This window comes from Panthera onca, chromosome D2, assembly GCF_046562875.1.
Source record: "Panthera onca isolate mPanOnc1 chromosome D2, mPanOnc1 haplotype 2, whole genome shotgun sequence".
In the NCBI taxonomy this organism is placed as follows: Eukaryota; Metazoa; Chordata; class Mammalia; order Carnivora; family Felidae; genus Panthera; species Panthera onca.
Genome location: NC_138349.1, coordinates 44,083,075 through 44,155,163, shown reverse-complemented (window position 1 = coordinate 44,155,163; position 72,089 = coordinate 44,083,075).

Below are 72,089 nucleotides of genomic sequence, written 5' to 3'. Positions count from 1 at the left end.
ATCTTGGTTGGAAAGGGCAGGGCAGTTTTCCCAGGACAGGAGAATGGCATGGCACATGTTTCCCCAGATTTCAAAGAACCGGAGAGACAGAGAAACCTGGGCTGCTGCTCTGAATGTGGAGGGCGTTCATCATTTAGATGTAAGCCCTGAGGCCTGATGGGCTGGTTGGCTCTGGGTTTGGAAAGTCGTGGTCCTTCCTGTGGCCACCTGACTAATCATGGTGCCCAGTAGGAAGGAGATTACCCTAGGATTGGTCACAAGGCAGGACAAAAATTTTTTGACAGTTGGATGGGGCCTCTGTTCTCAACACAGCGCATTATACCACTTGCTCTGGAACAGAGAATGTGACTTATGCCAGTCCTTGGAATGTCAACTTTTTCCACACTTGAAGGTATATGGGGCCACTATCAAATACATACTGCCCATACACATGCAGGCCCTGTTGTAATTTCTGTGGCCTTCATTGGCAAGTTTTCTTTTCAATTCTTGAAGCACTCCTCAAAAAAATCCCTTCTTCTTCCCCTTCTTCCCCTTCTTCTCCTTCTTCTTCTTCTCCTTCTTCCTCTTCTTCTTCTTCTTAAGCAATATAACCTTCTAGAAAACTACCAGTGTGGGAGTGAGGCAGACTTGAGATAAAATCCAACTAACTATGACCTTGAACAAGTCTGCATCTCCCAGTATAGAGAAAGAGAGATGATACCTACTTGGAATTCGAAATGCTCAGGAGAGGAATTAATGATACACACCAAAAGTCTAGCATTCTCCTTAATCCAGCATTAAGGAATTGATTCTTTGCAATTAAGGAATTCTGTATAAATACAGAACTCTCCTTATCTTTCTCTCTCTCTCTCTCTCTCTCTCTCTCATCTAACTCCTATTTATACCACCAGAAATAGGAAAACTCCAGCTATCTCCATCTATTGATCCCCATTTCTCAGCCTTCCCCTTTCCTATATGAATGTGATGCAGAACCTTATGCTGGGACATTACAACTCCTTTGTCCCAAGCTAGCCAACCTCTGTTGGATGTCAAAATATCATGAACTTTCTTTGGGGGTCCCCTAGTGACTCTTTTCTGGGGTGGACTGACAGGGTTATGATAATCTTAGAATCCTTGCCAAGGTGACTGGGCTCCACTGTGACCTTCCTGCATTTATCATCTAACAGGATACGTTTGAGTTTTGTCACTGGATACTTATCTTCCCAGAACAATGATGGATTGAGGATGTTATTCTAAGACCCTCCTCTATGGCTTATTGATCTTCCACCATATTCCATTATGGTCACATAAAGGTTTGATGTGACCTTTGTCTATGTTACTGAATGACTGGGGAGGTGGGGAGAAAGGGACTGTTAATGACTGAGCCCCTCTGAGTGCTCCCAGAGGAGGATGCAGCAGGGCCACAAGATGCTGGGCTAGAGCTCTACAGAGGCAGCTCACCCACTGCAAGATGGGGCAACCACCCCATCCACATATGAGCAAGCGGAGGCGCAAAGGGGTATCAAACAGGTCCATGTTCATGCAGTTTTTAAATAGTGCTGGATACATGCTGTTGGTTTTTTTGTATCGCAGAATGGTGCCCCATCACTCTTCCTCTTGAGAAAGCCTGAGGTTTAGTGTTGGCCTCTCATGATTTGCTCTGCCTTGTGCTGTCTGTGGATTGCATACAAAAAGTCAGCTGCTTTGTCAAGTTGACAATCGATGCCACAAAGGTCTTGAGGACCAGAAATCCTGGAGGATGAACTTTTGCCACTTGACCTGGTGTCCCGGGAGATGCCCGAGTGATTGATCTCCCCCCTGGGCCCTGGGAAGGCCCAGTTCAGAGATCGAAACAAGAGGTCCCTGAGGAGACACTGGGCCCAGAGTTTGCCCTTCACAAAAGACATGAAAACAATACCCCTGCATGAGAGGAGCAGTATAATTAAACATGACCAGAAGATTAAAATTGGCACACAAAATTTTTAAGGTTTTATCCCAATTTCCAAGAGGGCTTTAAGATCTCTTTGGTTCATAATATTCACCAGGAAAAATAGGACTTATTTTTGTTCTGTAGCTTATAGTCTTTTTTTTTTTTTAATTATCACACGATATGATATCAGGTTATTTTAATTAGTTTTTCTATGAAAACACATTTGCAAGTATAGTCTGGTTTAAAATCTAATGGAATTATAGTTTGTAAATGCTCAGTTAAAGATTTAGGTGAATATGATTGTCCCATCAGTGAGTGCTCTGAAAATTTGTTCATGGAAATTAGATTTTTGATGCTGCTTCATTTCCCGGGTGGCACGTTATCATCTCTTTAGCTACATTTTCCACTGGGTTATTGCTGCAGACCTAGCCTCAATGTCAAAACAATTGGGAAACACAGTATCATACTGTGGACAGACTCAGTGATACCTTGCTGCCACGTGGGGAAGGTGACAGGATATTCGAGGTACAAGCCCATCATGTTCATAATGACCTTACAGAAGCAAGATCCATCCCCCTGTTGGCCGGCTGTCCCCTCCCCAGGTCATGAATGATTTAAAAACCACATAAGACAGAGGCTTGAAAGCTGTGAGTTGCCGGGGTGCATGGGGTTAGCAGAAGCAGCCCTGAAATTGTCAATGCGTGATTGTGTCTATGCCAGGTTACTGTTATTCACTCAGGTCTACACAGGGATCACATTAATTCACTGAAGGCTGATTCTGTAGGAGAATGCCTGGGTAGAAAGTCGTCCTTGCCTGGAAACGATTAAATACCCAGGCGGGATGGGGGACAATCTCCCCTAAGTGCCTCTCTATCTCTTTCTCTGATGGCCCCTTGCTCAGCTCATTGATAATGTAGCAATGGTTGCAGGGCTATTTGTCTTCTGTGAATCCATCTGACTAGGGACCCTGACATGTCGCACTGTATCAGGACTGGCCACCATGGGTTTTATTTGTAGAAGGGCTCTATAGGCATTTGGGGAGAGACAGAAATCACTGTCTCTTTGGAGTTTAACTCACGGTCAGTAGGAATCTGATGTAAACGTTCCACTTTAACAGGAGAAGGAAGATGCGGGGACTCAGGGCAGCCAGAAAGGTTGACTTTGGATGTGTGGGGTAGGCAAAAATGTTTTCTTCAGACTAGTTCTTGGCTTTTTTTTGAGAGAAGGGGTAGTATGAAAAAGCAGGCTCAGAACCCCAATGGAATTGCTGCAAAAGTGAAGAGAGGTCCGCGTGCCGAGATACTGATAAAAGCTAAGATAAAGCTTTTTTTCTTTACCTCTTTTTTGGAAAAATGTAGGCTGAAAAGTGGGGTGATCCAGACCAAGAAGGGAAGGAAGGAGAGCTGCCCGCAAAGCAGGCAACCTTTGGAAAGAGCTCGGGGTTCATCAGCAGCAGCTACAAAGGTTAAGTGGGAGGAAGGCCACATAAGGACTTCATGCTGGTGGCCATCAGCAGAGCTGTCCTGGCCACCAGAGAAACTCGTAGGTCCTTTCCATGGGCTGAGCGGGCCCAGGGGAGGTTGGTGGAGGAGTGAGGTGGGAGTACCGGCAGTTTCCGTACTGGCAACTCTGCGCCAGAGACAGCTGTACTAAAGCCATGGCGATGAGTGCTGGGGCTGGAGTCCTGCCACCTGGGTTCAGATGCTGGCCCTGCTGCTTACTACCACTTATTAGATTGGAAAAATTCAGTGCCCGTGACAGACACGGAGATAGGGCACTCAGCTTCCCCTTCAGCTGTGCGCTCCTGCTCAGGTGGGAGGACTGTGGAGAGTTGACTGCCTCCAGCTGTTAGCAGGGTCCACCTCAGCTTCTAGGCCAACATCACACTGTTGCAGACACAGCCCCTGCCAGTGACCAAGCACAGTGGTGTGCAGGGGCCTAGGCATTCCTTCAACGGGGGGGCCTCCTCTAATGGGAAGCCTTGGCTCTGCTCCCTGTTGGGCTAGAGTCTCCGTCTAGTCCACACAGTAGCCCGGTGACTGCCCTTGACCAGTCCTGCTGCCTTCCTGGTTATTTCTCCTATGTTACTTCACCATTAACTTTTCTACTCCTAACCCCGTCTCCACATCCGCTGCCCAGAGCCTCACCAGTGAGCGTCATGGCCCTCTGCCTCAGTTTCCTCATCTATAAATGGGGCCTAATAAATTAAAAAAATTAATTTGTTGTTGCTATGAGGACGAATGAGATAATTGTGTAAAACATTCAGCACAGCAACATCCCCTGCCATGTCGTCGGTGGAGTGAAGACTGGAAAGGTCCAGATTATGTTATTTTCTCCAAATAAAGGGTTCCATTCTGCCTCACTCCAATGTCTGTCAGCATTTGGCCACTTGGGCAAGTCCTAGTTTCTAAGTCTTTGGACCCCAAGAAGTGAGCCCAGTCTTAGGTTTGAAAGATTTCTCCTTCTCCAAGTTTCCCTGACAAAGAGACATCAGCCAGGCCATCTATTATTTATAGTTTAGCCATATTAACCAGTTAGAGGAGGCCTCACTTATCTTGACGGCAAACCCAGGATTCTGGAATAAAGATTTGGATGCTCTGGAGAGTTTACACCCTTGGCTCCTAGAACACAAGCCACGATCTGGAGCCATCTGAGGAGCCCTTGAGATATTCCTTATACTGATACTCAACAGGGGACTGCTGTCAGGTTTCAAGGTAGGCACACCTCAGAGACTGCAGGGTACTGATTAGAGAGGGTTGGATTTTCATGACTGTTATGAGTTCTTGATGTAGAAAGTAATAGCAGCCATAATCCATTTGTGTTGTCAATGTGAACCCCAGAGATTGCAACAATCTTTTTTTTTTAATATATGAAATTTATTGTCAAATTGGTTTCCATACAACACCCAGTGCTCATCCCAAAAGGTGCCCTCCTCAATACCCATCCCCCACCCTCCCCTCCCTCCCACCCCCCATCAACCCTCAGTTTGTTCTCAGTTTTTAACAGTCTCTTATGCTTTGGCTCTCTCCCACTCTAACCTCTTTTTTTTTTTTTTTCCTTCCCCTAACCCAAAGGCAAGGGAATTAAAAGCAGAAGTGAATTACTGGGACCTTATGAAGATAAAAAGCTTCTGCACAGCAAAGGAAACAACCAACAAAACTAAAAGGCAACCAACGGAATGGGAAAAGATATTTGCAAATGACATATCGGACAAAGGGCTAGTATCCAAAATCTATAAAGAGCTCACCAAACTCCACACCCGAAAAACAAATAACCCAGTGAAGAAATGGGCAGAAAACATGAATAGACACTTCTCTAAAGAAGACATCTGGATGGCCAACAGGCACATGAAAAGATGTTCAACGTCGCTCCTTATCAGGGAAATACAAATCAAAACCACACTCAGATATCACCTCACGCCAGTCAGATTGCAACAATCTTTGAGGGGACCTGGGAAAAACCTCTTTCCCCAGATGCTGCCAGCCTCCAGGCACTAGTCATAGGATGGCCATAGAGAAAGCAGCCCAGGATGCTGAGCCTCTTGGGGCTGTCTGGGGTATAGCTTCATGACCCGGTCTGTACTACAAATTGGGTATGGCTGGCACGTAAGCCTTCATTTCTTTCCTTTTCTCTCTTTCTCTCCTTTTCCACTCCCCACTCCTCTCTTTTACTTTTCTTTTTCTTCCCTAACTGCCTTTCCTCATGCATTCAAGATCCTAGGGTTACCTAGAAAAATAATGATATGGTAGATGGTCAACAAGTTGATTGACTGAGAAACATTAGACACAAGATTTAGGTAACGCAATCTGGGGCCATTAGGAAAGGCATCACAGAATATGTCGCTTATGGAGTGAGTCTTGAAGAATGATTAGAAATCTTCCAAGCAGGGTGGAAGGGGATGATGGCAATGGTAAGGATGTGGAGATAAACTCTCTCCAAAGCAGAGTGAACAGCATGTATAGAATCAGAGTTGTGAAACATTACAGGTTTAAAACAGTCTCACTCAAGGCAGCACCGCACTCCATGAGCCGGTAGCCCCGTGAAGCAGTCATCCAGTGTCATGGAATCCATATTAAGCCTGGAAGTTGGTGAAGAACACTGACCTATTTTTAGCAGGACAAGATTAGAACCTAGAGCCTGGTAGGATCTTTCTTGGTCTTCTAAATCCTGTGTTGGAGAGTCTTGCTTTACGCTGGATGCATGAGAATGCTGGGCAATCCCACATAAAAGGAGGAAACTGGGTAATATTTAGACAAGCATCCCAAATGGTCCCCACACCAGTACATGGCCCTGGGCAAGCTACTTTACTTTTCCCTGCCTGGGTTTATAAAATGGGATGATAATCACATTATCTTTATCAGAGGTCTTTTGGGAGATGAAATGAAAGGTGAAATGCACTAAGCTTTTGCGCAGTGTTTGAAATACAACAAGGGATCCCTGGATATTCGATAGCATTATTTTTGTTTCATAGTTCGACAAAAAATTGCAAAGTTTACAGTCATGGAAAAACCATAATTCTAACATATGTTTCACAATTTATGCTGCAGACTTACTGTTCTTTTAACAATTCCATAGTATTTCCAAGTGTTATGTTTGCCCCTCTGGGTTTTAGCTTGGGATGGTAAGGGGGAATCATTCACTTGGCTTCCCATTTTCTTAATATAGCATGAATGGCCTGAAGATCATGTTTGGTCTAATGTATCATGTAATCAGTGTTTAGTTCTTCACAAAATGAAATGTTAATGCTTGAAGGATCATTTACATATGGCCTACTAGTTATTTAAGAAAACAGCAATTAAACATGTTGAGATAATTAACAGTGTGCACACGGTTAACAATGCTTTTTCTATGCTAGGCATTAATGGAGTAGATGCCAAATAAATGTAATCCCACACTTCAGTTAGGATTTCTTTGTTAATCATATTAATTTACAAATTTAAACCAACCATCACATTCATTCGAACAAAATCAGGTCTTTTAAAAGTTGAAATAATCAAAGGGGGTCTCAGCTCTCAGGACAGAGTGTAACAGATTAGCTTTATTTTCTGTCCCCACCAGAGGACAGTGTAATTAAGGACAAGAAATAACCTGCTCCACTGGAGGCCTGTCCACAATGGACTCATCCAACTCTTTTGCACGCATAATTTGTTTTCAAGCTAACTCGCCTCCTGGTATCCAACAAAATGGAATTGTTTTGCAGCTGTGATTCGTGTGCTCTTCCCTGGATCTGAGTCCTGCATTGACCCCAAAATACAGATTCTAAATAGAGCACAGGGAGACATGAAGGGGAATGAGCATACTCACAGGCCAGCACCTTGGCTGCCGGGCTCAAGGTCACAGACCTAGCAAACCGAAGGGACTCCCTACTTAACTCATATTCAAGGTGACATTTCACAAGCCCAGGACTGTTCCCAAGATTATCACAGCCTATTTTGGAGGGTAGTGACTCAGCCACCACTGCAACTGGGGCATCTGAGAACGCATGTCCCCCTCATGTCTGCTGAGCCACTAACACATAAGACAGCCCCATTGAGGGGTGGCCTGATCCAGGCAAAACTGTGGACTGATCATTCCTACCACTTAGTATCTGGTGGTCTTGGGCAAGATAATACGCCTCAGTGTTTCTAAACTTATAAAATGGGGATCATATGTTATTATCTCCTTCAGGGAGTTATTTCGGGGATTGAAATGAAATAATCCCTTAACTGTTAATTCCCTTCCACTCATTTTGAATGTCTTTTAAGCCCTCAGTGTTCAGGCAGCTGCAGAAGGGAAATTTAACTTGAAAGGGAGGGGTGGAGGGAGGAAAGAGAAACAAACTTTAAATTCTGGAGTTGATTGCTACATGGATCTATAGTCACCAACGTTAAGAGGCTTTGGCTGTATGGATAAGTCAGGCTATAAAGGTACCAGGAAATATAAGGAAAGTGAATAGTGCAAGTGATGGTTGGAATCTGGGTATGATTTCCAGGATACTGTCATGGAAAGGGGCCATGGCAGAGAAGGAAATTATCGTTGAGTGATTATATCAAACTTGACTCTAAGTCTGACATTTTACACACACACTTTCTTTCACACAGTTGGCGAGATGCAAGGCTCTAATTTGAACCTATGTCTTAGTCTCTGATTTTAGAATCCTAGTATCAGGACCTTCAGCTTCCAGCCTAGCCTCCCTTCACCTGTTGGGACCATTCACGTCCTGAGGAATGGACTCTCCATTTGGCTGGTTCTCAGCTCTGCCAGCCCACAACATGTTCTTGGGTGTCCCCAAGTCACAAGGCTCCAGAGAGAAACAGATTGTCACCCTGAGTGAGGAGATGGGACGTGACCCATACACAGAGCCCCTACACTTGGGATGTTTCCATAATTTGGCTATTGTAGAGAATACTGCTGTAAACATCAGGGAGCATTGTATCTCTTTGAATGAGCGGTTTTGTATCCTTTGGGTGAATACCTAGTAGTGCAATTGCTGGATCACAGGGTAGTTCTATGTTTACCTTTTCGAGGAACCTCCATAGTGTTTTCCAGAGTTATGTGCCAGAGCCCCTACGCCCTATGCATCTCAGTCCTATCCTCTTTACAGCATGCTGCCTCATTAGAAATATAGTTGGGCTCAGGAACTCTAATTTTGTGTTGGAAGCACTTCTGGCTTCAAGCTCAAAATGGCATAAGTTCCTCTCCTGATGCTCCACAAACAATATTAATTTGAGATTTTGTATCTAAAATAACTTTTTTTTGGGGGGGGGGGGGCGCCTGGGTGGCTCAGTCGGTTAAGCGTCCGACTTCGGCTCAGGTCATGATCTCGCGATCTGTGAGTTTGAGCCCCGCGTTGGGCTCTGTGCTGACAGCTAAGAGCCTGGAGCCTGTTTCAGATTCTGTGTCTCCCTCTCTCTTTGGCCCTCCCCCACTCATGCTCTGTCTCTCTCTGTCTCAAAAATAAATAAATGTTAAAAAAAATAAAAATTAAAAAAAATAACTTTTTTTTTTTTTTTTTTTACAAATTTGTGTCCTAAAAATGAAGCAGGATTTCAAAATCTTCATGTTTTTAGGCCTTTGCCCTACTTCTTCCCTATGCTTCATTAGTGACCCCTTGTACCTTCTCACCATCCTGACCTGGTTATTATTAATTATTCAATAATTATCCCAATAATTACCTCCTCTAGGAGCCTTCCCTGACTATGCTTTTCCTCAGTTTGTGGTTCCGTAAAGGAACCATCTTCCCTTATGGGGCCTCCATTATCATCATCACCCTGAGCATTACCTGTCCTTTTGAGCCTTTGCACTGTTCAGTATACAAAATACCTCCAGGTAGACACTGTTTCTTGGTCTCTGTACCCTAATACTCCCCTACCATGCCCAGAACTAAATAGGTTTGCTGAATAAGTTGTCACAGTCAATGTTATCAAGATGTTGCGGTTCCATGGAATCTAAACATGTCTTCAGCAGTTCACACAAGAAATTGTTGGAGGACGGGACGCCTGGTGGCTCAGTCAGTTAAGCCTCCGACTTCAGCTCGGGTCATGATCTCATGGTCTGTGATTTCAAGCCCCACATCTGGCTCTGTGCTGGCAGCTCAGAGCCTGGAGCCTGCTTCAGATTCTGTCTCTCCCTCTCTCTCGGCCCCTCACTCACTCATACTCCACCTCTCTCTCTCTCTCTCTTTCAAAAAGAAATAAACAAAAAAAATTAAACAAAAAGAAATTGTTGGAGGAATCCTAGCCCATCTTCATTAGGATGTGCACAAACACTGTGCTCTCTTGAAAGAGAATGAGATCTATTTAGGGCAAGCAGTTTAACCCAGTTTCCTTCACTAAGTTCATTTGTAGCCACAGGAGTTAAAGAGTAAGGTTAGAAATTGACCCATAGTTTAATCAATGCAAGAACTAATCTTGGCAATTCATACTAAAGAAACCACCTGTTCATTAGTGGCCTTTTGTTTGGACTTTGTTACAGTTCAGTCTGAAAGTGAAATTTTCCTTTCGTTCCTAACTTCTGTTCCTCAGCATTTAGGTGTGCAGTGGAGTAGAACCTCTCAAACTCCCATATGTCTAAGAATCACCTACTTAATCCAATTAAAATAGATAGAAGATATGAACAGACATTTTTCCAAAGAAGACATATAGATGGCCAAGAGACACATGAAAAGATGCTCAACATCACTCATCATCAGGGAAATACAAATCAAAAGTACAATGAGATACCACCTTACATCTGTCAGAATGGCTAAAATCAACAACACAAGAAATAACGGGTGTTGGTGAGGATGCAGAGAAAGGGAAACCTTCTTACACCGTTGGTGGGAATGTGAACAGGTGCAACTACTCTGGAAAACAGTATGGAGATTCCTCACAAAGGCAAAAATAGAACTACCCTATGATCCAGCAATTGCACTACTAGGTATTTACCCAAAGGATACAAAACCACTAATTCAAAGAGATACATGCCCCCTGATGTTTACAGCAGTATTCTCTACAATAGCCAAAATATGGAAACAGCCCAAGTGTCCATCAACTAATGAATGGAATGCACCACACACACACACACACACTGGAATATTACTCAGCCATAAAAAGAATGAAATCTTGGGGTGCCTGGGTGGCTCAGTTGGTTGAGCATCTGAATTCAGCTCAGGTCATGATCTCACACTCTGTGAGTTCGAGCCCTGCGTCAGGCTCTTTGCTGACAGCTCAGAGCCAGGAGCCTGCTTTGGATTCTGTGCCTCTCTCTCTGCCCTTCCCCTGCTCGTGCTCTGTCTCTCTCTGTCTCAAAAATAAATAAAAGCATTAAAAAAATTAAAAAAAAAGAATGAAATCTTGCTGTCTCTAATGACATGAATGGAGCTTCAGAGTTTTATGCTAAGTGAAATAAGTCAATCAGAGAAAGACAAATACCGTATGATTTCACTCATTTGTGAAAATAAAAACAAGACAAGCAAGCAAGGGGAAACAAGAGAGATGGAGGCAAAGTGAGAAACAGATTCTTAACTATAGGGAACAAATAGATGGTTACCAGAGGGGAGGTGGGTGAAATAGGTGCTGGGGATTAAGGAGTGCACTTGTGGTGATGAGCACCCAGTGATGTATGGTGTTGAATCACTATTTTGTACACCTGTGAGTAATATTACACTGTATGTTAACTAACTGGAATTCAAATAAAAACTTTAAAAAATGTTTTAAGAAATAAATGGACATTATACATATAAAAAAGAATCACCTATTTAGCATATTGCTAAAATGCTGATTCTGAGTCAGAAGTTTTAGAATGGGTTCTGAGATCTGGAATATTCAGTAGGCTTCCAAGTTAAGTACTGATGTTGCCGGTCAAAACTTTGAGTAGCAAGGGGGTAAAGATGTAATTTTCTGCTTCAGCTGTGCAGTCACCTCACCTGGGAAGTTTTTTTGTTTTTGTTTTTTTAAACTTTTTTAATGTTTATTTATTTTTGAGAGAGAGAGGGAGGGGGGGGGAGAGGCAGCGAGAGAGGGAGACAGAATCCGAAGCAGGCTCCAGGCTCTGAGCTGTTAGGACAGAGCCTGATGCGGGGCTCAAACCCACAAACTGTGAGATCATGACCTGAGCCAAAGTCGGAAGCTTACCCAACTGAGCCGCCCAGGTGCCCCTCACCTGGGAAGTCTTATAAACGTACCAGTTCCTGAGCCCCACCTCAGACCATTTCAATCAGAATATGGATGAGGCCTGGTAATGGTATTTTGTGAAATGTGTCCTGGAGGTTTCAGTGGGCAGCCAAGGTCGAGAACGTTGGCCGAAATCAGTGGTTCTCACAACACTCTCTAACAAGTGGACTTGTTAGAAACGCAAAATTTAGAAAAACAAATTGCGGTACATCCAATGAGTGGTAGCTTACTCAGCAACAAAAAGGAATGAACTACTGATGCATGCTGCAGCGTGGATGGACCTCAAAAATATTACACTAAGTGAACGAAAGTAGACGCAAAAGACCACATACTACGTGATTCCAGAATAGACAAATCTATAGGGACGGAAAGTGGATTAGTGGTTGCTGGGGACTGGGAGTGGGAAATGGCAGTGACAGAAAACTGGCATTAAGGATCTTCCTGGAGCGACAGAAATGTTCTAAAGTGAGACTGTGCTGATGGTTGTACAAGTGGGTCAAGTTATTAAAAATCATCGAATGGTACACTAAACATGGTTGAATTTTATGGTATGTAAAGTATATCATAATGAAGCTGTTACAAAGAAAAAAAGAACTGCAAGTTCTCTGGCTGCCACCCCACTCCCCAAACTATGAAGTTGAAGACTGGAGTGGGGCCCAAGAATGTGGTTTCACAAGCCCTCCTGGCAACACTAAAGTGCACTCACATTTGAAAATCCCCAGTCTAGGGTGGGAGGGGCTTGAGAGCAGCCTGCTGCTGGGATAGGGGTCCTCGTAGGAGTTTTAGGCTAGAACCTCCGGGAAACCATTCTGGAGAATCACAGAATGGAAGCAAAACAGTACTGAGGAGGTCATGGTGTAAAAATTTTTGGTAATTGGAGGAAAAAGCCCATGTTCCACATCTCAACTTGCACTATTTATGACTGCATGAACCTGGGAAAATTATCTGCCTTTCTCAGCCTCAATAGCCCGATATGTTAGTGGGAATGAAAATTTGTACTTCTTGGGGCGCCCGGGTGGCTGTCGGTTAAGTGTCGACTTCAGCTCAGGTCATGATCTCATGGGTCATGGGTTCAAGCCCCATGTCGGGTTCTGTGCTGTCAGAGCATAGACTGCTTGGGATTTTCTTTCTCCTTCTCTCTCAACCCCTCCCTCACTCCTGCTGTCTTTCTCAAAATAAATAAACTTAAAATTTTTTTTTAAATTAAAAAATGTACTTCTCAAGGTTGCTGTGCACATAAAATCAGAGGACAAACATGAAAGCTGTTTACCAGTAGTAGAGTCATATGAGGCACTGGTACATAGACATTGAGGAGAATAATAGATATGGGTCCATTTCTCCTTCATATAAACTGCTACAATCCTTCTAAACTGCTACAAAGCCTTCTAAAAGGCTTATTCTGGGGGTGCCTGGGTGGCTCAGTCGGTTAAGCATCCGACTTCAGCTCAGGTCATGATCTCACAGTCTGTGAGTTCGGGCCCCGCGTCGGGCTCCGACTTCAGCTCAGGTCATGATCTCACAGTCTGTGAGTTGGAGCCCCGCGTCGGGCTCTGTGCTGACAGCGCACAGCCTGGAGCCTGCTTCTGATTCTGTGTCTGCTTCTCTCTCTCTACCCCTCCCCCGCTCATGCTCTGTCTCTCTCTCTGTCAAAAATAAATAAACATTGGGGCGCCTGGGTGGCTGAGTCGGTTAAGCGTCCGACTTCAGCTCAGGTCACTGTTATGCCCAGAATTCGTGATCCCCAAAGACCACCAGGGAGCCGAGTCCGATGCAAAAGCAAAAGAACCTTCATTCGAGCTAGCTCGAGCTCAATCCCCTACCTGCACCGACGCAGCAGTGAGATACCAGGGAGAGAGAGCGAGTTTCAAAAGCACAAAGGTTTTATAGGGGTCTAGGGGCAGTTGGTGAGGTAATGGCTGTGGCCTCAGCCGATTGGCTGGGGAAGGGTCGTGGCCTCGGCCGATTGGCTGGGGAAGGGTCGGAGTCCTGTTACGCAGGTCGCTGGGCGTGTTTTGATCAGGAAGTTTGAACGGGTGAGCGGGAGGTTACTCAAGGGGAGGAGGCGCGGTCTGAGGTTTCTGTGATTTTCCTGGAAAAGGGGTCATGTCGGGGACATAGTCACTCAAGGTGGAGAACACAGAACAAGATGGAGTCGGCCGGCGTAGGCCTGCCCTTTCAGTCACGATCTCGCGGTCCGTGAGTTCGAGCCCCGCGTCGGGCTCTGGGCTGATGGCTCAGAGCCTGGAGCCTGCTTCTGATTCCGTGTCTCCCTCTCTCTGCCCCTCCCCCGTTCATGCTCTGTCTCTCTCTGTCTCAAAAATAAATAAATGTTAAAAAAAAAAATTAAAAATAAATAAATAAATAAACATTAAAAAAAGTTAAAAAAAAATAAAAAGCTCATTCTGGAATTTTCTGTTGCATTGGGGAAGCTTCGTGTTGCTATATTTAGAAGGTTATTATTCCAGGACATGCATATTCTTCTGGAATCTTTTTTGCCTCGGGGTCTTACTTATTTAAGACTGCTTATTTTCAAGTTGTAAGTATCTGCTACTTGGAAAAAGCTTCAGGACAATGCCCTGGATTCAGTTTCATCCTCTTTGTTATCACGAGAACAGAAATAGTACTTGTACTGGGGAAATTGTCACCTCTGAAACAGTTCTCATCCCTATATTGGAATTAAGGAATTGCTCTTTGCACTCCCTGACCTAGTAAGTAGACTAAATGTCACAAGAGATGAGAACACACTTGTCCCCCAAAGCCGCCCATTAAGTGTGCTAAGAGAATTTTGAAAAGTTTAGCTCCAGTGAGACAACAAGAAGCAAATAGAAACAGCCTTCCATGGAATGTATTTTAGGGTGACATATAACACTTTATGCCAATTGGAGCTCAAGTCCAATAATCAACTAATCATTGGTAATTCTTGGTAATTCAGATATGAATCAAGCTAATTTTCAGCAAACAGCCCTTCTGATGGTCCCACTGAATTGCAGGCATAGGTGTTTATGATGAGCAGCATTTAGACCCAGGCGAAAAGTAAAGACCCGTGCTGTAGGGCAGTGGACTGGGACACAATACTAAATCCTCAATTATCTTCTGGTGCCCCTACCCACCTTAGCAAGCCCACAAAAAGGACAAGCCACTGTCTTCTTCCTTGAAGCTGTGTCATGTCCTTGAAAGGTAGTAATTTAAATTGCCTCTGTCTTCTACTTGTTCAGTTAAGGCAATGATCAGTTAGTGATTCAAACGGAAGAGATTTCATCCCAGCCAATATAATTTGTCTGCCATTTATATCCACTATAAACTTCTTTAAGAAGTGTCTGTGTCGTATCCACAGATGCGTCCTACCCAGAGAAGTTTGCGAACTGCAGCAGAGCACTAAGCATTTAACATGTTCTATTAATAGTTAATATCCACACTGCTCCTGTAAGGGAGGAGTATAAATTGTCATCTGGAATTTTTCAGGATGCACAAGGTAGAATTGGGGCACGAACCCATGCATTTCAAACTCCAAAGTCCATATTGTGCATTTGGTCCCTCTTTGCCTCATCTTGTATTTATACCTAGAAATGGGCAGCAGGTTTGATGCACTAGAACTTGACCCTCTGGTTCATCTCCTAGTTTCTGGGATATCTGGGACAATGGAGGCTTCTAGACTTCCATGTCCATTCAGTGACAAGGGAACAAGTCCACACTCCCTGCTTGCTGTTTTCTGAGGCTTCCCTGATCGTTGGAGCCAAAGCCATCTCTCCCAAAACCTTGAAGTCCAGTTCTGCCCATAAGCTCTTTAAACATCTTGCTCATCCTGTCTCTAACAGTAAAAATCCCTGGTACAACAAGCGAGGAATTGCTTGAAATTCCAATTAAGCCAAGTCTTACCAAAGTCTTTTCCATTATCTCAGTAAGCTGCTTTCTACATTAATAGGCTCCCCTTAATTAATTCTTCTTGCTGGACTGTGGACATGCGATGCTTTATTATGACCTGCGAATTCAAAAGCAAGGAAATAAAGTGTAGATAAGCAGTGCGCTCAACTTCTTCCATCAAATCAGAGCAGTTTCATATTGCCTTGTTTCTCACGTCTCAAAAAAAAAAAAAAAAAAAAAAAAGGCACTTCTGCAGAGAAAGCCAGGGAAGACTCAGGAAAGAGCTCTCGATGGTCTTTGGTACAAAGGATGGCATCTTCTGGGGGTGCTGCGTATACACCTGTGCCATGCCCTCCTCTAGATGGGAAGCTGGGCCAGGAGGAGGATGATTCTCTGACACATTTCTTGCCCAGAAGTGAGTACACACGAAGGGGTTTTTTTTTTTGCATGAATAAACGCATAGTGGTGACAATTTTTGTATGCTGCTTTCTGACATCTTATTGTAAGATACCCACCTGCCTGGGGTTGAGTCATGTAGAGCTCACTGTACAAGGTAGACATCCAGTCTTGGCGTCTGCTCCATTTTGTCAGCCTCCCAGCTAGCCAAAGACCTGGTTTCAGGGGCTCAATCTCCTTCCAGGGAAATCTACTGAATTTCCTGAATTTACTGAATGATACTGAGGTCGTGGATTTCCACCCAGCTTAACCCAATCTTGTTCGATGACAAATTAAGGGCTGAGAAAGTTGAGTTATTCCCACAAGGCATCTAGCACTTACCCTGGTTCTCCGTGGGTTTTGTGTCTCTCTATTCCCCTGATGTTTGTTTGATTGTCTATTTCGCTCTGAGTTCATCTGCACACAGGCTTATTTTTGTGGTTTTATTTTGATTTTAGCCAAATTCCCCAGGATTTACTGCAATCCTTGGGTTAAAAGAAAAATCCCCTCAAACTTTGCAATGTTTCCCCTTCATGCGGCTGTGGCTCTGGTGCCAGATTTGCCCAGACTTTAGTATTCTATGTGACAGCCAAAGTCCCTCTGACTTAGACACTTCCTCTGGGCAGAGAACCCAAAGCAAGTGGCCTCGGATTTGGAGTGGATCGGGATCCGTGGGGCGCAGGGCTCCGGCTGAATGTGGGTGCCCACAGGGTCAGAAAATGGTGGTGGTGCTGCCAGAGGAGAAAGAGGCACCTCCGTTCAGTCTGACAACAGATGTAGATTTTAGCTTTGATAAAATACACACCACATCCGCAAACGTATCTACCTCCCCCAAAGTATCTATTTATCTTTCTGTGGCTCAGGCACCGGGCTGGAGAGGCGGTCCTCCCTTTTTGTGTTCTATTGCTCGCCAGGCAGGATGGGCTGGCAACCGAATATAGGGTTGAGTTGTTATGGTTCCATCTATTTCTCCAGAGTGTGTGGAATGACAGTTTCAGTTTTGATGAAGAAGACATTCTGAAAGTATTTCTAATTGCTTTTATTGAAAGGGATAAAAAGAAACAACTCTAGCAGATAAAGTGAGATGGCTCCTGGGAATAATATCTGCCTCCCAAGATTATGCTTGATTTATGGTTTTGCGTGACTGTATGCTAGAGTTCCACCTCTACTTCTCTCTAAAAGCTATTTCTTTCTCTTCATCCCCACTGATATATTGTTTTCCTTCAAACAAGGGTATTTCCTCATAGGGACCATCACAGCTGCCTGCTACCCCACCCACTGCCCTCCCAGCTCCATGGAGCCCTTAAAACAACCTTTCTAAAATATGAAACTTCCCTGGAAGGAAACCTTACCATGGTTCCCCAGCTTTCTCTTCAGGATGGAGACCATGTGGCCATGTCATGGAGCAGTGACCGTGAATGAGTTGCCACCATGAGGCGAGCATCCGTGAGCTGGCCACCAGCACATGGCCACTCTCCAGCCACTCTAAATCCCCTCATCTAGTCTATGACTTTTGCTTAATGTGTATTGGCTTCCTCAGCATCTATGTGGGTTCTGATCCCTAACATTTACTTAGGAATGTTTGGGATGAATTCATCTATCCCACCATTACTTAAGGAGACCTGCTTTAGTTCAGATAATGTCCTAGGCACTGAAAATACAGCCATGAACCAAAGAGAGCTCACTGACCTCACAGAGCTCACCTAGAAAATGAGGGAGGGCAAGGCCACATAAAGTATTTAGGAAGTCCTCCTCCTTGGGCAAAGACCTGGGAATGGTGGGGAAACAAGTCTTTCACAACTCTGGTCAAAGAGCCCATTAGGTGGAGAGCAGAGCCAGTGCCTTCCTGCAGGCACAGCCATGCTTGTGAAGTTCTGGGAAGAGTGAGGGACTGGTGTGGCTGAGGAGTAGAGCTGTAGAAGGAGGAGGATACAATAAAGTCAGAGAGGAGTAGAGGAGGCATGAGGACAAATGCAAGAAGTTTGGATTTTATTCTCAATAAGATGAAAAAACCATCAGAGGATTTTAAACAAAGAAGCAACATGACCTGACTTAGGTTTTCTAGGGATGGTGTAGGCTGTTATATGAACACTGAGAAGACCAAAAGACAAAGAAAGTATTGGGGAGGGCAATGGGAAACTGTGAGATGAGGGTGGCCATTGCACAGGTGGTAACTGAATTCTGGGTACCTCCTGAAGGTAAAGCTAACTGGACTTGTTTATACACTGAATGGGTGGCAGAGAGAAAGCGAAGAGTTTAGGAAACAAGGGTGGCTCCAAAATCTTGGCCTGGATAATTGCAGTAATGGAATGGCCAGTCACAGAGATGGTGAACACTCAGGGACTAGGGAGGAGAGGAAATCAGGTGTGTTCTCAAAGTGCTAGTGTGTGGTCGACTCTCTTCTCTACCTGTAGGCCAACCCTCACCATTATCGTCTCTTTGGGCTACTCTACCTATGAGGTTATTCATTATGTAGAGCTCAAATAGGCTCTTGGAGCTTCTGCCCACTGACCCCAATTCAAGTTCAGCCATTTGAGTTATGTAAGTCATGGTCCATTGTCAGTGATTATGTCCCTCATGAGGTTTCCCTTCAGACCAGGACTGCCATCCTCAGTCCTGTCACCCCTTTTCAGCCCTTTGCTCACCTCAGCTTCTTCCCTTCAATACTTCTTGTTTGTCTATATTCCCTTTAAAAACTGGCATTCAGGGGGAACAAAAGCTACCAGGTGGAGTTGAGAAGAGAATTCTAGAAAGACTCACCTCTCATGCTATAATATTTACTCTTTCTTCCTACATTCATGGGTTGCATTACCTGCAATCACATCTTCTTTCCATTGCTGCTTGACACCCTGCGCAATGTTGACCACAGGTCTCACACTGGACCACTGCTAGAGCCTCCCAGCCAACATGGGTACTCTTGTCCCTCCACACTGAGCTTTCTCCACACAGTCACCAGGGTGAACCAGATCCTGTGTTATTCTGAAAAGCTTCCTATAAAATTGGAATCAAAACTAAACTCTTTGCACTGGCCATAGTCTCCTACCACATTGAGTACCTCCCAACCACCATTGTCTCCTTTCCCTTCTTGCAACACACCTAGCCACTGCCCCCACCCCTCCCAGACTTGAGACCTACTGTTCCCTTGGGTCCTATACTTTTCTCTCAATACCTTCCATGGGTGATTTATCCATCTTCTAGACAGATTCAATCTCACCTTCACTCTGGAGAGTGAGTGGAAGGCTGTGGGGCACATTATAGTGTGATTGTGAATGCCAAAGACATTTACCTCGCATATTTACCAAAAAGTAGGTCAGCTAGATTATTTTGTGTTGGCCTTCTGCAATTAATTTGTACTTAAAAAAAATCTTAAGATTAAAGACATAGACTCTTTGCCTGTCTTACAATGTTGTTTCATTCTCGGCTTACTTCTGTAATTGAGTTATAGTGAGTTTCTTCCTATGTGATTTTTCCATTTTTATTTGGTAAAATCTATTAATGGATTCTGTCTTTGATGTTATTCTTAGAGGGTTTTCTCAGCCTGACATTTAACATATATTGGCCATTATTTAGTTGTATTCATGCTTTTATTTATCACCTAACTCATAACCTATCAGAAAATTTTGGGTGTATGTTATGGAGTGAGCATCTAAATGATATTTGATTTTAACAACAAGCCATCTTTTCCCCTGTGACAACAAACAAACAAAAATTTCTTTATCATAATTACATTATCTAAATACTGTGTTGAATGTCTTTGGGGTTTCCTTTATTGCTTGTTATTGTCTTTCCCTCTCTTGGTTACTACCTATTTTTTGTAACCAACTCTTTTTTTAATGTTTATTTATTAGAGAGAGAGAGAGAGAGAGAGAGAGAGAGAGAGAGAGAACAAGTGGGGAGAGGCAGAAAGAGAGGGAGACAGAAAATCCCAAACAGGCTCCTCACTGTCAGCACAGAGCCCGATGCGGGGCTTGAACTCACAAACCATAAGATCATAACCTGAGCCAAAATCAAGAGTCTGATACTTAACTGACTGAGCCACCCAGGTGCCCTGGTTACTGCCTATTTTTGTTAGTTTCTGGTCTCAAAACATATAATATATGGTACAATCCTGTGACCTTGAGATGATAACCTAATCACTCTGAACCTCAGTATTTTTTGTGAAATGAAGATAATAGTATATACCTCATAGGCTACTTATGAGGATTACATTATATAATGCATGTAAAGTGTATTTTCTTCAGTAAAAATGTATGCTTTTGCTCAGAAGAATTCTGAAGACTACTTACTAAATTTTTATAATATAGATAAACATTCTATATATACTAGATACTGGATATCATATATATAAGATACAGGAAAGGGATTTCTTTCATCTTTTCCAAGTGGTTGATTCGGAATTGTTGGATAAATCTCTAAATGTAATTATATGTAAAGTAGCTTTCTTAGATAATTTCACTATATCTAAATTTGTTGAATAGATTGTTTTGCCTTGCCAGGTAGTTAATTGCTGGTTCCTGTTCCGTTTTCCTGTATGTATGTCATATTTCTTTTTCCTGGCTGCTTGCACTGGCTGTAGCAATGTTAAGTAACAGCAGTGCACCCGAGACCCGTTGGGGCTCTAGTGGCAGTGGCACTAATATATCATTTATGCATAATGCTGGCTACTGATTTCAAACTGAAGACTTTTTCTTATCTTCCTGGTGGTCTATATTAAAATAATATATTGGATGCAAGTTTTCATCAAATACCTTTTCCGCTTCCCTTTCTGATAATCATATTGGACTTCCCCCACCCCCCATCCTACTGTTTCTAGAATTGAATGAGAGTTTATTTTTCAGGTTTTTTTTTTTATTTCTAACAGCACATTGTATAAGCATATGAATTTTCTTGAGACTAGGTTGGTGTGAGATAATCTGAACTGTAATGATCACTTGACACTAATTTTGACAGAATCTTTCATTTCGTTCTCTGTATCAACCAAAATTAAAAATTAAAAACTAAGTGGAGATTTTTGCTTATTCCTGTTTTTTAGGAATCTAAAATCTATTGTTTTTATAGTTATAATTATTAAGTGGGTATTGTGTCAAAGGTTGTTACTTAATATTAGCTATTTGGTTTGTTTGCCCTGTAATTAGTCAATTATAACTAGTAGAATTTCTACTCTTGAGATCAACAAACTTCTCTTTATTTTTAGTATTAGATATGGTCTTCCTGTGTAAATATTACACTGGCATCAAAAAATGCATTTTCCCAAAAAAAAGTATATCTCTGTAGATATTTCTTATAGTTACATATTTGATATATACATAGCACTGAAACATTAAGGGATGAAACTATATCACTTTTAAAAATTTTGTCATCTGAGTGTGTCAAACACCAAAATTTGTATTTTGGACTTTTATTATGATTACGATGTTGTCCATTTCTCCTTATATTTCTAATAGTTTTTTTCTTTATATTTTTCGATGTTTTGCTATTCATTTTATGAATGCCTTCATTGTGGATGATCTATTTTAAAATATAAAATAACACTGTTGGTATCCTTTTATGCTTTTGCCCTTCCATTCTCTTTTGTCTGTTATTAATTTTGCTACATCTGTTTTCTGCATTTTCATTTGCCTGATCTATGGCTACTTTTCCCTCTTACAATTTCCCCCCAGCTTTATTGAGGTGTAATTGGCAAATAAAATTGTAAGATATGTGATGTGTGCAACATGATGATTTGGTATACATGTGGATGTGCAAGGATTCCCCCATCAAGGTAATTAACACATCCATCACCTGACGTATTTACCTCTTTTTTTTTTTTTTTTTTTTGATGAGAACATTTAAGTTTTACTCTTCTTAGCAAGTTTAATTATACGATAAAGTGTTATCATGCACAGTCACTGTGTTATACCTTAGATTCTCAGACCTTATTCATCCTATAGCTGAAGGTTAGTGCCATTTTACCAACCTCTCCCCCCACGTCCCCCACCCCCAGCTCCTGGCAACCACTTTTCTACTCTCTGTCCCTTCTGTAGTTTATGTTTCAGGCTTATCTGTTTGCAGATGCCTTACATTCTAGTTTGTTTGTATTGGACCCTACCTGAGACATTACTTTTCAATAATTTGCATTATTTTTATAGCCAATATGTTTTTGGCTTACTTAAACTTTCTTATAATTCCTTACTGTCACTTTCCTTTTTCCTTTTTCTTTTCCTCCTTGATTTTTTTTCTAAGTGATCTTGAAGTTGTAGCTTTTGTGCTTAAATAAAAACCACACTGAGCATTCTATTCCATTAAATAAAAACCTACTTTATCCAGGCAGTGGGTCAATGTCATGGCTGGGGATTTGACAATGGCCACAGAACTATGTGATAAGGACCTCCCTTATCATCCACTGTAGCCACCAAAAATGATCCTCACAAGACTTAGAGGATGCTTTTCATGTTCATCCTCACTTCTTAACCATCCTCTGCTACCCTATTCTGTCGTGTGTGCCAGGTCACATAAATTCGTTATTATTTTAATGTCTTATTTAAAAAAAACTAAACCTACACAAAAGTTACATAAGACTAGCACCATGGACATCCACCTACTCTTTACCTAGATTGGCCAAGTGGCAACATTTTCCACATTTGCAGTGTGAGTATGTGCATTGAATCATTTGATATGTGGTAATTATAATGACCCTACATCCCTAATACTTTAGCACAAATTTCCTAAGAACAAGGGTGTTCCTTTATAGAACCACAGCACAATTACCAAACAATAAAAATTTAATATTGGTAGATTGTTATCACCTAATATACAGCCTATGTGTGCATGTTACTAATCTTAATAATGTTTTAGAGCAAACTGTTTTCCTCTGGTAGGCACCACCTTAGCCAACTGACGAAAGGTAACATCACCCACGTTGGGACACAACCATATCACGTGCCTCTTGATATGATGCACTGAAAAGGATGCAATGTCACTTCAGTGGTATTCTTGCCAAGAATGCATAACCTGAATCTGATCATGGGGAAACAGCAGACAAACCCAAGTAGAATTAAATTCTTACACTATAACTGGCTTCCACTCTTTACAGATGTCAAGGTTAAGAAACAAAGGAAGGGTGAAGAACTAATCCTGATTAAAGGTGAAGCACTAATCCTGGTTAAAATCCTGACAACTGAATGCAGTGCATAACCCTAGATAGAGATAAACAAGCTCTAAAGCAGGGGTTGTTGGCAAACTATTTCTGTAAAGAGCCTGATAATAAATATTTTAGTCTTTATGGACCATATGGTCTCTGTTGCAACTACTCAATGCCGTGGTTGTAATGCGAAAGCTGCCATAGACAACATGTAAACAAATGGGCATGCTCTTACTACAATAAAACTTTACTTATGGAAACAGATGGCAGGTGGGCTGTAGTTCACAGATACTACCTCTAAAGGGCATTGGGACAATTAGCAAAATTTGCATATGGATAGAGGATCAGATAATATTTTTGTTTTGTTTTGTCAATGTTAAATTTCCTAAAATTGATAACTATGTGATGGTTATGTAAGAGAATGTCCTTCTTCTTAGGAGATACGCATACATATATATACACATATAAATAGAGAGACAGAGGGAATGTTATGTATGGATAGGTAGATAGATAGATCTTTATCTGATCTAATCACCTTCTTTTTCTGATTCAGGCTCTAATCCAGGGTCATGCCTTTCATTCTGTCTCATTTAGTGGGGAACAATTTCTCCTCTTTTCTCGCTTTCATGGTGTTGATATTTTTGAAGAGTCAAGCTGGGCTTTCTTAGTAACATATCCCTCAATCTGTGTTTGTCTCAGGATTAGATTCACACTGTGAGTTTTGGTAGAACTACTATAAAAGTGATATTCTGTCTCACTCAGTACATCCCATCAGAGGCTCATGATGCCAATTTATTCCATGGTTAGTGATGTTAGTTAGCATTGGTCACTTGGTAAACATGGGGTTTTCCAGATTTCTCCACCGTAAAGGTAACTTGGTTCATCACTCTCAATTTATTATTTTCTAACTTATTGAAACAGCCTTCATAGTGAAATCTGACATCTTCCTCTCTTCATAGGAGCCATCATTTTCCGCATTTTATACACTTACAAAAAAGAGTAATCTGCATTGTACTGGTGACCTTTGAACTCAGTAGATGCTTGTGAAATCTTCTTGTAAAAGTCGACATTTGTTTCTGTCACATGAAAAATCCTTTCCATTATATTTGCACATAACAGTGCGACACAGAGACTGGGCCTCTTCATCATGTTGGGGGAAGGGGGCTTACAGAGGCCCAGTGTGTTTAAGACCACACTCTTCGATTTAAAGGTTATTGTGCAAATACCAGATAACTACCACAGTTGGGTGTGGGGTGGTGGCTTTGAATCATAGACCTTTCAGGGTTTTTATGATTTGCATTACTATAGTTGGAAAGTTTTATTAAAAGTTATACATTATAATAATCTAGATTTTTAAAAACATGAATATGGATCTTGCGATATTGATGTAGCAGCTACATGGCGAATTAAGAGTTCAGAAAATAAAAAATCCCAAGTTTAAGAATTTGAATGTTTCAAATGATTTTTAGAACTGAAAAGGTATAGGTTTAATTATGAATGTGGCCCACCAAAATGATTTTCTTTGCTTTAGTGGCATAGCTCAGGGGCGACTGGCAAGGAAGCCAGGACCCCAGGGACATTTATTTAGGTAGACCTCATGCACATTCACATCTGCCATCAGGTCCACTTCAACAACTGGGCATCGTGGCACAGTGACGGGCATGTGATGGGTTACGTGTAAAGTGGATACATGAACACGTGAATTAAAAGAAGAGAAGGAGGAAGTTTTCAATCCTAGTGGAGAAATGAGGTTAGCAGTGTGGACATATCCTTTGTGAGGAATGAGGCAAGCATGACATGCTTACCTGTAATGGAAAATGCCAGGCACCTCACAAAGCCAGTGGATTAAGAGAATTTTCAAGCTTGACACATTGGAGCTGAAGCAGGAAATCATTTGGGGTTCCTTCGCCTTGATGGATGGGACCATGTAGTACATTTTGGCTTTGAAAACAAATATACCCAGAAGAATGAAAGGGAGGCAATTGCTGAGAGTAAACTCAAAAACCACCGTTCTCCCAATTATCTTCGGAAGAGATAAAGATTTATTGAAGGATGTTTGTTCAGGATGATCAATGACTTCCTGTCTGGCTCTAGGTACCCAGCAGAAAATTTTCATTTTCTATGGTGAGTAGAGGACACCAATTTATCTCTCTTTCAGAGGTTATTCTTGACTGAAGGTGCAGAGAGTGCGCACACCTAACTTAGGCTCTTCCATCACTATCTTCATAGAAAGGGATTCGATAAATCCACTTTAGGAAAATATCCAGCAGTGAATTTGCTTCATACAGGACGTTTTAGTGGTCATTCCTCTCAGACGTGGGTCCCAGATCCCGTGGGCAGAAATGAGTGTTGTAGGAGTAGGGAAGGGTGCGGTGGTACAGCCAGAGCACACAGTTGCTTGTTGCGCTCTGAGGTCTGTGGGACAGCATCCGTGTTGAGCCAAATTTAACCTGAGAAGTTCAGAGCCACTCCAGCAAGAGCCAGGGAACCAGAATGTCAAGCTGGAGCTAATTTGTGAGACAGGGGGAGGGTGAAGTGAGGCTGTTCCTTCTGCTTTTGTTGGTCAGGAGTATACTGATTGGCTTTCACGCCACGAGCACTGCTCATCCCCCAAATGTCCCCCATTACCTGCAGCCCACAGAAGCCAAACCCACTCTTGGGCTGGTCACTGTGGGCTTGGGAGGAGGCAGAGGCTTTTGGCAATAACTCATGGTAGGAAATGGAAAAGATTTTCCAGCATGATGCTCCTGATGGTAATGGGGATCCCTGCTCCCTCGAGAGCCTGTACCACTTTCTCTTTCCTGTCTATCCATCCACCTAAACTATCCTTCCTTCCTCAGAGACCGCACTGCCCTATAAAAGCTGTCCTGGGTATCTGCCACTATCCTCCATGTATGTGATCTGCTTCTAACCTAATTTTCCATCTGAGTTAACAAGACCAAGCGAGGTGAAGCAATTTGACCTTGATCCCCAGTGAGCCTGTGACTGAGTCTACATTTAGAAGAGAACTCGCCCCTCTCCTCCCAGAGCTGCTCACAACTGCCACTGTGTCCATAAGCCTTTCAGCTGCACTTAGATGTGGTCTAGATTAATACCCACTTAAGCACCAGATGGATGTTTGCCAATCCAGATCAGTTGGCAGACCACTCTGAAAAGTTCTTCACTCTTCCTAAGTACTTATCCATCCTTCCATCAATCCAGCAAGCAACTTCGTAAATTAGTAAGAAACAATTTTCCAAAGGGCACCCTTGTCTTCCAATCATTCTTCTTAGCACCTCTATCACTGCAGAACATTTGCACGTTTTTTTTTTTTTTTTTTTTTTTTTGTTTTTTTTTAAAGAAGCATGAAGAGGCAGCCATGAGAACCTTCAGAGGAACTTTCTTATTGCCTGGGATATGTTATTTTCTAGCTTCTTATTCTATTCTTTCTTTTAAAAATTAATTTCTTTATAAAAAGCAGCAAAACTATCTATAATCTGATGAATTGAAATAGTTTCCTCATTACTAATGAAACCAATTTTTAGAACTAGCATTCAATTTGGCAGTTTTAATTATGGACATATTTCCAAATCTGATCAGAGTATCCAACATCTATTGGACTGTGGCTTTATGTTTTATTCCAGGAAGGAAAATGTCTGCTTTCGGTTTGCCCAGAGTACTTGTTTAGCATAATGATAACCAAGAGCATTGGATTGGTGAAGGACACGGATAATTCAGACAGATGGGGACCCGGCCTTGAAGGGCTTTAGAGGTGCAGGAAGACACAAGCATGGCTGCAGACAAACAGGGCACAGGACAGCAGGGTAGGGTTTATTGTGGGAGAAAAGGATGGAAATGAGACAGCCTCATGGATGCTAGAAAGCAAAGGTGAGGGGAGCTCTGTAGAAGATTTTGTTTAAATCCCCCTCCCACTGCAGCTCTGAGTGTGGAAAAATCAGCAGGGACGGGAAGCATGTAGCATGTGTGGAGCATTTCAGCTCCCTCTGCCTGGACAGACCCCACTCTTCAACAGGGGATGCATTGGCTCATAAAGCAGATCTGGGGCAGGATATGTGGGTCTAGTTTTCCATATATGACGATTCAAGCTCCTAGGAAATGTCCAACCCAAAGAGCTGTATACAGGAGACAAGACATGGAAAACACCAAGTCCAATGCCTTGCGTGGAGCAGAGGCTTAATAGCTATTTCTTGAATTATTAAGAGTGAATAAATGGATAGATGCAAGTTTATTTCCTTTACACATTCTGATTCCTGTAGTGTCTATGTTTTTGAGACCAAGCAAGGATCCTAAGTGATCTTGCTAAGGTAGCCAACCACCCCAGAGCTGACAGGAGGTCTACAATATCAATCTAGCCTAACCAGGTCCCTGGGCACAGCACATTAGTGTGAAAAAACAGGAAGCAGGGATCATAAGTAAACTTGGTCCATAGCCCACTGTCTCCCAGGCTTTCTTTCAAATGTTCCTCATTTCTTAACCTTTTAATCTTCATAGCACCTCTATGATATAGACACAATATTAACCCCAGTAACAGATGAGACAACTGAAGCTCCAAAAAATTAAGTTAGTTGCTCAAGGATACCCTGCTGGGACTGGCCCCGGTAGTAATAACCATAGTTCAAATACCACAACAAGATGGAGGCGGTCCTTGAGGAAGAACATGGACATGGGAATCCCTAGGAAATGAATGACTTACTGTCAGGTGGAATGTGGCTTGTAGTTCAATGCAGTCCATTTAATTTAGTAGAAAAGCTCTGCTAGAGACTGGATTTAAGGGGACAAAGATCTCCCCTAGTAAGAGGCATGTGGCAGTGACATAAAAAAGTTAGGATCCCAGAAAAGTGTGGAGAGCCAGAAAGCAAAGCAAGAAGTGAGAGACAAATTGCCCTGGGAACATGTGGTGGGGATTAGTGAAAGCCTACAATCTACCATGGATGAGCGATGATCCAAGGTTAGGGCAGCAAGACCAATTAGGTCTTTGCAACTGACCTGGCCTGCTGAAATTCAGCCAGCTTTGCTCAGGGTCTGTATGGCTTGAATGTGAAGGTTCCAGGTCTCGAGGACTCAGAAAGCATGATTGCTGAGGTCAGAATACAACACAAGTATGCAAATGTACGCAAGAAACCAAGCTATGTCCCAGGGAAGGGAAAGCAGGTGTCAGGCAAATGGTCCTGGCAAAAGGCTGAGATGGAATTCAGTATCCAGAGTGGCCATTTAAGCAGAGGATGAACAGACAACTGGCAGATGGGTGACATCAGGTATTCAGGGTATATACAGGTGGGTAGCCAGATGGTACCTCTTGATTACAAGAGGTACAGGTAAAAGGACATTTGGCAACACATGACTATGGTCTACGAGAGGTCTGGGAAACTCACTGATGAGGTCAGAGATCAGCAGAGGCATGGGTGACTGGAGAGATGGCACCACAGGATGACCGAGCATTCAAATAGCATTGTGGGATCCCACCAACAAGTACATGTATGCCTCACAATCCAAACTCCCTGCTACCCAAACTCTAGTATTGAAGAGGGTTGGATTGGATGGGTGGGAATTCTGGTATTATGGATTTAGTATTATGGAGATTGGGTTTTGTGGACTAGATTATCCTGAAACTAGAAGGACTGAGAAGGACCAGATGCCAGATTAGTGAATATAGGATTCCTAAATAAGTGCTACATGGACTTTGCTTGTGAAACCTCAACCCTATGGGCATGTTGGACAGACTATAATGTCTGAATCCACTGGAGAGTATGACTATTTAAAGTTCTAATTACCTGTGCACCTGTTCCCATACTGCCCAAGGCCCTGCACAGAGAGAAGTGGGCCCACACCAATGGAAAGTAATTACACTCTAGACCCAGAAAGACTTTTATAAAGACACTGCCCAGTGGTTCTAAATGACGTGGCACTCCATCCATCAAAGATCTCTGAGAAATCCTGATGTGAGGATGGCCAACCCAAGCCTCCTCCCTCAAGGAATTTCCTGATTTTTAAAATTTTTCCAATTTTGCCATACTTGATAATGAAAGAAATCAAACCAGGAAAGTCTCCCCACCACTTCATTCTGTACACACACTTTCTGTGCCCTTGGGAATATGCTCTTTGTGCCACAACTGGCATTTTTGTCTCTTGCCAGGACACTACTTTTATTCTACTTAGCCGCATCAATCTTTCCTGCCAGGTATGTTTCAGTCACCCTTCTCCTCCTCCTCCTCCTCCTCCTCCTCCTCTTCCTCCTCCTCCTCTTCCACTAAGTTTGCCTCGGCCTTGCACTGTGCTCACTCCTTAATCCTCTCTTGTGACCCCTGGAGTAGATTGTAGGCTGTTCTGACAAATGCTGAGGCCCCGTGGAAAATGGCAGAGAAAACAACAAGGGCTGGCGGCAGTGATGTGATTTTACCTGGCTCGGCCAAGCCTTGCTCCTCCAAAACTCTTTGGCTTCCCTTGGTCCCATGGCTCCCTGCCCCTCCCTCACTGTCGGACTCTCTTTCAACTCTTCACATGGGTCACACTCCCTCCTCCCACAAGGTCTCAATACTTGCTCAATCCATCTGCCTGAAAGGATCCTCCCTCTCCTCCTCACTACTTCCTGTGGATCCTTTAGATCTCATTTATCACTTCCCTGGGGAAGCCTCCTCTGATGTGCCGATGAGGCACATACTCACTCTGAGAGCACCCTGGCCTGCACTTGTGACAGTCATAATCATATACCCATTCATGTAGCTTTTTGATTAGTGTCCAACTTCTTCTCTGAGCTATACCTTCACTTATTCACAGCATCCAGCACAGGATATGATACCTCACAGACAGCCAGTGAATAGGTGCTGAATCAATTAATGTCCTTGGGGAACATATTAACAGCCCAGAACATATATTTCCATATATGCAGAACAGAATGAGGATAATGAGAGTAACCTGCCAGAGAGATTGTGTTTAATGATTAAATCATAAAGTTCCTCACATGATGCCTGGCCCATGATGTGCCCCCCCCCCCCCCATACCTTATAAGGCCATTCTCCCCCTGCATGGGGCTCTAATCTTCAATTAACCTTAACAGGGACACAAAGCACTAGCAGTATTGACCTTGACATCAAATTGACTTGGAGTGTGGCCACAATAACACTTGGTCTCACTTAAGCCTCACTTTCTCAGCTGTAAAGTGGGAGTCTTAATAATACCTCACAGAGTTGTCGATGATAACACATGGAACAGTGCTTAGAACAGTCTCTGACATGTGATGGTCAGGAATTGGTGGTTTCTGTTATTATATTTATCTCTCTCACTGGGACCCAATTAGACATAGGAGAGGAATTATGAAGACTGGTCCAGAGTTTGCCTTGAGCCAAATATTGTATTAGGATCCCATAGAGTTGAATCAACTAGATGGTTATCTCTCTGGCCAAGTGAGAGGTCCTTCAAAGCCAGGGGAACATCACCATGCTGTTTTGGTTACAGGATGGCCTTTTGTAAGTTGTCTTCTCAGCCTTGTCCATTCAGCAAAATGCATTTTACTGAGACTTGAAAATGCTTGCTTGATCATATTCCCACTTATTCTTTCTGAATACAGCTCTCTTTGAACCCTGCTAAGATTGGCAGTTGCATTTCTCAATTCTCAAAGGACATACCCGAGGATAAAGGAAAATTCTATCCACTGTAGTTGGCTATGTATTACTCAGAAAAGAGTTCATAGGAGACCAGCTTGAGTTCTAGGTGGACAAGGGGAAAAAATTGTGAAGGATGAGCCAAATAGATGAACAAAGAAAGTGGGGGAAAAAAAAGAAATGAAAAGAAATTTTTTTTTTAAAAAGACACATATACTTTTTGCCAGGGACAGACTGTATCTGAGTTCTTGAATAGAAGCAGGACCACCTTAATGGGAAGAATTAGGGAGAAATCCATGCTAAAGTCAAGATTTTCCCAACATGTTTCTCCAAATAGGACATTACAAAGAGAAGGCTGAAATTCCACTGTAGGAGCCAAACAGCATCCCCTTATTCTCAGGTCTGCACAGTCAGTCTGCAAGAAAGACTCATGCTTATATACCTGCTAGAACAAGAGGAATTGCTTAAAGAAACTGACAGAAATATAGGGTAGAACAGAGAGAGGCCAAGTACATCACTGGAAATTCTTTGGAACGACTCCTCTCTATCAACAGCTCTGCCCTGCATGTGGATTTAACTTCCAGTGATCTCTACAGGTCTAGAATTAGACCTGAGACAATTAATGACTTTCCTCGAGTAGCATCGGATTAAGTCTTGCCTTACTCCAGTGGAGATGGAGTTGTTTAGGTCCTGTCTTGCATCAGGATGTGGTAATCTGCTCTGCAAGCTGCATGGTACATGGATTACAAAGACTTTGATGGTTCTTCAGTATTAATAGGGTCAAAGAGGAATATATGAGAGCCTTGGAACCAGACACTATGAAATGAATGATAGGCAATTATTCACGGTTATTTTTGGTGTGTATCTCATTATCCTGTTAATCTTCTTATATGTTGCTAGATGGCATGTGAGCACATGCACACAGTCATCAAGCTGTATTATTGGGATTGTGTGTTAACCCTAACCGTTCCCTCAACAACAAATTCAAGAGCTGCTTGAGCCTCCTGATCGGGTACCTCCAAATACAATCTCTTTTCTAGCCATCTTCTCTTCCTCTTCTTGACTTCTCCATTGCTTGAATACTTTTCTATTTTCACTATCACAGATTGGAAAGTAACGGTAGCCTTTGAGACAACAGAGGTTACTAAGTGTATAGTCTCTGGCAAATTGTTAAACTCTCTGAGTCCATTTCCCCCACTAGAAAACCAGAATAATAACTCCCCTCCCCACTGCCCACTCCCCACTCTCCACTCCCATCTATAGGGATTACATGTCATCATAGAGGTAAAGCACCTTGAGACATGCTTGGCAAGAGGAAGGCTAAGTAAGTAATAATTCTCTTTTTCTTCTTCCATATTCTAGTGCACATTGGACTTATATTGTATTTACTTTAAAGTTTTACACTAACTACAGAACCTGACCTTTAACAAAGTTTGAATTTCAATCCAGAATCTTCATCAATCATGTAAAAATCTCTAGCTACTGCTTTTCCTAATTTGCTATTCATCAGATCTGTGCACTACTTGAACTTTGGGAGATCTCCTCTGCCCTAATTCTAAATTGACTATTGGAAGTAGATTTGGCCTCTCTTTTTCTATCTGCGTCACATTGGGAGGAGGAGTTTTTGGGTTGTCATGGCTTTTCATGGCAAGAGAAACACTCTCAAATTAGACGCCCATTAAAAATTTCCCTGTAGTTGACAAAGTCATCAGAAATTGCAAACCTGGCCCTAGGTAATTTAAACACCTCTTGCATTGCCACAGTGATCCAGACAAAGCAAGACGTAGCTTCTATTCACACTGTTTTTGGACCTGAACCCTCATGTGCTTGGAGCAGAGAAGAGGATCCATATGTTTGGACTGGAGTGGCAGGGGCTTTGGAAATCAACCATTGTAGTTGGCAGGGGAGTGGATCCCTGGGCTGGTCAGGGCAGAGTGTTCATATAATTGAGAGTAATTATGTCGACAAAGAGGGGAAGTGTAAGGGCACCTCTAATTATAAACAGATGTGTTTGAATAATGGCAACCAGTCTTTCAGGGGGCCCAAAAGACTGATGCTTCAGCAGGGACTCCTATCCGCAGTTATACAGAAATGGTTCAACACCTCTGATAACCCAAACACGGCAAGCCAGAGACTGAGCTATTTCCAGAGAAAACTATACACATGGAAATCAGATGAGGAGGGCAGTATGGTAAGAAAACATCAGTTTGGGAACCGGATAGACTGGTTTAAATAGCAGATATACCACTTAATAGCTGGGTGATTTCACATTAGTTCCCTTAAAGCAATCTGTGTCTCAGTTTCCTTATCTCTAAAAATGGCTAGCACAATGGAGTGAGGGGAGTAGAGAGGGAAAGAGAAAAAGAGGACAAGGAAGCAGTCTTAGATGTGGTCTTAGGTAATGTCTAGCCTTGGACTGATATATGGGTTGTAGTAGGAGAAAGATCTGGAGCGTAATTCATTCCTCTTAGGTGGCCTGCCTTGAAGTAAGGAGCCAGGCTTTTGTACTATGAAATCAATCAGTCATTGGCTGCCTCACAGGAATCTCCTACCAGCAAAGGACAATTCTCAGGAAAAGGTTGCAGGTTGCAGCCACTGGCTACAGAATCACCCTCCAGCAGCTGGAAGATGTGTGTCCTGGCTTGTAAGTAGGATCTAGCAACCACCTGGGCCAGCATTGTCATGTACGCCCTCTGTCACATGAACCTGGTTCAACTCTTTGACTTGTGTGCATTCTCTGATATTTTTCTTGCTTAATTATTTATTTTATTTGTTGATTTTCTGTCTACCTGACTAGATTAGAGGATCTTGAGAGCAACAACCTTGTCTGTTTTGTTCATGGATATATCTCCTGACTCTAGAATAAACCCTGGTTAAATGAGTGAATGCTAATTGCCATGCACTTCCTTTCTTCCTAAATGGGGGAAAAAAAAAGTTTATGTTCAGACAAAGAACGTGTCAAAAACAAAATGAGAATGCTGAACTGTCTGGGTCGTGGTCATCTGCTCCCTGGAGTGCCTTTGTTTTCTGTGCCATTTTCATGTTGAGTGGAAAGTTGGCTGATTTTTTTTTTTTAAGCATTCCAAAGAACATTGCTTATAAACTGTGTTTTCTAAAACAATGATATCCACCACCAGGGAGGCAGCTTTCAACACTTATTCTGCAATATTTACAGAACAGATTTGAAGAAAGGGAGAGAAGAGGCTGTCCCCAGAAGCTTATCACCACAGCTTATTTAATATGACTTCTCCCAAGAGACAGTCCCCCACCAGTTAATAGCTATCGGGGCCAAATTTTGTGGAGTATTTTCTACAGATGATGCTATTCCCCACCCCGGATCTTTCGTGTATATCAAAGCACAGTCTGTTACTGTGTGTTACTATTGTTGTCTCCGTCTTCCTCCTTGTCTTTGGGGAAACAACATTGTGGTCATATAGCAACATGTGAGAAGATTAACAGGATAATGAGATACGTACCTCTGCCTCGTACTTTCTCTACACAAATCATGCACACACAACCCTCGTTGAGAAATGATGGCTGACCACAGCTTTTGAAGCAGCCTTTCTAAAAGTTCCAGCCTCCCATGGACCCTATAGCAATAAAAAAAATCATCAAAATTGTCTGAGAAATTTCAGGTCATTCAAATAAGGAGCCAGAAGCATGAGGAAAAGAAGGCAATCAAGTTTCATATAGGAAAGTGTAGGAAGATATATGAGGCCTGGGGCATTATAATACAAAATAATAAAACACTATTTGGAAGACTTACAAAGCATCAATAATTGTGCTAAGCAATTTCAAACACTGTGTCATCGGATCCTTAACTAATGCTGTGAGATACACACCATCTTTTATGGATGAGAAAACTGACAGAAAGCATATGTCAGTTACCCTATATTACACATCTAGTTTGGTGGATATTTACTATTTTTGCTTGATGTTTCGTATTGTTTTGTATTATTTTTGCTGAATACCCAGCATCTATTTGCCATTATTGGGAACATAATCTGATTTGCCTGATTTGCCTTTGAGAATGCCTTTCCCCAACTTTTCATCCATGTTGCTCGAGTGGGGCTGACCCCATTCCATTCTGTCTAGTTAATCAAATTGGTCCATTATCCTGGCCATTTTGAGAGTTCAGGATGGGCACATGGCCCTAAGCAGGCCAGTAAGACTCAGTTCCTGAGCTTTCCTGGAAATGTTAGAAAAGAAAATGCCTCTTTCTTCTAGGATTGCTCAGTTGAGCCAAGCGTAGCTAATTGTAACCAAGTTGTCACCTTATGGGGAAAGTTTGGTGACAAAATGCTGACATGAAAGAAAATAGAGACAAGTAATAAAAAGGGACATATTCCTGGTGTCATGATTTTAGCACCTGTATTCCACTGTTGCTGAAGTGTGTGCTACCTGTGGGACATTTCCTTTATTCTTTTTTTAAAGTTTATTATTTTGAGAGAGAGAGAGAGAGAGAGAGAGAGAGAGAATCCGAAGCAGGCTGTGCACTGTTACTGCGGAGCCCAGTGCAGTGCTCAAATTTATGAACCAGGAGATCATGACCTGAGCCCAAGTCAGATGCTTAACCAACTGAGCCACCTAGGCACCCCCCTTTATTCTTTAAAACAGTTTAAGGTGAATCTCTCTCTCTAGCAACTGGATGAATCTTAATACAGAATTAAATAAGTAATGGTGGACCTTGGATGTTAACTACAGAATGGCTTCCTTGCTTGGGAACATAGCTGGAAAGTAGATACATTCCCAGGATCATGCAAGGGGAATGGATTGGATATTCAATCTACTTTTCCTTCTGAACTTTTGGGTGTCAGAAAAGGAGCACATCCAAGAAACAACTCTTATCCAACTGGCCACAAACCTAGCCTGGAAGAGAAAGAATGATAATAGGGATCGGAAGACTAAAGTAATCAGGCTTGGAATCAGACAGTACTGGCTTTAAATCTCTGTGAATTAATATTCCCCACCCCACCTCAGGTGCAGCCTATCTGACTATTGAAACTCACAAATACTATTATAGGGGAACGGTTAGGAATGTTCCCCCCATGTCCACCCAGAAATAGAAGTTCCTGATTTTATGACAAGAAAAAGAGGCAAGTTTAGGCTTATTTTCCAAGGATTTGAATAACTAGGTATATGTGTACTTTATAGAGTCTTAGAGGGAAGGCATGTTTCTAAACAAAACTAACCCACCTGATAGAATTTCAGCCAAATAACTGATTGCGTCTTTGACTTTGTCAAATAAGTGATTTAACTGATTCATCTCTTCCCTCTGAATGAAGGTTGTCTGGATTGATCAAGCCAATGAGTTTCCTTGACAAGGTATAATAATAACAGGGCCATCCTTCATTTCCATGCTGTCCCTTGAATGGGGAACAGGTGTGTATAAGGTCATCGGCACTTGAAAGAGTTGCTTAAAGTTGGTGACACATGGTAATGAAAAATCTAGTTAGAGTTAGGGTAAAAATAATGACTGGGAAAAGTTGGTATAGATTTATTTCCTGAAGAAAGGGTCTCTGCCTTTATCATTTTCCTGCTATGGACAGCCTAGGGAACCTGTCAAGGACCATGTGCATTGCTGTGAGAAGTCAAACTGCAAGAGGATCGATGAAGAGATGACAGGTCCTGGTCTTGGCCGCCATTACTAGAGTCCCTTTATTCTATATGCATTTACTGAGGGCCCACTCTGTGCCCGAAAGTTCTAGTTGCTGGGATACAGAAACACTCCCGTTCTCTGGAGCTTAAAATCAATCAGGAAGAGACAGACAAAACAAGCAAAATATATCGTATATTAGAAAAGGATAAGCCCTGTTAAGAAAACAATAAAGCCAGGAAGGGCAATAAGAATGATAGGTGCCAGTGTACAGGAAGTAAAGGTTGCAATTTAAGAGTGTTTACTGAAAACTTCAATGAAAAGGTGTTTTTGGGGGGCACCTGGGTGGCTCAGTCAGTTAAGTGTCTAACATTGGCTCAGGTCATGATCTCATGGTTTGTGAGTTTGAGCCCTGCATCAGGTTCTGTGCTGACAGCTCAGAGCCTGGGGCCCATTTCAAATTCTGTGTCTCCCTCTCTCTCTCTGCCTCTCTCCTGCTCGTGAGTGCACTCTCTCTCTCACTCTCTCGCTCCCTCTTTCAAAAACACATAAACATTAAAAATTAAAAAATAAAAGGTGGTTTTTTTGAGGGGAAATAAATGAAGGAAATGAAGAAAAGGAAAAAAACAAAACAAAACAAAACAAACCTGTGTGGATTTCTGGGAGAAGAGCATTCCTGTGAAGTAGAGATCTGTCTCAAATGTTGGAAAGAGCAAGTAGGAATCAAGGGGTGGAGTAGGAGAGTAGAAGGCGAGGTCAGAGAGTTGGGAGCATGGTATGAGGGTGTGATGGGGGCTAGAAAGAAGCCCCCAAGAAGAGGGAGTCATCAGTAGGATTTGAGTATCTCTCACTCATGTTTATTGAGCCCTCTTTTGCTGTTGCTCTGAGAATAAACTCTGGAGGGACATGGGGAGGGTAAGCAAGATAGGGGCCAACAGACCAGGCAAGTGGTTATTACAACAATGCAGATGACCCATGGAATCAACTTATTCTAAGATGGCAGCAGTGGAGAGGATGAGGAATTGCTGGCTTACAAAATCTTGCAGACTCTACCCAGGCTTCACCTATGGACTGGGGTGAAACAAGTGGTCTCCCTGCTAGAAAAGCCCTGAAAGAGAAGTTTCAATGGATTGAATAAAATTGAAAGGGCCTCAGGTCAAGAAGCTCAAGGCAGTTTAGCAAAGCACTGTACTGGAATCATAGCCTGGAGTACAAGTTTATAATTTCTCAAGCCCTAAAAGTGAGGCAGAAAGAAAATAAGGGATGTAGGGGGCATCCGTCAGAGTGGCATGGTTCAGGAACAAGGCTAGCAGTGGATACCCATGTGTGGGGGTGTTACAGAGCCCCTCAGATGTCATATGTGTTGCAGAAGGTGAACCTAGAAACCTCAGGGAGCCCCACCCTGTGAAAGAGGATGTCAGAAAAGGAGCACCCCCGGGAAACAAGGTGGGGATGGGGTTGACAAAGAATGACAGCCTCACCTCAGTGTGCATGACAGGAGAAGGTGATGGGTGGTTCAGGTGGGGAGGTGTGAAGGGCCGACAGCAGGTGCCAACAAATGGTCTCATCAAGGTTTTCTTTTTTTGTGGGAAATCTGACTTAACATATAAAGTGGCTCCTTCTCTTCCTGGCCATGACACTGATTGAAGATGATCTTCCCAAATTTCACTGCAGAAAATGAAGAACGGCTCCTGGTGATTGTGATTTTCTACCTCCCTGACCCAGTGCTGAGGAGGGAGATGGCTCATCCTTCATGCCCCTTCTTCTGCGGCTCTCACCTCAGGGTGACGTGCATCTTTCACCTGGACAGAGTCCCAGGATCCAACGACAGTCAGAGCTCAGTTTGTTCATCTTTCAAATCCTTTAGGCCAGAGCACAATCCCTTGTGGAGGCCTGATCTGAACACGAAAGGAAATAAAGGGGAGAAGGGAACCTACTGCATTAACCCCTTCCTCTCGGTCGGGCATCATACCAAATACTTCTCACGTGTTATCGTATATAACTCTCAAAACACTGATAGCAGGGGCTGGAAGGTGACTAACTGAATGATCTGAACACACTTAAGTGCCTTGCTCAGGTCCCTCCACCCCAAGTCTCACACCTCAACATCATCAACACCCTGTTCACCCTGTTGCCAGCGGTACAGGCTCCAGGAAGGGGGTGTTCAGCCTGTCCCTGTCTCTGGCCATATCACTGGGAAATGTTCCATGTGGCGCAGTGCCACCAGGCTGCTGCTGTCCCTGGCACTGCCTGGTACAAGCCTTGGATGACTGAAGAAGAGAAGGAGTGAGGGCAGAGATTTGTATTTTCTGAGCACATCCTTTGTGGCGGGTTTTGTATTCAGTCCTTTATATACAAGATTTCATTTAGCCCTCATCATAGTTCCATGAGGAAGACATCATTGTCATGAGGAAACTAAAGCTCAGAGGGTTTGCCCAGGCTGCAGGTGGATTTTGCGGGGGTAGGCATAGTCCCCAGCATATTTCCAAATTCCATGTTCACTGTCGCTTGAGCACTGGGGAGTTTTTCTGGTTTGGGCAAGGTCAGAAGGCAATTCCTTGATTCTTTTTATCAAGAGTCCCAGAAATTAAATTCAGAAAATCAGACTTGTCAGAATTGCTGAGGTCAGAAGATACCAAAGAGGCACTATGGTATCTACTCACGGATGCTCACACGGATAAGTGAACAATGAGGGTGGACTATAACCTGCTCATTGTCAGCGTTCAGGAGTGATGATGTGCATGGGGCCCCAACACCTGACTCTGCCAGTCACTAGCTGTGTGACCTCACACGTGTTAACCAGTCTTTCTGTTTCTCGGCCATGAGCTATATGGGGATAAGAACTTGCTTCCTCCCAGGTTTCTTATGAGGATAACAGGAGACACTGTTTTCTAGCCTTGAGTACCGTGTGTATTGTGTGCTGGAAAATCCTAGCAGTAGTGCTGGTTGTTGAAAAACTAGTACTTTTAACCATAGTAATTTCACTCCATAGCAGTTTGCTTCGCATGGTCATCATATTTATTTGGGATTGTTTAGCGTCACCATTGGAAGGAAGAGATGAGAAGGGAAGGAAAGGGACTGAAGACTAAGGACAGGAAAGCTGGTAGTGATGCTTCAGAAAGCAGGTGGGACCCCGTTACTATGTGTGGGACCACATTAGTCCAAGAGGCTACTGGCAGCCAGAATCGCCTTTCAGGAGGCGGTAGGGTCCCAGGAATGATGGGTTGAGCATCCAGACCACCTGGGACAGGAGTGATGAGTAAAGAACCTTATCTGCAAGGTCACTTTCTTATGAAAATTGTTACAAGCCCTGATCCTGGCAGGGCTTAGGTGTGGCTTGGGGGTGACCTGGCTGACAGACTCCATCTTCCCTTCTGCTTTTTCAAGATTCCAAACCACCTTCTTACAGACCAGCTAGCCCTCTACCCCAGCACCTGTGGTAAGGACAACCTACCAGCCGCCTGGATGTGTTAGTTTATTATGCAAATGGTTGCAAATTTTCTGCTTGGCATCACTCCTCCTCCTCCTCCTCCATCCCTTCTCCCATCTTTTTTTGCTCTGATGGTTTTAAGAATCATTATTTCTCTTGTGCTTTCTACTGGAAAACAAAACAAAACAAAACAAAAGAGAGAAGTCTAATCCCCAACTCAGGCTGTGGCTTCTAATTATCTTATTAAAACAATCTGAATTCCTTAAGCCTTTTATGTCCCTGGTCCCAGGACAATCTTCCTACTTTCTGATGTCAATTTTCAGTGAAGTTTTAATACCTGCTTTTCAGTAAGGTGAAGGGAACTCAGCTTTAAAAAGTATATTATCAAAACATGATTCTCCAAACAAATAGTCTCAGCTTTAAGAAGTCTGCAAAGAGAAGGTGTAATTTGGAGTGTTTACTCTTCACAATAGAGACCCACCTGAAATGTCATAAGTTTAGAAAACAGGAACACTTACAGGAGCCATGCTTATTTTTAAATGCAAAATAATAATTTTTAAAAAACTGCCTTTCTTGTTACTCTGAAGGCAGCCCAACTGATCATTTGTCAAAGCCACGATTCTTCCAACAAAATGAGAGAAACAGGCAGAACAGAGAGGAGACAAAGTGTTTATTTTGAAAGGGAAAATAAAGATCTTTTTCTAACATGATTACCAATGTTCCATCTCTCTGATGGCAGACGACATACCAGAAATCTGAGTCATTATATGGTAGCCCCTTTTGTCACATCATACTTTGAAGATTATCTAAGTAGATGTGCATTAAAGTTGGGAAAGTCACATCATTAGAAGGTTCCATGGCCCACATAATACTCCACCCTGAGAAGAAGCCCAGTTGCATGCAAAATATCACTAACCCTTTAGTCTGCCCTGGAAGACCATCATGATCCTTTCTCTATTGGTACAACTTTGTCTTTTGTCACTTCAACCCCTTCCCTCTCAAAATTTGACTCATCTCATATCAAATCATGTCTTCAGCTTCCCCAAACCATCCTGTTCCTAACATTTCCAGGTTGAGTCTACCCATGCTCTTGTCTCTTACCTTTTGCCTCAACCCTCTACCCCTCTCTCCTCTAGCAAATTCAGTACAAATATCACCTCTCCTGACCCCACAGCAGCGGTGTGTCCTTTCTCCCTGCTCTTTCTGCCTGCCCTCTTGAGCCTCAATCTTTGTCCATCAGTGCCCACAAGTGGCATATCTTTTGTATCTCCAATTACTCACCATTTAGGCTATGGACTCCTGGGAGTTTCTTTTGTACATATGGAGAAACTGAGGCAGAGTGCTCTTTTAGCCTCAGGAAATCATGAACCACAGGGAATACAAGTTAATATTTTAGTGTGCTGGGCAATCCCTACTTATGGATCAACTATACTGAGTGAGCCCTAAAAGAATTTTATGAGAACCTGCTGTGCCAAACACAAATCAACACCTGATCAGTGAATTATTTAGTTAAATTCAACATGCTTGCCATCGCCCACTAGAAGCCAGACACTTTAATGGCTGCTGGTTTGAAGATGCACCAAATGCTCCAAATGAGGTCTGTTCATTAAGGAGCTACAGACTGAATGAGGAAGTAGACAAAACAACAATATAATCCATGTAGGGTAGATTCTAATAGTTGGTTTGCCTTTTTTTTTTTTTTTTTTTTTTTCTGATAGTAAGACCAACTGGGTTTCTTGTAGTCTCCATCTACTATCCCTAGTTCTGTCTCCTGGTGGGATCCACAAACCATTAATCGGTGTCTATAATAAACAATATAATTTTGTTTTTCATTTATTTTTCATAAGCACTCTTAGACTACTCTTTGCCTTTTTCCTGCTGCCTTACTTTTTTTTTTTTTTTTTTTTTTTTTTTAATGAAACAACAGTCTTTCATTTGTTTCTATTCTGAGATAATGCTTTCCCCATGCTGGCCACTCTTTCCTAGACTCCCCCTGTCTGTCAGCGTTGCTCTTTAGAGTATGCTGGCCAGCTACGCACCCACCATCCGGCTGTGGTCTGAACCATGGTGCCTATTCTTTAACCACCACCTTCCTCTGTGTTGTCGGCTGCTGCCATAATCCATCTCCTGATGGCACTGGCAGTTTTTTTCAGAAAGCTCTGGACCGTGATCCAGCATATTGGATACCTGCATATTAGAACCCTTTCCTATTCCTGTCATGAAGAAACTTGATAGGAATATCATCATTGCCTTTATAAGTCCATAATAAACATTTGAACAGGATAAAAACTATGTGCAGCCTCTGTCACAAAACAATGATTTCTACCCTGAGAATCATGGACTAGGGAGGGAAATGGGGTATTAACATAAGGCTGTCAATATTTTATTTTGCCACATAAAGGCATTATTTATTTTTTAAGAAAGGAGCAAGAGAAAAGAAAACACTGCCATCTACCAACACCATCATTTCATAGGAAAAAGGACAGGCATACTCCCACCCCCACCATCAATGTGCTACCTATCATGAGGCCACAGCACGTGCTTAGCCAATATTTGTGAATGAATATATGTATAAATAAATATGATATATACAAAATAGGGTCCGCTGAGTTAAAAATTATCTCCCAACAATTCTTTAGCTCAGTGACTATTGATCTGGTAGCAAGAAAAGATTCATTTATCAGAGCGGACATGGCCAAAAGAACAGTTTACTGGCCTTGTGTGACCAAGTGAATTTGTCTTGTGTGACACAGTCTCCTGAGTCCTGCACATACACTGCCTTCCAGCAAACCTTAAATCTCAGCATCCAGGCAATACAATTTTGAGGCCTCACTACCACCAACAGGATGGCAGAACTGTCCCTCAGTACCTGCCACACCCACAGCTGTAAAAGCTCAGAGATATTGACAATCAGCCCAACACCATGCACAGCACTGGGACTCCCGCTCCACGATTCACGTGACAAATGATTAGATGATAGCCCTCCTTCCTCAGGCCCCAACTGATGAGTGCAAATGATTATCCCCATCTCTGAATCTTCCCATGGCATTGCACTTCCCTAAAGTTCAACTCTTCCCATAGGTTTCTGCCGCTCAAAGTTTTTAATGACTTTTCATTAGGCACAGAAACAGGCCCAAATCCTTAGACAAGCACTAAAGGACTCCTATAATATGACTTTAATGTATCTTTTCAACCTCAATGCCTTCCAGCAGTTTGTCTTCAACTCCCCTGTGGACTTTTCAATATCCACTTTGTCTCTTAGCAAGAGCCTGTGTCTTCTGTCCTCTGCTAGAGAATGAGCTGGGTGCCTCCCTGACCCCAACACAAAGTCTTTCAAATGCTATCTCAAATTATAGCTGTTAGATGAATGAATAAGGCAGGCACAGATGCATGAAGATGCACTTTCACTCAATTATTCATATTATGATTTGCCCCAGAACCTAGCCCAGTATTAGGTACATTATGGTACTCAACGCGTAGGCCTTGAATAAAGAAAGGATAGAAAGCAGGAAGGCAAGAGAAAAGGAAAGGAAAAAAGGGAGAAATGAGCTCCAGGGATGTCAGGATTTAAACTATGTTACAGTTTGTCAATTGCATGTTCTGTCTTGGACCACAGGGCAAAGGCACTGTAGATAATGCTGAGACAGTGAGAATGACTCAGGCACTACAAACCAACTCTATTCACAGAGAGTCAAGGAAGAAGAAACAGTCCCCGGTCACAGGCATAAGAAGCCCTGTCCTCTGCAAAAGAGAGAAAAACTGCATGTCTGACATAAAGGCAAGTGTGTCAAAGCTTTGAGGGAGGTCAAACACAGATGGCTTCCAACTGACCCTTGTGCTCCTCCGCTCTGTGCCAGATCTTCCAGATGCTGGCTCTGTGAGCCAGTAATGTCCCAGTGGTCCCATCGGATACTTGTCTATAGTTCCTCAAAGGCAGCAGCCACACCAAAGTGATAGCTTCCATGGAAGTCTCCCTCTGGATCCTCTGCACAGTCCACTTTGGTAGACTTTCTCAGCAAGCTTCAAACTGCCCACCTGCCCTATTTGTCCAGGAGACTCACTTGTGGCTTTTCTCTGTTCATCCACCTTTCTCTTTTAGACCTTCACTGACCCAGTTCCTCCCACAACTGTGGAGGCTAATTACAATAATAAATCCCATATTCCACAGTATTTGTAATGGATCTCCTTCATGATCAAAACCTGACTAACATGAAATGAGGGGGCCTCTATAAACCCAATCATTTTTGGACAGGAAGGAGCCTGAGAAAGCTATTCCATTGTAGACATGGATCAATTTTAGGTGAAAGGAGGTGTTTTAAAATGTATTCAGGATTTGTTTCAATCATGAATGGTAAGACAGTAGACATTGAAATAACTGTCATGAAGGATGAAGTTTATACTCACAGAATCCTAAAAGCAGGAGGCAGGCCACACCACGCAGGGCTATATGAGGAAGGACCAGAGATGGTCAGGAGGCAGAGAGGGGCAAGAAGGGAAATAATGATACAGAGTTTTTATTGGGATTTTGGAGGAAAGAATGGGTGAGGGAGGGAATAGATGTTGAGTAAACGTAGGATTAGATAGTTTGAATAATTTCAGGTGGGCTCTGAGCTATACGGGTGGTCCCCAGTTGTCTAATAGAAGGTCCTGGGGTGGTTTAGGGCAGAAGGAGTATTGGTGTAGAGTTTGGTAAAAGAGATGGTTGGGGGTCTTGGCTCTGGATTGGTTGATGTCAAAGGTGTACTAGAAAAGCAGGAAGTTTACAATATCTAGCAGTTAGCTCTCCCTGGGAGGGGCAATCTATCCATTATAAAGGCTCCAAATACCAAAGCACTGAGAATGCAGAAAATAAGTCAATACAGGAGAGGTAACTCAGAGGGTGGAACCAACATCCTAGACAACAAAGGTAAGATCTGAGGAGAAACAGATATAATACAACTAAGATCTGAGGGAGCAAAACCAGATCCTAATCAATATACATCTTTTACCCACAGAGCAGAGGGAGTTGTGACCCATGCCCAGCCAGAATTCAGAATTGCTATGGAACATTGATGTTTATATGCCTCGTATTTCCTCCCTCTGTGAACGTGAGCTTCTATGGAAGTTGTCTTATGTCTGTTATCATTGAGTGTTGGGCTGTGTCTCTCTAACTCACAGGCCACCCAATCAAGAAGAACCTCACTAAAGACCTATCCCCAAGGAATCAGGGTAAATTTCTCATACACTCTTGGATACAGTTAAATGGCAAGATCCTGGTCTTCAAGCCCACGTCTGAAGCCATAATTGAATAAGACTTTTATGGTCGCTGAGATGGGAGAGAGATATAAATAATCTGTGTCCACAGGAAGAACTCTGGATAATTAAAGATGGAGGTGATTTTTTTTTTTTTTTTTTTTTTTTTTTTTTGCCATCCCCTGTATCCAGAGGTGAGAACTAATCCTCTTCCCTTGAATATAGCCTGGCCATTGGAGTCTTTATTGGGATTTTGGAGGAATCCAAAGCCTTTGGATGTGCTTTGACTATTACAATGTGGTGGAAATGACCCTGTGTAACTTGCAAGTCTAGACCTAAAGAGATGTGCAGCATTTGTGTACTAGGAACCCAGTTGCTACACTGTGAGAAGCTCAAGCAGTGCAGAGAGGCTGGGTAGAGGACCAGTCAGCTGACAGCCCCAACTGAGTTCCCAGCCAACAGTGCCCCCAAATATCAGCCATTGTAGTGAATCATCTTGGTTATTCCAGCCCAGTCAAGCCTGCCAATGATTGCAGCTAATCAAATGAGTAGCAAAAGCACCCCAGCTAAGCCCAGGTGAGCTCTACAATTTCAAGAGATAATAAGTGGTAGTTATTGTTTTTAAGTCATGAGTAGGGGAGTCCTTACCTCCCAACAGATCGATGAAATAGCAAGAGAACAGCAGACTTGGAAATACCTTAAAAATATTAATCTAATAGCAAGATTATAGAATCTACCCCATGGGCTCAGATTTCCCCACCGCACATACTTCTAAGAGTCTACTTGTCTCTACCCCTCTCCAAAGAACCATCTTCATCTAAAGAAGGGCAGCCACAAATCTGGTATTTTCAAGGACACCTTGAATCTTCTATCTGGACAAACCTTGTCTGTCCTATGCAAAGTTTTTCTCTCCAACTTATTATGTTAACACAGACAAAGAAATGCTCTTAAAACAAATATATATATATATTGAAATTTCCTTTGGAGATTGATGCCCCTGGAAAAAGAAGTAACAAACATTCTATGGGATCTAGCCGCTCTGTTTTCATTTTGCTTTTATATCGCTACTGGCAAATCTACATATTATAAAAGTATATCTCTACATTCTTATGACAAAAATTTTAAATTTCCTTTACAGATTGATGCCATTGAATGAAGAGGTAACGTGGTTTATCTGGTCCTAGCTGCTCTGTTTTCATTTTACTATTGTATTGCTTTTGGCAAATCTACATATCATAAAAAGATATTTGTTTCTGCTTGCCTGAAGCTTGTTAATATCTTTCCAGAGTTGCCTAAAACATGATTAAGATTATGCAGGACAGTCATCATGGCTCAGGATCCAAATTAAGGCAACCTAATTTGACAGCTGCTCTTGAGCTGTCTCACATTCAACCAGGTATGGCAGTTCAGAGTGGTGAGATACACGCACAATTAGATTGCCAGGATTAGTGAAGAAAAATACAGGATATCCAGTTAAATTTGAAGTTCGAATAAACAATAAATAACTTGTTAGTGCAAACATATCTTATGCAATGTTTGGACATACTTAAACTAAAAACATATTTAACTGGATGTTTACCTGGCAATGCTATCCTACATCTCAGTAAGATATAGGAAGCCAAGTATGTTTGCAATGTAGGCATCCTTTTTAAAAATGTGTCTCTTTTTCTACTTTTGTGGGATCCATTATGATGTGGTTATGCTTTAACATGTGACACAGGGGAAGGGGAAGGTGATACAGATTTCCAGAAACCCAGAGCAGTATGGAAGAGCCTTCCCATCTACAGAGCACTTAAAATACATCCAATATTTCACGTATGTTATTTCATGTGATCCTCTCAACAACCCCAACAGATGTGAGTGTCACCACTTTGCTATGAGGAAATAGACACTTAGAGAAAGACTGGCCCAGGGTCACACAAATAGATTGAGGGTTAGCTCTCTCACCAGAACTACTTGGTTCCCAAACCTGTGTGTCCATGGTTCCACAACATGCTGATTTGTAGGGATCATGATATGAGAGATTGGGGGTGTGAGGATGGGGAAAGTTCTTGTTATTTTTCTGTCACTCTATGTCTCCAGTGTGTTTCCTTGTTGTATGACATTTGAGAGGCCTGTTGATAACTATATGCTTTATGGCGGACAAATGAAGGTAAGAGAGAAACAAGGAAGATGGGGAAAAGACATAAAATATGCCTCTATTTTAATCTCTAAAGAAGGAATAAATCCTTACCAGTGACTCAAAGAGTCCCCTAGCCACTTGCTCTTGTCACATACAGATGGTAGCAGATTCCTCTTCCACAGAAAGGGAGCTTAGTGGGGGGATGGGGGATTGCTCTGCAGTAAACTGTGGTCAAGTGATCCCTCCTCAGTCCCCCAAAGTCCCAGTAAGACAGAGTCTATTCTTACCCTGAAGCCCTTGGCATCAAGCAGAAATAGTAGGACTCCTCCTCTGATGCTTTGAACAGGTCTCTCTGTCCTGGAATATTGTAGAAGGTAATAAAGGGAGAAAAACATGAGGACACAGGGCAATGTCAAGTTACGGGTCCCAGTGCTACGTAGTTCTGACCTATTCTGCTTCATAAGGAAAAGGAATTTTAACAGGCAAAATTTAGGAATTCAATTATAAAAAGGTAGTGAAATATTATATCACCCCCATGTGAAGGTTTCCTTCTCCAAAAGCCAAAACTTAGATCCAAGATGTTAGCAGACTGGTGGGGTTTTTTGTTTGTTTGTTTGTGTTTTTGTTGTTGTTGTTGTTTTTTCCATGAAAGACTGACGTCGCTTAGCTAGGTTAAGTAACTCCAATCTTGGCTTCTATTTTCCATCACTGCTTTTCTTATACTTGAGAGCTTGAAATAAACCAGTCAGCATTTATCCTTGAGTTTGACCTAAATCATTTTCTGGGAGGACGCTGACATGAAGAGAAACCAATGGCCCAAAGCCGAACTGAGCAAACGATTCACAAAATGCTTTTGTCCCTGCTGAAGCATGTGGTCCTGATGTTGCTGGGAACCGGGATAAATAATAAGGGTCCAGTCTGGCCCTCAGCCACTCATAGACACCATTCAGGGTGCTTTTCTTCCAAGAGAGCACATGCAGCGTGCTTACACCAAGACCAGGATTAGGACTTGGGAATGTTCACAGCAGGCAAAAACCCAGAAAATTCATTAAATATACTTGAGCTCACATATTGATTCCCCCAGACAATTGTGAAAGTGTCTCTTCTTCTTTCTATAAGTCATCTTTTTGTGCCTTCTGTGTGCATTTCTGGGATGGGAGCTAGGAGATTTCAATAGATTGTCAAAGAAATCTATGATTCCCTGGATAGATATGCTACAAATTATACTTTCATACTTTAGCATTTTGGATAGACCAGAAACTGCCTCTTATTATTTGGTTTTAGGGCAGTTTCCAAGGTGCAGGTGAATTAATATCTTGAACTGGATGCCAGGTAAGCGCAGAGTCAAGATCTGACAAGTTTTATCCCTTGGAATCTTCTACTCTACTCTGCGATATAGGCAACAGTCCCTTGGCTCACATGTGAGTTGACCTGAACTGAATGAAAGCACACTAGCTTAGATCAGTCACTGGCCAGGGCATGATATAGCAAGCATACCTCGCCAGGTCTATCTGGTTCCAAAGCTCTTCTTTCTCTTGCCTCTCCATTGCTTCTTGGCTCATTGAAGACCAGTTTGTTCCTTTGCTGTTGGACTGGTGCCCCGCCCCTGTCCTTACCACCTACAAGTGCCTGAATTGGTTTTGCTATCCTCACTATTATTTGGAAGCATGGAAGAATTAACTCTCCCACCCCCAGGATCCCCCAGCCATGACTAGTGACATTGGTAGATGAACACGCACTCTGTTTCTCCTCAGTTAAGGTAATGCTGGTGTGTGCAGTCTACACTGTTTTCTAGTTTCCCAAGGCCAAGCCCCAGGTTCTGATGAGTAGCTGCTTCGCTAACTTATCCTTTTGTGGGCGCCTTCTCCTTCTTGTGCCATTTCTCTATCCCCATAGTGGTGTTTCTTAGGTTATCTCTTGTATTGTCTTATGGACTGCTTTTGAGGAACCTCAAAAATGTGGCTTCAGCTACTGGAAAATAGAGATAGAGAGATAGAAGAAATACGGTGTGTGTGTGTGTGTGTGTGTGTGTGTGTGTGTGTGATGAGAAGGGTTGGAGAGGGTGATAGCCCAATATGAAAATAACCACTCCTATCAAATACCTACTTTTTCACCTGTAAATGTGATTTTAAAAAACCCTACCTCACATAGCTATCGAAAGTATTAAATCACATGATTTATAGAAAGTGCTGCCCATAATAAGTGCTCAATAAGTGTTGAGCAGCTGTAGAGTTCAAAGGCCATGAACATTAAGCTTGATGTAAGTTAAACACCTGGATTTAAATTCTGAATCTGTCACTTAGTAGCTATATGAGTTGAAATTACCCTGAGTCTCATTGCCTTCATCTGTGCAATGGACATAAAGATATTCTCCCCATAAAGCCATGCTGAGGATTGAAATAAGTGATGTGTGCAAAGCAGCTGCAGACAGGATATTGTAGGAGCAAGGACAAGGAACATGGGAGCACCTTGCTTCTGCTTCTCCCACTTTTTCAAGGACACAGAGAGAGCCTTCTGGGCAGAGTGGTTTTCCAGCCTTCTTAGTCCTATTCTAGCAGGAACTAAAATCACACTTGCAATTTTTCTGAGTGATTGATAGGTGTTTCATGATGATTTTATCACTTGGTAGAGGGTGAAAGTCACTCAATGATTACCCGGGTTCCTCCATTAAAAACCACCGCCCAAGACATACTCTAATTACCCACACATTCCTGTTAGGCTTTATAGTGTAATTGCTATTCATGGTCCAATTAAGGGGCAATTGCAAGCCAAGAAAAAAATGTGCTTTATTGCTTCAATTTTGAAATTCGTGTATCTTGGAGCTTTAATCTACTCCCGGTCTATAAGGCTCCACATAGAGCAATGGGCACGCTGCTGCAATGGGGCTTGTGGGACTCCCTTCCCCTCACAGGCTCCTGCAGAAGAGCTCTCTTGCTGACAGCAGAGCCTCCACAGGCTCTAATGTGTTGAGTTCTAGAAGACAGAGGGACAGATGGACAAGGGTACCTGCCTTTTCTGGTGCGTTTAAGACTTTGAAAAGAAATCATTAGGTCCTTTGAGTTAGCTCAAGCTACTAGGGTGGCTGAGAATTTAGGTAGATCGGGGTTTGAATCCCTGTTCTACCATTTCCTGGTGGTGTGACCTTGGGCAAGATAGCTCTTGATGTTCCAGTGTCCCCATCTACTGAATTGGACAATAACATACTCACTCTTCATCGTAATTATAAGGATTAGATGAGATAAAGCATGGACAGTGCCTAGAACAAACTACTCTTTCTGTAAATTCTACCACCATCATCACCACCATCACCACCACCACCAAAAGCAATAGCACTATTCCAACTTCTACACAATTGTCCCGTTCTGACCACATAGGTCAGGAAGGGATGTACCTTCCCACTGTAGCAATAGTACCTGGCAGAACTTAACAGAGCTCTTAATGTTGTTTAAAGTTAAGCAACATTAAATAGGGTTCTTTACCGAGTGCATCTCAGAGCATCCTCTGATTTGTATTGTAAATCCAAAAAAAAAAAAAACGAGTTGTGAGTCAGCCCAGAGCATAGTGGCCAAAGGTATATACTTTGAAGTCAGAGGCATCTGGGTGCAAATGCCTGGTTCTGCAATATCGGCCTCTTGACTTTCAGTCTCTGCTTCTATAAAATAGGAATAGTAGTGTTTTCTTGATAAATGTATGTGTGAGGATTACATGAGATAATATATGATAAGTACTTACTACAGTATGTGCACTTAAACATTCAATAAAGGTTAACTCATGATTATTATTATTATTTCTTATTATTCAAAAAGAGATGAAAGTTGCCCTGAGCCTCTCTTCTGTAAAATTACTGAATCCTAAGAAGGAAATGAATAGCTGTCCAGAAGATTCCTGTTGGGAAATCCTGGAGCTATTACACAAAGTGAGGATGGATGCTGGGCAGGAACAAACAGATTCCAAAGTGCTTTGCATATGATGCATACTTCCCAGTGGATGCATAAGGACCCTAGGGGGAGGGGCTGTTGGCTTCCACTAGTGGATCAATCAAATCTACACGAGGAACACATGATTTAAGGAGACGCAGAACTGTATTCCCAAGTAGGCAGGGATTTGGAGAAAATCCAGAATATACTTAAGAAGGGACAGAATGGAGACTTTGGCCTGGTTGCCAAATACTCCCCAATCAAGCAGGAGCTATCCTTTTATCAGGGAGGACTGGAACTTGCTCTAAGAAGCATTGTGTTGGATACCATGTCCAACTTTCTGAAGTGGCCTTATCTCCTAATTCCAGCTTCAGATAAAAACCTGAGGAGTGTGGAATAAACCCCGATCTCCAAACACTGCCAAGTTTGCGGGGACATGGCCAAAGGGGTTCCACTCACCTGCAGAAGAATCCACCATGCACCTGCCCTATTCCCAGATGAATATGCTTAAGCATTCTTTCATCTTCCAGAAGTCAAAGCCCAGATGCTTAGATCTTACGGTCGAGGAGCAGGTGGTTAAACTGCCTTTCCTCTGTTTCACCAGAAGAATCATTTCATGCTGAACAGAAAGGATCATTATGCCATGAGCCTGGCCCCATGGTTCCCAGGTTCCCATTGGTGAAGCATTACCCATTCATACTCTGGCCCATTTGTTTCCACTGCAAATTTCCCAGAGACTTATGGATATGATGTTCATAGATTTTTCCATTTATGTTGTTTCCTCTTGCATAACAATGATCTGCTGGCTTTCATATCCTTTAACGATCCTCTGAATGGGGAAAATGTTCCCTTGTCATGTCACATGTCTGATGCTGGCCTGATTTCAGAAGTTGAAAGTCTTTCACGATGCTGACCTGGAAAGGGTCACTCTCCACCATTCGGCAGACTGGTGGCAAGTCTCCATCTGAAAAGGAGAATGCCAGAGGGAGACAGGTTAGGGCAGGGTCAAGAGGGAGACTTATAGAGTCAAATCAGCAATCATTTGATGTATTGCTCTGCCGCTTTCTCAAAGTCTGGCCTCAGGCAGGTCATTTAACTGCTCTGTGCCTCAGTTTTCTCAGCTGTATAATGGAGCTAGTGCCACGGACATGGTGAAATGGTAGTAAGGCTTGTGATATTACTGCCACTCTCAGTAATAACAGGAAATCCCCAGGAATTGTGAATCGGATGCTCTATTTCATTTTGACTTCTTCGGAGATGAACAAATATCAGTAAATGCAAACATCTACAAATTATAAAGGACACTGAAAACAATCTACCCTACTTATTTACATCTCTCTCTCCTCTAGATCATGGGTTTCTTACAAGCAGGAGCTATGTCTTATTTTCCTTTGTATCCCCAGTAATTGCTAAGAAGTAAATATTTATTGAAGTAATGCAAATGTCAGCTGAGTACGGAGGCTCACACAAGGACAGAGGTTCCCTATTGCAGGAAACGGTTTCAGCTTCAAACGGACAGTGGCTTAGCCTAGAAAGGGGATGAGCTCTGGGGGAAAAGGCAATAACCCATTCCAACTAAGACGCCAGGAGAATGCCAAGCAGCCCTGAGAAGCGGGGAGCCGGCCCAGGGACTGTTTGCACAGATTCAGGACTTCCTCGAGGGTTCGCATCTTCAATTTGAGAGAAGGTGGGAGCAGAGCTCTGAGGAGCTGGGTGCGGCCAGGCAAGACCGCTCAGCAGTAACGCGAGGGAAGCCTGGGCAGACCCACGGCTACTTCTGCAATTTGGGATTGAGCTATTTTGCCCTGGCTCTTGGAGGAGTCTTGATATAAAATCCTTCACAGCAAATGAGTTTGCCAATGTTTGCAGATCCCTTTGGAACCTCGGGGGACTCACAATGCAAGCATTCTGCGCTTGGAACAAGTCCTCAGAACGCTGGGCTCAGGTGAAAGAACGGGGCGGGGGGGGGGGGCGTGCTAAGCCACAGTGCACACATGTGCACACACACACAGGAACAGGAGGAGCCACGTGACCATCTGTGCGATCACGTTCCGAGGGACAGAAGCAAGCGCGAGTGTGAACACAGGCTTCCTACGCTTCGCACCCACAGCACCCAGGTCTTGAACCTCCGCAGGGTGGCGCTGCGGAGCTCCCAGTCGCTAAATCGCTGGGCCCGAACGCATCAGGGTTCCTGCCTCAGGGATTACTTTGCGATGTCACAACAGAAGGCGGACAAACCTGAGGAGCGAAGCAGAAAGGGAAGTCGAAGTGGGAGGCGGGGGGAGAGGAAAGAGAGGGAAGGAGGAGCTCAGCTACAAGCGAAATGACTTCCAGAGCGCAGCGTGCCCAGCCTAGCCCGAAATAAGTTTCCATTTCCAAAGGCCAAGGAAGAAGAATTCATCTTAAGTTCTTGTTAATGTTCTGCGCTCTCCCTGCTGAGAGCGCCTGTCTGCATCGGGCGCCAGCTGCCCTGCGCAGCCTCATAATGGGAGGATGCATGGTAATCATGTCATTGCCTTCTTAGCGCCCATTAGGGACGATGGGGAGAATTTCCTTGCAGCCACTGAATCATCCGAGGCTGCCACCTTTCTCTAATGATGTACACAGCTTTGCCTAGCAAATCATTTTAAACGAGAGACACATTAAGGGCAGTGTGGGAAAGGGTGCGTCCCTGGCGGGTTAGCTCAGGCCTTGTCCAGAGGCCCCGGCAGGTGTAGCTGGGGACCTGCCATCTCCTCCTTTGTCGCTCCCTCCAGAGCAGCCAGACGCCGTCATCCAGTTATTGGGTCACATTCTATACAGGGAAACCGAGGGTAATAAAAATAGCACCTTGCATTTGAAAAGTGTTTTACAATTGCCAAAGTGCTTTTCATACCTGTCATCTGACTCAGTCCTCACAATACCCTTCTCCGGGAAGCAGGAGAATATCCTATTTGACAGAAAGAAGCACTGCATGGCAAAGTCACCTGCCCGACATCCCGCAGCAGGTTCTCCTAAGTCCTGCCTCCAGGATCTGCCTTCCTCCAGTTGTAGGTTGGAGTGGGGTGGGGCAGAGGCGGGTCCTGTCGGCCGGGTGGTCTTCCTCCGTTGGCCACGTCCCTTCACCCTCCAATCCAATGGACAGCTGCGCTCGGCTTATGGCCTCTCCTAAATACCTCTGTCACAATCTGCCCCACCGCTGCATCCCGGTGCAGACTGTTGGCTTCTCCCCCTTGCCCACAGTCTTGTTCATCTCCCCCTACTCCCCAGCTGCAGGCAGAACACAGCGAACTGACAGGAAGCTTTTCCTAAAACACAAATATGGACATGTCACCTTGCTACCTAGATTTCTCCAATGGCTTCTGAGGACAGTGTCCAGGGTCTGGTCTGGTCTGGTCCGGTCCACAGAACTTCTACTGAGCTCTCAAGTGTTGCCATGTAACCCCCTATGAATGCTCTTTGCCTGAGTGCCACTGAACTTTGACCTTTCCAAATGTACCTGCAAGTCTGTGAATCCCTGGGCCTTGCTGGTGCACTTGCCTTCAGAGCCTGGCAGTAACTGTAATGATTGTGATAATGATAATAACAACAGTTATGCTAATGAAGAGAACGATGGTGAGGATGATAAGCATATTTTGTTGATAGTTATAACCATCAGGGTTCTTTAACCCATGTATGTACTCGAAAGTCCCATAGCACAGCTTACACGGCAAATACAACCTCATTCTCATCGTCCAGGTCTCAGTTCAAGGGTTCCCTCCTCCAGAAGGCCTTCCATGACAATCTCCTCTAAAGTCATCTACCTTCTTTCTTCTCACCCTCTCTTCTCACCCTCTCTTCTCACCCTGTCTGCATTTTGTCACAGCTTATTTATTCATCTGGAGGTAATGCCCTATCTCCAATCCTGCTGCCACTAACAGAGTGTGAGCTCCTCAGGAGCAAGGACAGGACATCAGGCTTGTTCACTCTGTGGCTCTGTGCTTAGAACATGCCCATGGTCATGGACCATGAATGACTCAGGACCATTTGGTTGATGAGGAGTCTGAGACTCAAAGAAAACTAACTCACCCAAGGTCAACCAGCTACTAAGGGGCAAAGCCAGAAGTTGATGCAGGGCTTTCCGACCCTAAAAACAGCTTCCAGGTTCGAGGTCACATGTTCTAGAAATTTTCTCTAGCATATCCAAGACTGTATGTTGCAGTACACATATGCACAAATATTCACATGCTTACTGGCCCCAGTAATTACCCACCTTGGCACTTACCCTGTAACTGCCCATTCCTGTATCGGTAGACTCTAAGCCACTTGACATCAGGGAGTCTATATCATTTCCTGGAATATCTCAAGGTCTTGGCACGGTAACTGAAATAGAAAAGGTGCTACCTTTGTTGAATAAGGTTTAGAGGAAAGTAAACATCACAAAGTACTCTTTGGCTTAGCATTACTTTAGGTCAGAGCTACTTGAAGGGTGCAGTCTGGACCAGAACCATAAGCATCCCTGAGGACTTGTGAGGAATGCAGATTTTCAAGTCCTTCCAGACCCACTGAATTAGAAATGCTGGGGGCAAGGCCAGCCATCTCGGATTAAAAAGCCCTCCAGGTGATCCTGACACATGCTAAACTTCGAGAATGACTGCTTTAGACCCAGAACTGACACCACTAAGCAAATGTAACACAAATCAGGCTGAATCTCAAATCCTGCAGGCCATGGGATGCTGTGGTCTCAGGGCTGAAGGTGGGTAGGGTGCAATCACCCAGTGCTGCTGGCAGTCAGATCCCACTTTCCTGCCTCACTTGGCTCAGACACAGAGGCTCTCCCCTGTGTGGCGTCATGCTGGCCTCCTTCCGTAAGAACCTCATGCCCTCTGGCAAGGGGCACTGAGCAAAGGAGACCTCCATGACCCCAATAGTCCCTCCCATCCTCTTCCACCCTCCTCCACACCATTTATATCTAGGGCACATCATTCTAGTTTCCCTTGGCTGGGTCTATGACCTCACCTAATACTTTGCTCAGAATGAGAAGCCAGCCCTACTCTTTCAGAATCTGGCAAACGTCCTGCTTTGTTTCACTCATTTTGCTGCTTCCTACTAAGGCGCATTAATATCACCCTGCAGATCCCTGTTGCTGGGAACTACTGCCCTCTCCCTACAGCAGTCCAGATTGGAATGGCCCCCTAGAGATGACAAGGTTGGGCTAATAGCTAGCCCTGTCTGCATTGTGCCTGGCTACTCAAGTCCCTGACCCAAGCCCAGCATGGAAATCTTAGCCTGCCTGTGGAACATGTTTGCACGGGGTGAGCCTTTTCCCAACAAACATAAGTGTTGCTCCAGCCCCACTCCCAGCCACAAGAAACTCACTACCTTCCAAAGTGCTCCATTTCATGTTCAAACAGCCCCGGCTGTTTGAATGTCCCCGTACGACCGCAATCTATTTCTCTGTAACATCTGCCCACAATTCCCGTCTCTGCAGACCCATTTGACTTCCCTTCCCTACAACCTCTTCCTCCCCAAATTATTCACTGGTGGCTTCCAAGTTACCACCACGGCTCTAGAGATGCTTAGAGCATTATCTGCTTGGAGCCTCACGAAATCCGTATTTTATCTTTCATAACATGGAGAGAGAAACCACACCAGTCATATAGGGCTATGGAGCCGGGCCTCGGTGTTTCTAGGTTAGGGGGGGTAGATGCAGTGCTGATAAGAGATGGGGAAGGTTCTGCAAATATGTTGGTGACTGCCTGGAGCTTCCCAGAAGCTGAGCTCTGAGCAAATGAATGTTCCTACTTCAGAATAGATTTATTTTATTTTTAGAACATGCCCTGTGGAATCACAAGCTTGGAGGGACATAGGAAAGCACATGAACCTTCTTAAATCACTGCAGACATGTTATGGGGGCATGAGAGAGAAAGCTGCAAAGGGAGAGAAATGTCAAAGAGTAGGGGAATAAGAAAGGTGGAGCTATTCGCCTGGTACCAGGGCCTTTAAGTAGAATGTCTCTGCCCAGGTCAAGACCTCTAGTGCTACCCCTTCACCCATGTGTTTGAGCTCCTGCAGGATCCAGGCCTGTCTCCTCTCACCATACAGGATCTCAGTCACCTGAGTAGCACCATGGCACATCTGACTGGGCAATACATCAGCAAACTCCTGCCCCATCAGTTCATTAGATTTGGAGACCGTCTTGGCTTCCAGGGGGGGTTGAAGTGCAGTCCTCAGAAGATCTCTGGAATATCAGCATGAGTTAGGGAATCAGACAGAGCTACACTAAAAAATTTTTTAAGTTTATTTGTTTTGAGAGAGAGAGAGCAATTGGGGTAGGGGCAGAGAGAGTGGGGAGAGAGAGAATCCCGAGCAGGTTCTGCACTATTAGAGCAGAGCCTGATGTGGGGCTGGAACTCACAAACTGTGAGATCATGACCTGAGCCAAAATCAAGAGTCGGATGCTCAACCAACTGAGCCACCCAGGTGCCCCTAAACTAAATTTTTTTCCACTCATTTCTCTAGGAAAAATTGGACAAATTACTTAACCTCCTTTAATCTCAAATTTTTCACCAGAATGTATATTGAAGACCTGTTTGGAAGATGAAAAGAGGTCATATTTGTAAGGTGATAGCAAATATTTTCATTAATACTACATGGTAGGCTGGACATTTCCTGGTCTAACCCCTCTTGCCTATATCTATAGGTTTCTCCTTTGCTGTCTCCCAGAGTCATATGCTTACCTAGATCTCCAGTCATATGAACAGGATTAGGGTCCTGCTTCATTTTTTCCCACACCCACCTCCTGGTGGTTCATTTTCCCTGCCTCCTACTGAATCCAGATTAAAGCATCAAATGCCTGAGAGTTCATGTAGAACTTGGGGGCCCACTCTTGCTTAGGAACCCTAGATTGTACTTTGCTCACCTGCAAATGGGCTGCGCTCACAATGACCCAATGTGATATTGAGAAGAGAAAGATGGAAAGTTTAAAGTAGCAAAAAGCCAGTGGTAAGGGAGTTAAAATGTTTTCCTGCTGTTAGGAATGTGCATGCTGTTAAATTTTAGGTCTCAGGAGGGAGGCATCATGCTACTTTAAAGAAGAAAGGTGGGGAAAAACGGGTTCCCAAAACAATATAGAATGTAACTGGACCTCTTGGGAAGTCAAAAACTGGAAAGAAGCTGAGATACACAGGAAGGCAAGGATGGTGTCCTTGTGGAGCACAGAGCTAAGATTCAAAATGAAGTATCCACTGAGAATCCAGGCTAGGGCTGTGGCCATAACATGGAAAGTATCCTTGGAGAAGGGAACAGAGCAGGGAATGGGCACTGTGCCTGAGCCTTGGAACAAGAGGATCTTTGTGCATAATTGATTGGGCTCCAGGGCTGGAGAGGAATTCTTGTACACGGGGTTTCTCCCAAGACTGCCTTTGTGAGTACTCACATTTCCCTTTCTACACTGCTATACACTTGTACCATGAAGTATGGGTCTTGACGTCTCCTCATGACTTAGCCTGATCTTTTCATCCTGCCAAGACTGTACCAGGCTGAGATGCCAATGTCCTAGGCACCGGCCTGCCTGGAAGGTGGGCGATGTGTAGCAGTCCATTTGGGTCAGAGGGGGGGCTGAGTGTCCAGAATGACCACACCTGAAGTCAAGCCCCCACCACACACTCACTGAATGACTTTGCAGCAAGTTCTTAGCATCCACAAACCTCAGTTTCCTCATTTGTAAATGAGAAAGGGACCATACCTATGTTCACAACATTAGAGTAAACAAATAAACATCACATAACACAGTCTTACAAATAGTAGGATTATTAGATGCCTGTATCATCTGAATAGGAGTTTGGGAATAGGAGTATCAAAGTTCTTCTATTTTATATAGCTATGAATCATTTGTAAGGGCCCCTCTCATGAAAAGACATGGTGCTCAGCTCCATGGGCAATAAAAAGAAAGGCATGATTCAGAAGCTCTAGAGATTTGTGAATGAGCAGGAGAGAGAAGAAAAATAATAGACAAGAAGTAAAGTGAGATCTATAGAAAGAAATCTGAACATGCTTTGCCATTGTAGGAGGACAGGGGACTCTGTGTGCTGAGTGGCTACTCTGCCCCAGGCACTATGCTAGAAGCTTGCAAGCCTTATTTCGTGGACAACTACACTGTGGGGTAGGTCCATTACAGTCCCCACTAATAATTGCAAGAACTCAAGGCTCAGAAGAACCAAGTGACTTTCCAAGAAGCCCCAAATGGCAGATGATGAGAGGGATTTTGCATTGCCTGCCTTTAAGTTCTACCCTTTCTGGAAAACCTCTTTGGCTCTCAGGAGACAGAAAGTAGAGAGGGAATATCTTTACATTGGTCTTCAGGGGGAAAAAAGAACTGTGTGATTACCTTTACATTGGATAGTAGGGAATCTATAAGCAATTTACAGAAGAGGGGTGGGAATCATGGGCATGTATCTCCTGAAATGATAACTGTGAGAACAGGAGTACAGCTTCTTTAGTCAGTACTGAGTGTGCACAACGTGGGGCATTCTGGCAAAGTAGCCTCATGTAGGATCTCTGATGGTTCAAATGAACCCGCGATGATTAACTACCTGGAAATTAGCCCACAATATCTTCATGAGTAAATAAGCCACAGATCTTTCCCAAATGGTGGCCTCAGAAAGCAGGTCATAGATAAAAATAAAAATATAAAAAAAAAATAATTAAAAAAATAAAACAAAGAAACAACTTGCTTGGAAAACATGATGAATACAGCCATGTAGATAGAAGGTGGAAGGAGGGAACATCTACATAGCAGCTAAAGTGCATTGTGTTTGGTGTACATTGATTGGACTCTATATAAGAGAATATTGAGACAGATCACGATAGATCTATTGGAAGAAGGGTACTACCCAGAGCACTTGGTCTTGGTGCAATGGATATAATCCTGGAGCTGCCAGGGGTCACTATATCAAGAGAGCTGGCATGAAACAGAAGGCTACACAGAGAAAAGCAGAGCCTAGAAGGGATGAAGGGATAGGAGACTAGATCCTGATGAAACTCTGCTAGCCTCAATCCAGGTGCACCTGAAGTCAGGTCATCCCTGGATTCTGTGGTTGTGCAAACCGTTGCATCTTCTCTTTGCTTTAGCTTACTTTGAGTTTGAATTATTTTTACTTGCAACCAAAAGATTCCTGCCTAATATGGAAATGAAGTCATGCTGGATCTCTGGCAACGAGGACAATGCAGGGCATACAGTAGATGCTCAACGATAATATTGGAATGGGTGAATAATAGACTTGATCCTCCCGAGCAATTACAAACAATGACTCAGAGACATGATGGTCATAGGGACAGAAATAGAAGTAAAACTCTCATCTCTTGGGTTCTAGTTCAGGACACCTTCCATTACTTTACATAGACCTTTACTAATTTGAGAAAAACTTTATGCCTCTTGTACATATGGACGGATGCTTCTTTTTTTATCTTTCTATGCTTCATGATTTAGAAAATCCTGCATGTACTTTGTCATCATAAAAGATCCACTCCTTCCCCTGTACTCCTATTCCATTCTCAATCACAGTTTGACATGTATGTACCCTAATGGACCTTCTTCTATGCATTTATGTAAGGCTAACAAAGTATCAAGTTGATAATGATATTTGAATTAAAAATAACGTTTTAATTTGCTTCCAAATAACACAAGGAGTCATGAGAAGAGATGGTTGGTTGGGGTTCAGATAAAACAGAATAGGCCGTGTTGATAATTGTTGAAGCAGCATGATGGGTCACTCTGTTCTCTACAGTGCATATGTTTGAAAGATACAAAATGTGTGAAGATGAAAAACAATATTATATAAAATGAATAATGTGTACACTGTAAAGAATTGAAGAAGGAAAGAGATAATGAGAAAATATCAGCATTATATTCTTGCTACCCAGAGTTTACCAAGTGTATATCTGGTATGTCCTTCCAAACCTTTATATATGCATACACACACACACACACACACACACACACACACACACTGTTACTGTTTTGTCCTTTATTTAACCACTTTTTAAGTATACATTAAAAAAATTATCTGGGACTTTTCTGTTATTGTTACTGCATTTATGTTATTATTTGGGAGGAGCTAACTTTACTTCTCCATGTAGCCATGCCAATATTTAATATTCTTTGCTTCAATAATGCCCATTCTATATTCAAATTTCTCCAACCATCTGTAATAATTCAGTATTTGTCTGCAAGCACCCAATATAGGACCAGGTGTTATATCCAGTTTTTATGCCTTTAAAAACTCACAGGGAAGAAACCTAGCTTTATTGAGACATAATTTACATGGCATATAATCACCTATTTAGAGTGTACAATTCAGTGTGTTTCAGTATATTCTTAGGATAGTGCAGCCATTATAATCTAATTTTAGAATATTTTATCACTCTCCAAATTAGCAGTCATATCCCATTCCTCACCTGGCCCTCCCCAGCCCTAAGCTGCCCTCTGTCTCTATATATCTGCCTGTTCTGACATTTGAAAAAATGAAACTGTATAATATGTGGCTTTTGTGTTTGACTTCTGTCATTTAGCATCATGTTTTCAAGGATTTCCCACATTGGAGGATGAGTCAGCACCTTGTTCCTTTCTATTGTCAAATAGTATCTCACTGTATGGATATAACATTTTTTTGTTTATTCATTCATCAGCTGATATTCACTGGATTGTTTCTACTTTATAGGTATTTATGGTTAATGCTATGAATATTTGTGTTCAAGTTTTTGTGTGGACTCGTGTTTTCTCTGGGATAGATACTTAGGAGTGGAATTGTTGGGAATATGACAGCCTCATGTTTAGCATTTCAAGGAACTGCCAAACTGCATAATCTAAATAGGGGAATTATATCTCAGTAAAACTTAAAATGTTGAATATTTTTTTCCTTCCAGGTTTGTCTTTAAATACTGTAGCCCAACTAGCAAGATTCCCTCCTTGGTTGCTTTCTGTATGTCTCAGACATTCAGTGAAGCCCTTCTACTCTGGCTGGGTGAGGGGGACTAAGAAGTTTCTTATCCCTGTGAATCCTGTGAATCCCTGTGAATTCTGATAATGGCTCAGTTTACAAATCCTTGGTCATTCTTGGCCTGGCCTGGTGGGGAATTGCTCTCCGTATACACAGACAAGGATTCAAAGGGAAACCTATAAAAATGTCTGTTGCTTTTTCTCTCTGTGGCTTCTTCGTCTCTGGTATCTGTTCTGGAATTCTAGCCGGCTGAGCTTCCATGAACTCTGGTCTCTGTCCTCAACTCAGCGAGACCACAGTTCTGCATTCCCACAAGAAAGCCATTCTTTGGAAAGTGGTTCAGAAATCTAGGGAGACTATAGGGCTCACCTCATTTGTTTCTCTTCACTCAAAGATGACAGACTCTTCTTGTCCACATGAAACAATCCTTTCATATTTTTGTGCAATTTTCTATGTTCACCCAAGGAGAGTAAATCCCGTATTTACTCAATCTTGGTTAAATGCACTATTTTGCACCTCCCCAAATGGATTTCATGGACAATTTTCCTAACAGAACTAATTGTGAACTCTTTTGCCTCCACTTTATAATTACAAATACGATTTCATAAAGTCACTAGAACTTGGATCATTATAGTTCATAACTCCTTTCCAAAGGGCAAGGTTTGGGCTCATCTCTTCTCAGAAAATATTTCCAGAATTATTAGAGAAACAGTAGTTTCTACATTCCCCCAAGAAGAGCTTCTTTTTCCAATTCACGAGTGAACCACCTTTGGAGCTCTGGTGGGGAAAATGCTAGAGTTCAAGATCAGGTAGGTCTCTGTGGATTTTCATCAGCAGGGTCTACACAGCGTCACGAAGGTAATGAAGCTGACAGAGTAATGAGAAGGAAATGACTACAGAAACTGAGCTTCCCCTGCCACCCCACAGCAGAGGATAATTTGACAGTTCAACACCGCCTGTTTGCCAAAATACTTCTGTGGCTCATTTCTCATTATGGAAAGTAGCCCTGTGGGGGCATGTCACTGTGTCTGGGTGACAGGGGTCTATGTGGGAAAGCACGGCTCAGTGTGTTTGCTGCTGGGCTTGGCAGGCAGTGAGTGACAGGAGGTGTTGGGAGGATTCCCCGTTCTAAGGCTCTCTTCAACCCCACACACTCTGTTCAAGCCTAAATAAAGACATTACCGGAAACGTTCTTCTGCTACTCTGGGCTCAGTCCCTCCCTCCGTCTCTCCCTTCCCTGCATTCATCAAATATCTATTACCCCAATTAAGAAGATAGTTGAGGTACTTCACAATGCTTCAAAGAGCACCCTGTGCAGAGATAAAGAAGCTTGCAGCAAATAATTGAAACATACTGATGGGGCGCCTGGGTGGCTCAGTCGGTTAAGCGGCCGACTTCGGCTCAGGTCATGATCTCGCGGTCCGTGAGTTCGAGCCCCGTGTCGGGCTCTGTGCGGACAGCTCAGAGCCTGGAGCCTGTTTCAGATTCTGTGTCTCCCTCTCTCTGACCCTCCCCCGTTCATGCTCTGTTTCTCTCTGTCTCGAAACATACTGAGCCAACTATAATGGAGGTGTATTCAAGGGGGTAGAGAGGTGGAAGTGAATCGGATTTGCAGGGAATGCACCAGAGCCGGGCATTAAACCACCTGTAGAAATGCACTAGGTGGGTGAGTTAGGAAAGGATTCTCCTTTGAAAACATGCAGGACCTCAAGTTATACCGTGAATTCTAAAAGTTGCAAAACTACAATGAGATATTACCTCACACTTGCCAGTATGGCTAAAGTTAACAACACAAGAAACAATGGGCATTGATGAGGATGCTGAGAAAGGGGAACCCTCTTACACTGTTAGTGGGAAGGCAAACTGCTATAGCCACTGTGGAAGACAGTATGGATGTGCTTCAAAAAGTTAAAAATAGGACTATCCTATAATCCAGCAATTGCACTACTGGGTATTTACCCAAAGAATTAAAAAATGCTGATCCGAAGGGTTACATGCACCCCAATGTTTATAGCAGCATTATCGACAATAGCCAATTTCTGAAAACAGCCCAAATGTCCAATAGCTAAATAAAGAAGATGTGGTGCGCGCGCACACACACACACACACACACAGACACAAACACACACACAATGGAATATTACTTAGCCATAGAAAGAATGAAATCTTGCCATTTGCAACAACATAGATGGAACTAGAGAGTATAATGCTGAACGAAATAAGTCAGTCAGAGAAAGACAAATAGCATATGATTTCATTCATGTGTGGAATTTAAGAATCAAAACAAATGACCATAGGGGAAAATAAGAGAGAGACAAGCCAAGAAATAGACTCTTAACTACAGAGAACAAAATGGTGGTTACCAGAGAGGAGGTGGGCTGGGGCCAGTTGAACACGTGGTGGGGACTCAGGAGGGCACTTGCTGTGATGAGCACCAGGGGTTGTATGGAAGTGTCGAATCACTAAATATTACACCTGAAAGTAATATTACACTACATGTTAACTAACAGGAACTTAAAAAAAAACTTTTTTAAACATTGCAAGTAGTTAAATAATGCTAGAAAGCAAAACTAAAGAAGGTATGGAAATGGGAGGTGGGGGGAGTGTGGACGTGGGGGTAGGCTGAGTGAGGGTTAAGGGGAGGCTTCCCTAACTTACACAGGTATTTGGACTCTGTTCTCCGTGGTTTTCCTCAGACTTCTGTGATGTGAACCACAACAAGAAATAGGTGTTACAGCAGGATCTACTAGACATACATAGAATTGAAACAAAAGTTTCATGAAACACTTTTTAACCTCATTAAGTACCTAAATTCCTATTAATTCCACTTCATTCTATTTCGTGTTTTAGATACTGGTTAAGATTTTATCCCAGTGTCTGCTTTCAGGAGACCCAATCTGTGACAGTGGGTATTCTTGTCTTGCTCTAGATCTCAAAGAGCTTTCAACATCTCACCACTGAATGTAATATTTGTTATGAGTTTTTTAGATTTACTTGTCGGATGAAGGAAGGCCTATTCATATTTTAGTAAGAGTCCTAACACAAATGTTGGGTTCCATGAAACATTATTGAGCAGTTTATGTTTTTTCTCTATTAATTTATTAATGGCTACATTAAATTGCTTGACTTTTCTAATGGTAAAAAAAAAAACCCTTGTGTTCACGGGATAAACTTAATTCAGGCTTTGATGCATTATTCGTCTTGCATATTTCTGGATCTGCTTTGCTCCCATTTGTTAAGAACTTCTAAAAATTTACAAATAGGAGAATTCACTCTAGTTGGTGCATAGTTCTATGAGTACTGATAAATATATAGAGTCGGGTAGCCACCACCACAAGTCATAATAGGCAGTGTTTAAATTTCGAATCATCTCATAAATGTCACTTTAAAAAGTTTCTTTGAATTGCCATTCGAATAAGTTCCATATGTTAAAATTTGGTTGTATGTCTCTGAAGACTCTTGTTAGACCTCAAGTTCTGTTCCATCTTTCTCCATCCACTTTGCAATGTATTTGTTGAAGAGACTGGATCATTTTGTCCCGTGGAGCTTCCCAGAGGCCACATGTTGCCGAGTACAGCCCTGTGGTTGTTTTTTAACATCTGCCATTTAACATATAATATGCTGTTCGACATATTGTCCTCTCTTTGGTATTTTTTCCTAAATTGAAACTGGAGGCTTGATCAGATTTGGGATTGATCTGGGTGACTAGTTTCCACATAGATTTGTTTTCCCCATAAGGATATATGGGGTGTTTACTTGCAACTTTTTGTAATGTTAGCAGTAGCTAATGACCACTGCTTTGTACAAGAATTCATAATGTGTTACACAGCGATAATGTTCCAATTCTTTCATTTCTTCTTTATTCATTTGCTAGAATACTTCTATAAAGAGAAACTTTGCTTCATCTACTTTTTTTGTGACCTAGTAGTGTGGGAAGACATGATAAAACGCTGAATTCTTTCCTTGTATTTTCAAGTTTCCAATGGTAACCAAGGTTATTTTTTTCGTTCAGTATCATATTGCACTCTATAGTTTTATACATATTTCATGTGCTTAAATTCATAGCAGAAATTAATTTTAGTGATTCTCAAATTGCAACATTTTAGGCCAATAAAGATTTACTTGAGTTGACTTCACATTTGTTTAGACGTAACATTACTCGTCTTGATGGGGCTCTTATTATCCAGTATAACAAGATATTCCAAGATCACCTTGTATATTTCTTGCCCCTGACTTGGAATCAGTCATTCTGAAAGGAGTTCTGCTTCCTTTGATGAGAAATGGCATTTCAAGACTACAGTGTGTGAACTATGTGTTCCTTGCTACTGGTGTACTATGATATGTTTTTGAGGCATTTTCAGGGAGCAATGCTAGAAAGTAGGTGTCCATATACGTATGTGTATATTTATATATGTATGTGTGTATGTATATACATGTATGTATGTGTGTAAATCTACCTCTGTCTAGAGCTATCTATCGATCTATCTATAGTTACCTAGCTAGCTATTTTCTATCAGACATTTTAGTTTGGATCCCAGGACTCCAAGGCACAGGAATAATAGAATATCATATATTTACTCATTTGATGAATCCCCAAGAATACATACCGAACAGTCTCAAAAGCAAACAAATAACAAATAACAGCACTATTACCAACAATATGCTTACTTGATATGGTATGTTTTTTTATTGCTGTCCCACTAAGACATGAACAGTCCAGTGATTAAGGTTTTAGAATAAGTTTCACTCTGAGTGATTAGTCACCAAAGGACAGGCATTTAGAATCATTTGTTCAATATCACTTTTCAAGTTTTCAAGGATTGATTCCAAAATCAATGTTTGTTCCTCCTATCATATTCCTATTTCACCCCCCAACTAAAGTGAAGTACACACACATACATACACCACACACTTCTCACTTTTCTTTAGAAAAGTGGTAGCAAGCTATACCCTTTTCTACTTATTATTTTAAGACAATAAGATACTCTTATACTCTTGGGGGTGCCTGGCTAGCTCAGTCAGTGGAGTGTGTGACTCCTGATCTCAGGGTTGTGAGTTCAAGCCCCACGTTGGTTGTAGAGATTAGTTAAAAATAAAATCTTAAAAAAAAGTTACTCTTAAGAACTCTCCAAATTAAAATATAGAGATATTCCTGGCTACTTTTCATGACTATTTAGTACCCCACTGTGGAGTATCATGCTATCTCCTATTTGGAGACTGATGGCCACCTGAATTGTTTCAACTCTGATATTTCAAATATTCCCACAAAGAGTGCCTAGAGCACATTTTATTTATTTATTTATTTATTTATTTATTTATATCCAAGTTAGTTACATATAGTGCAATAATGATTTCAGGAGTAGTTTCCAGTGATTCATCCCGTATGTGTAACACCAAGCTAGAGCACATTTTCATATTTTTGCCTGTGAATTTTTTGGCATCAACTCCTAAAAGTGTAAATGTGGGGTCGAAGGGTAAATGAATACATAAATTTCCTAGAAATTACTGCCTTTGCCTACAGGTGTTTATCAATCTGCATTTTCACCAGGGATACATGAGAATGACCAATTTGGCCCACAGCTGTGGCAGCGAAACATGTTGCCAAATATGTATTATGCTGTCCATCTACTAGGTGAGAAATGGTACCTTATTACAATGTTAACTTTCATCTTTCTTATTGTGAGTGGATATAAGCATATTTTCAAATGGTTCTGTTATATACATCTTCTTTTCAATAAACTTAATGTTCACATTGTTAATCCACTATTCGTAGAGATGTTCTCATTTTTTTTCTCTATTTTTATAAGCCCTTTATATATTAGAAATATTGAGCTTTGATGATACAGATTGCAAATACTTTTCCAATTTGGCAAATTTCTTTTTACTTTGTTTGGCTTTCTTTTTTGTAACTCTGCAGTGTTTATTCCTGTGGTACTACATTTATCTATCATTTCACTTATGACCTCTAGATTTTGAGTAATAGAAAAGTTGTTCACGGTACCAGATGACAAAGAAACTCCCCCCAAATACTATCCTATTCCATTTTTAAACTTTTGAAATAATAATAGATCCACAAAAAGATTGCATGATTAATCAAAAAGGTCCCATGTGCCCTTCACCTAGATTCCCCTAATGGCAGCATCTTACTTATTATAGTACAATATCCAAGTAATGAAATTAACCTGAGTACATTCCACACCCTATTCAGATTTCATCAGGCTTATATGCATTCATTTGTGTGCATGTAATTGTATGCAATTTTATCACAGGTATAGATTTGTAAACCACCAACACCTCAAATACCGCCTCAAATTATTTCATCGCCTCAAACACTCTATGGAAACTTCTTCTTCAGTCACACCCATCCCCTTCCCCCAACACTTTGTCTCTAACTGCTGATAACCACAGTTCCATTTTTTATCTCTACAATACTGTCATTTCAAGAATGCTATATAAGTCGAGTCCTACCATATATGACATTTTGAGATTGACATTTTCATTCAGCATATTGCCCTTGAGATCCATCCAAGCTGTTACTTGTATCAATACAAGTTTGTCCCTGCTTTATTGCTGAGTAGTATTCCACGGTTTGGATGTAATGTAGTTAAAGTGTTCACCCATTGGAGAACAACTGACTTGTTGTCAATATTTGGCTATTATAAATAAAGCTGCTATGATCTTTCACGTAAAGGTTGTGTGGACATAAATTTTCTCCAAGGTATAAATGTACAGAAATATGATTGCTGAGTTGTACAGTAAATTTATATTTAGTGGCTTTTTTAAAAATAAACTTTACTAGTTTTCTGATTCTGCTTTAGCAAATTACCACAGATTTAGTGGCAAACACCTCAAATCTCATGTCTTACAGTTCTGGAGGCCAGAGGTCCAAAATGTTTCTCACTGGACTCATATCAAGCGAGTGGCAGTACTGTGTTTCTTTCTGAAGGTGCTGGAGGGAATCCATTTCCTCCCCTTTTCTGGCTTCTAGAGTCTGCCTGTATTCCTTAGCTCATGGCTCCATTTCTCAATCTTCAAAGGCAAAAATGCGCATCCCTCCAACTCTTATTCTGCCCTCAATCTTTGTCTCTGAATGAAGCTGGGAAGAGCGCCTGGTGGCTCTTGATTTCGGCTTGGATCATGATCTCACAGTGTGTGAGTTCGAGCCCCATGTCAGGCTCTCTGCTGTCAAAGAGGACCTTGCTTTGGCTCCTCTGTCCCCCTCTGTTTCTGCCCCTCCCCCACTCACACGTGTGCTCTCTCTCTCGCTCTCTCTCAAAAATAAATAAATATTTAAAAAAAGAAAGCTGGGAAAGTCCTCTGCTTTTAAGGGCTCCAGTGATCAGATTGGGCCCATCCAGATTATCCAGGATAATTCCCTTCTCAAAGTCCTTAACCTTAATTACAAAGCCCTTTCGCTAAGTAATGGTACATATTCACAGATTTAGGAATCAGGAAGTGAGCATCTTTGGGTACTATTATTCTGCCTACACAGAAAGTGTTAAACTATTTTCCAGAGTGGCTCTGTCATTTTATAATCACAATAGCAATTTCTATACATCCTCATCAGCATTTGATACTGTCACTCTTTTTCCCCAGTTGTTGTGATAGATACATAGTAATATCTCATGATTTTAATCTGCATTTCCTTCATTAAGTTGAACATCTCTTCATGTGCTGAGTTGCCATCCATATGTCCTCTTTAGTGAAACATCTCTTCATGTGTTTTCTAATTATTGAGTTATTTTTGGCTCAGTTGTAAACAGAACTTTATATATAGTTTACATAATCTAAATATGAGTCCTTTGTGATGTGTATAATTTGCAAACATTTTCTTCTGGTCTGTAGCTTGTCTTCTCACTCCCTTAACAGGCTCTTTTGCAGAGCAAAAGCTTTAATTTTGATGAAGACTGTTTTATCAGTATTTTCTCTTAGGACCATGCTTTGGGTATCACATCTAAGACACCTTCATCTGGCCATGATTTCCTCCTATGTTTTCTTCTAAAGGATTTTGTGTGGGTACATTTTATACTTAAGGATGTGATCCATTTTGAGTTTATATATATATATATATATATATATATATATATATATATGTGTGTGTGTGTGTGTATATATTTATATATGTATTTATACACATAAAGTATATAAAGTACATGAGGTTCGTTTTCTTTGTCCATGAATGTCTAATTTTTCCAGTACCATTTGTTGAGAGGATGTCTTTCATCAACGGAATTGCTCCTTCATCAAAAATCAGACATACTTGTATGAGACCATCTCTCAGATCTCTATTCTGTTTGTTCATCTCTGTATCTACCCCTCTGACAAGACCACACTGCCTTGATTATTGTGGATATATAGTAATGATTAAGATCAGGGGGGCCAATTCCTCCCAGTTTATTCTTTTTCAAAAGGAGCAATGAGTGGATTCCAGCCTTATCAGATATTTACACATACCCGAAATGTTCTATGCTTCAAATAGTGATGTATCGGCAGACATACTATTAGAACTTAATAGAAAATCTGTAAGTAGACCTTACTGAATATTGAATTTAGGACACAACACCAAAAAAAATCTCATATCAATAGAAAAGACAGACATTTAAATTAGTGGTTTTGGAGTAGCTGGCAAAAGATAAAGTTTGGTGATACCCTGTATGTGCAGGTTTTCAAATGGAATTCCACATTTTAATGAAATCATGAAAGTATCAGAAGGAAATATGGATAAATCTTTCTATAACCTGTGAGCTGGGAAATCTTTTAAATCTATTTTTCAAATTCCAGAATCAACAAATAGAAATAAAGATAGATAACTTGGATTATATTAAAAACTGACAAAAAATACTATATTCAAAGTAGAAGGGAAAATTACATGCTGAGGGAAAAAAAAGACTAGTATTAGTGAGACAAACAAATTCTGGATTTCCTTTTTTAAAATTTTCATTTTTTTTTTAGAGAGAGAGTGAGAGAGAGCATGCACATGTGCACAAGCAGGGGAGGAACAGAGGGAAAGGGAGGGAGAGAATCTTAAGCAGGCTCCACGCTCAGCATGGGGCTCAATCTCACCAACTCATGACCAGGAGACCATGACCTGAGCTGAAATCAAGAGTCAGATGCTTAACTGAGCTACCCAGGTGTGCCTAAATTCTGGATTTTCTTAACATAGAGCTTTCATAGGGAAGAAGGAAGTCAACAACTTCATGGAAAAGGAGGCTAAAAAATTTACAGAAAAAGAAATGAAAAGGACAAGTAAACCAATGAAAAGATGTTCAAATTTGTTTATACAATAAGAGAAATGTAAATTAAAATTATAATGATATAGTATTCCTCATCCATCAGAATCACAAAAATCCCAAAGTTTGCCAATATACTGCATGATGAAACTGTGTACTCTTGTATATTGCTGGTGGAAATGCAAAAGTGTACAGTGTCTTTGGAGAGGAATTTGGCAATGCCTAGGAAAATTACATATTCACAGTTACCCTTGGACCCAGCAATTCATCCTCTAGAGTCTCTCCCAAAAATGCACATTACAGTGATTGCAAATTCCTCAAAATATCATTTATCTTATCACTGCTTTGAAATGTTCATAGTTTTAAAGACTCACCATTTGATCTTGTTATTGAATGTTTAAATTAAAAAGCAAGTATACTATCATATCACTAATTAGTTTTTTGAAAATATTTTGATACCCTTCTTTCAATGTTATTCGAAATTCAAAATAAAATAAGTATGGCTCTTAGGGGTGCAGCTATCATAACCTCATAAGATCCTTCCCTCCCTCAACACACATAATATATACACAAACACATTTTGAAAATTTTTTAGACTGACTGCCAAGTGAATATGTATCATCATGGGGTAAGAGAAGGCATGGCTTGGGCTAAATGTCAGGGAAAACTACTGGCACCAGTTAGCTGAGAACTATGGATAAAATTAAATCATAAGGTATTTGAGCAACCTTCATACAACCTTTCCGAAGTGGAGAGCAAAGAAAATCCACCCTCCTATTATAGGAAAAGACAGTATTTTGGTCTGAATTATTGAGCTTGACTATTGACCAAATTCAATGGAATAATTCTTACTCTGACTAGTTTTATGTTGGCCTAGGCTTTAGGTTGGGGCATGAAATGTTAGCACTGCTTAATGTACTGATGAGTGAAATGTGCATAGCCTGGACTGGAATTGGGCAAGTAAGGCACCTAGGGTGCAAAATTTGAGAGGCATTTGTTTAGAGGAGAGTGTAGGTACAGGGTCTGCCCTAAAAGTGACTGCTCCCCAG